The sequence below is a fragment of the Pteronotus mesoamericanus genome, unplaced genomic scaffold (assembly GCF_021234165.1).
Source record: "Pteronotus mesoamericanus isolate MK-2021 breed Mesoamerican mustached bat unplaced genomic scaffold, CSHL_Meso_final contig_25, whole genome shotgun sequence".
In the NCBI taxonomy this organism is placed as follows: domain Eukaryota; kingdom Metazoa; phylum Chordata; class Mammalia; order Chiroptera; family Mormoopidae; genus Pteronotus; species Pteronotus mesoamericanus.
The window spans coordinates 7,279,060-7,345,764 of NW_026555105.1; the positions used below are offsets into that span (position 1 = coordinate 7,279,060).

Sequence of the window (66,705 nt, forward strand, 5' to 3'; positions counted from 1 at the left end):
AGACAGCAGCATTGCACCAATGCTAAATTTCCTGATTTTGATCGTTGAACTATGGTTATATGAGAGAAAGTCCTTGTCCGTGAGAAATACAGGCTCTCCAATGGCTCTGAGGGAAAGAATACTGGGTATGTGTCTGAGGGAGAAAGTGCAGACCTGATAAAACGTTAACATCCTGAAGAATCTGAAAGAAGGATTCCAGTTTATCATACTTTTCTTAGAACTTTTCTGCCCAGCTGAAATTATCTCAAAATCAAAAGTTTTTCAAAAAAATCTGCGAAACTGTCTCGCTGCTTCCTCCCTCCCGTCACCATCCACCCCGTTCCATCTCCTGCGACACCCCCTCCCTCCCCGGAATGCTTTCATTAGATTACTGTAAAACCTAGAGTTTCCATAGGCAAATATAAACGAGAGTGTTCGTTTCCATCCCTCTTCTTCCCACAAAAGGCAGCATGTTCTGCATGTTTTTTATTTTATTCTTTCACTTAGCAATGTGGTTGTTCCATGTCAAGTTGGGCTGCTTGGTCTTCGTTCTTTTTACCCCCACCTCCACCCCCCACCCCCGACCCACTGGGTCCGATGTCCCCTCCTAATGATTGAATAACTCGCCTGCCAGGACCCAGGTGCGCCCAGCGCAGCCCAGCCATGCTTCGCAGAGCCCATTCTCCCCACGGCCGCCGCCCCAGGGCCAGGCCAGCAGAGTTCCTAGCCGGCTTCTCTGCGGCCCTGACCCTCTAACTCCGTCCCCCACCCGGGGCCAGGGAATCTGTATGAGAGGGAAGCAGGCCTTAGCCCGCTGCACTTCGAAGCCCGAGTGGCTGCCCTCTGGGCGGCACCAGGACCGCAACCTACCGCACAGGTTCTGCGGGATCTGGCGGGCTCACCGGTCCCATCCTGCCTCCTCAGCCCCCGGCCCCCGTCTCTCTCCGGGTGGTGGCGGGCAGCTCTCCCCAGCCTCCGCCTTTGCTCTTGCTGCCCCCTGCCCTGATGGGCGCTTTCTCCTCCTTCAGGCTTCCACTGGAACGTCAGCTCTTCCCTGGGCTCGGGCTCTGCAGCCCTGGGCTCTGCAGCCCTGGGTCTGCCTTATCTGAGGGGCCCCACCCATGGCTCTCCAGCACGTGCTTGCTTCAATTCCAGCTTGGCACCGTCACCACTGTAGGAAAGCGGCTTGTTGATTCAATCACTCAGTTTGTTTTCTGTCTCCCAGCTAGAACGTAAGTTCCGTGAGTGCAGGGACAGTCCATCTGTCCACGGCTGTAACCCCAGGGCCTAGAACAGGACTCGACACACACCGAGCTCATCAAAACCAGAGGGAGGCACCGTCATCGCCCCATTTCGTAGGGGCAGTAGCTGGGGGTCCAGGAGCGCCTCGCCCCGGGCATCCCGAGAGTCAGGGGCGTGCGCTGGGCATACCTGGCTCCCGGGACAGACCCGGCCTTAAATGCTGGCTGAGAGTTTCCAGCAGGCCCCTCCCTCTGAGTGAAGCCACTGATTCATTCACCATCAATGTCAGCACCTACTGTGGGGTGGCTGTCAACGGTAGCCCGGGGCCCTGGGACACAGTAGGCCTTCAGCAAATTGGTGCCGAGCCCCCCCATCCCCCTTCAACTCTCTAACTTTCCCCCAACTCTCTAACTTCCCTTCAGGGAGGCCGGCTACAATTTGGCGATTGTTAGAGAACTTTTTTTTCTTTTGGGAGGAAAGCTGCAAGTCATTAAGGGCTGCTCCCGGCCTGCGGGTCACCATTTCCTGTTTAGAAGAAAGAATCATCTCTCCTTTGGAACATGAAGCTCCCCCCACCCCCAGCCTGACTCCGGGGCTCCGAGCCCTGGGACGCCTGCACGCCTGCTCAGCTCCCCGCAGGAAACTGGCACCTTCAGCACCTTTTGTGCTCAAAAAGGACACTCATTTTCTCCTGGCCCCAGGAGGGCCCCAGAGGTGAGGTCACCACGCCAGCCCGCCAGCCAGGAGTGAATGATCCTGGCCCAGGACGCAAGCCGACTGTCTCCCCCGTCCTGTCCCGGAGCAGGAAGCTGAATGACCCCTACCCTTTGGCCTGGCTTCTCACCCTCCTGGCTCCAGCCAGACAATTTCCTTGCATCAAAGGCCATTTGGTACCCAGCAGCCAGACGGAGGTGTGGGTCCAACAGGGAGGACGGAGCGGGGCCCAGAGCCCTTGGAAACAGGAAGGACATCCTCTGTCCCCTTCTTGCTCATGGCATTCCACTGGGTCAGCTGGGGGAAGCTGCCAGTCCCTCTCCCCGAGGCCTGCAGTGCTGGGCAGAGCCCCCCGCCTGTCCAGTCGGTAAGACCTGGGGAGCCGGCCTCCGGGCCTCTAGGCCTGGTCAGCTTCCGAAGGGGACAATGAGAGAAGGGCCACGCGTCCGGAGTGCAGGGACCCGCACACGCACGCCCGCTGTCCAGCCGGCTACAGGTGTTTCCCAGCCTCCACACCACAAAGGACACAGGGCTCAGAGGAAAACCCATTTGCACAAACAAGGTCCCTGACTGGCAAACCCAGGAGTCCGAAGTCATGTGATATGTAAGAGGACGTGATTTAGAGCTGTGTCAGGAATATCTGAGTTCCAAGAAACCCTGCCCCCCCCCCAAAGGCCCTTTGACATGACCACTCCTCTGGAAAACCAAGACTTTCTTATATATAAATTAACCGCTTTATTGAATATCAATAAACTGTACATATAACTATACAAAACGTTTCCTTAGTACAAAATGTTGCTTGCAATATAAATACCAGTGTACCTTTAAAAAATGTAAACATCTTCCTCCTGGGCCCACCTGTCGGGGCCCTGAAAATAGTTCTGGGAGACACATTGGTTGGGCCACAGCGCCCTGCTTGGGCCCCCCGACAAGTGATGGCAATTACTCACATTCCCTTTTGAGACGCTGTTAAATTGCCCGTGAAACAGGTGCCACCATGACAAACTGGAGGCTGAAATAGCTGCCCAGGCCCGGGGACATCCTGGGGTCTAGACATGTCCTCAGTCGGTGACTGCCCCCGCAGGCCCCGTGGGTGCCCCTGGGGGTGGGTTATTGCAGTTACTCACACCTCCTGGAGAGGTGGCCTGAGGGTTTCTGGGGTAGGGAGGAGTGGGGTCCCCTGAGTGGGGTGGGAGCCACCCCTCAGTCTGTTGGCTTTTGTCCTGTAGCTCAAAGCAGCTGTATCCAAACAGTTTGGATACACAAGCCCACACAGGCAGGCCCGCTCCAGAGGGCCACCCTCCCACCAGCCATCCACAGAGCCAACGGGGGCCCTGGAGCGCACACAACTGGAAAATGGTCCTCGGCGTCCACGGGGCCAACACAACTGAAAGGGGAGCTTGGGAGGGAATTCCACAGCGCTGAGAAGGATGCGGGGGTCCTTCCTTCCAGAGCTGGGGGAGGCCCCTGCAGGGGGAGGGTCTGGAGAGGTGGAAGAAGCCTCGGGGGTCAGCGGGGGCCCCCTGAGCAGCCAGACTCTTGGTGCTTGTGGAGCAGGGACATGCGGGAGAAGGTGCGGGAGCAGGTCTTGCACTGGTACTTCTTGACGTCCGAGTGGGTCTGCAGGTGGGCCCGCAGGTTGGAGCGGTCGGCGAAGGCGCGGCTGCAGTGGGAGCAGGAGAAGGGCTTCTCGCCTGGGGAGAGGAAGCGGGGGCCAGCAGGACACTGCTAAGTTGCCTGGGACGACAACTGACGTTTATTCAAATCCCTACGCCTCTACCCCCAGGCTTCAGGCCCTCCTCACCCCCATGACCCAGGAGTCCCATGACCCAGAGAAACCAGCCATGCCCAGCGTCCAAAGGCCTGGTTTTGACTGGGAGCCCTGCCCAATCAAAGCGTTTTACACTTCTCCCTTAACCCCACTCTTACCTCAGTTTTGAGGTAGTGACACAGAGGCACAGAGATATGAAGCGGCACAGGCAGGGCTGCCCAGAAGGAACCACACCGCCCGATTCCAGGGTCCTTGATTTTACCGCCCCCCGCCCCCCCCCAGACTGCCCCTCGCTTACGGAGGCTGTGGAGGGAATCCTGATGCTCACCGCTGAATTTGCTTCACCTGGGGACAAGGCCTAAGCGGCAGCCTTAAAGGCCTCCTCCAGGCCACCCCTCGCCCCCGCCCGAGTTGGGCCACTGCTCCGGGCCAAATGGAAGCTGATCACTCAGGGTAATTTCACGTCCCCTGTCTGCGGCCCATCAGCCCGAGTCCCAGGAGGGCAACGGCCTCCCCTAAACCCATTCCAAGCCTCCAGCCAGGCCGGGCCCCCCAGGAAGCTACAGAGACCTTTTCCCTTAGGGCTTGTTTAAACCCCTGCCCACCTGTGACCCTCGTGCCACCTGCCTGGCTAAGACTGTTGTTTGTTTGTTTTTTGGAAGTCTTATACACAGGGCTGGGTACCCAGTAAGTGCTCAATAAGTGCTTGTACAATGAAGGAGGGTTTTTTAAGGCCTCAGGAAACCTAACCTGTCAATCACCATCAGACTATTGCACTGTTCGCCAGTTTTTCATAATCCCTGCCCCAACCAAGAGGATCTAGTTCAAAGCCCAAAAACATTGATGATGTTATGTTTTGTTTTATAGTTAGGGGTTCAGCACTTTCCAAATAAAAAGTCAGAATAATACCTCATTAAACAAATATTTATCTAGCTCCCACTATGTGCTGGGCACTCTTTTATAACAAGGAATATCCTTTTCCAAAAAACACCATTCCCCTACCCTCCCACCGATCAGGGCCGGGCCCCCGCCCCCCGGTTAAATCCCGGGGCTGGAATTCCAGGCAGCCGGAATGAACGGATCGCATCAGCCTGCTGGGCGCCTGGGGCGCTGTGCTGGGCACTGGGAAGGAGGGCCCAGGAGTCAGACGCCTGAGGCTGACTGGGGAACCGCCCATTCACCGGCTTGGTCTCCTAGGGGCGGGTGAGGGGGGGATTGGAGGGGGGGTGCCTCCCTAGCCTGAGGAGTGGAAAGGGGATGCCATTTGCTCTCATTATTGAGCGCCCTCTGCATACCAAGCCTGAAGTGTTTCGGGACTGCATTCTACAAGGTCTAAGTGAAGTTCTTCCTCATTCGTGCACTCCCTTGTGAACAAAAGGCTTGCTGTGCGCAGCTCTGGGCGTTGTGAGGGACGCGTGTGCTCCCTGGAGCACAGAAGGCCAGCGCCCTCAGATCGCCTCGGCCAGGAGACAGAGCTTGGGCTCCAGTCTTATAAGCTGTGACTTGGGAGAGTAACGTCTCTGTGCCTCAGTTTCCTCATCTGTAAGGTGGGGATTACGGCCCCTCCCTCTTGAGGCTGCTGAGGGAGCCACCGCCAATGCAGGTGAAGGAAGCCCTGAGCAGTGCCGCCCACACAGCAAGTGCTCACTGAACACCACCTGCATGTTACGAGTTAGACATGAGCCTGAACAGCGGAGGAGGGAGGCTTTGCGGGGTGCGATGGGGTGGAGGTTTGCGCGCAAGCAGGAGGCACAGACCCCCAGCCCCCACTGAACCCCCACCCTCAGACGCCTTTACGGAGCTCCTGGCGAGTGTGAAATCGGCACCAGGCCGGCAGGGACAAAGGCCGCCGAGGGGGGCACTGTACATGCGATACTCCGGGGATTAAAGGGGCCTGACACGCTGTGGGCCGGCAGCTGCGGCCCAGAACAGGTGCTGGGCACCGCTGCCCTATGCACCTGCTCCACCCAGCCAGCCCCCACCCACTGGGGCCGCCATTAAGGCCCACAATGGGGGTCAATGAGGACCGCGATGGTGCCTTTCAACAAGCTTTTTGTGTCCGAGTCATGCCTTTACATTAAAATAATGTCCCATGAGAGGAGAGAGAAGAGGGGCCAGGGGGGGCACCCTAGGGTTTCAACTCTCCCCACCCCCGCCCCAACAGAACCCCACCAGCTGGGTAGGCACCCAGGACAGGACAGAGGCCAGACAGAGACAGATTTTTACATGTTAAGATCAGGGCCATTTGTGCACCGAGTAAGAGAAACAGGTAGCAACAGTCTGCAAGCCGGGGAGGGTACCAGGGCCACTTTGTAGGAGTATTAACGACACCAATAATGCCTGCAAAATGCATTACTCACAAACCACCCCACTGACCCTCATGGCTCAGAGGTCAGCCCCTGGGCCAGGAAATGCCAGAACTGAGTCTCCAACTGGACAGCTTGACCCCAAAGCTGATAATATGACCCTTGAACCTTCTCCCTCAACAGTCCCTCTCTAAAAAGCAGCCCCAAGCCCCGGCCGGGTAGCTCAGTTGGTTGGAGTGTTGTCCTGACACACGAAGGTGGTGGGTTCGATCCTCAGTCAGGGCACATGAAAGAGTCAACCAATGAGTGCATAGATAAGTGGAACAATAGATAAAGCTTTCCCTGTCTCTCCAAAAAGAATTTAAAAAGTTTTTTTAAGTTAAAAAAGAAAAAAGCAGCACTAAGCATCAACCCTGGTGCTTTGGGATGATGCTCCAACCAACGGAGCTACCCAGTCAGGGCCTACCATTATGTTTTTAAAACACCAAGACATAATTGTGTTTTATCCCAGCTAAGGTGTTCCCGGGTCATGATAGGATTGAGTTTATCTCCTTCAATGCGGGGGATGGGGAGCGCAGACCTGAGAACTATCATGATAATAACTCATTATAAAATGATTAAAGAACCAGTGAATCTTGATAGCCACCCTATAAGACACTATTGTAATCTACCTCATATGATTATCCAACCATAGTCCTGAGGTTCAGAGAAGTTAAATCACCTGTTAAAGGTCACACAGCATGGAAGCAGAACAAACACCAACTGCCGTTTTTTGTGCATGCTGACAATCTACCAGCCCATCCCAGGTGCTTTCTCTATTCTTTCTTTCATTCAACTCACAGAGGAATCTCCCCCACACAGGTAGCTTATGCTCAATTTACAGATGAAGAAACTGAGGCTCAGAGTGAAACATCAGCCCAAGGTTTGAGGAAGTTCTCAAAGCAGCATTCAGAGCCAGGTGGGGGGCCTCTAACAACATCCTGCCGGGCTGAGGTGGGGTGGGCTGGGGAGGGCAGGGAGGGCCCCTTCACACCTGGCTCCAACAGCAAGGTGTTGGTTGCACCTTTCCCATATCCAGCGCCAACCCATTTGGCTAAGAGACTGAGACTGCAGAGGTACTTACACTTCAGAGGGCCAGGCCCCTGAGCTCCTGAGCTAGAAGTCATAAGACTCAGTGTCTACCCCCGAAAGTGACAGTCAGCCCAGTCTCACAAGAGCGGGGGAAGGAGGCTGTGGGGACAGTGAGAGCGCAGCCTGGCTGTGGGGCACTCACCGGTGTGGGTCCGGACGTGGCCCTGGAGCAGCCAGGGCCTGGAGAAGGCCTTCCCGCAGGTGCCACAGACGCAGGGCAGCGTGTGGCTTCGGATGTGCATCTTGAGGGCGCCCAGGCTGATGTATTCCTTGTTGCAGTATTTGCAGTTGAAGGCCTTGCGGGACTGGGAGTCTTTGGCCCCCGAAAGCCCGGCCAGCTGCTTGGGCAATGGGCCCAAGCCTGGGAAGGCAGCATAACCTTCAGCCTCCAGGGAAGAGGCTGAGGTGGAAGAGAAGGAGGAAGGAGCTGGTGAGGGTGGGCTGGGGGGCTGGGAGCCTTTTCCACTGTCCTCATCTGACAGGGAGGTCAGCTCAACAGCCTTGGGGAGCTCCTGGGGCAGAAGGGAGGCCCAACCAATCGGCTGGGCCTGGGGTGCCAGGAGAGAGTCCCAGATGAGCGTGGGCAGCGAGGCCGTGGGGTTGAGGACCTCGGGAGGTGGGATGGCAGCCAGCAGGTGGGCCTGGTCGTAGGGCTGCTGGAAGGTAAACTCTGGGGAGAGACGGAGAAAGAGGCAAGGTCAGGTGTTAGGTCATTCAGCCAGTCCACGAACACTAGCCTGGTGTGGGCCAGGGGCTGAATGGGGCTGCCACTCAGCACTCATTAGATAAATCAAAGCCTCCGAAGGATCGCTTCCTGCCCTCGCGGAGCCGCCTCCTCACCCACGTCCCGGTTCTCCCACCTCAGCCTCCAGAGCTAACAGGAAGGATCCCCTCTTCCTAACTCCAACTCAGGGGGGTCATTCCTCGGAATTCCCAAGTTCCCAGCCTAAGGCAGGACCCCAGCCCCGCAACCACCCCACGTCAGCGGCACGAACCTGCCGTCCTACTGCCCCTCCATATACACATCTCCTCTCCCACCCCCACTCCCAAAATCCTCAGGTCTCCGGACTCTTCCCAGCCCCTGACCGGTGTCTCTCCTAAAGAAGTACCGCTCTCATTTCTCACTCGCGGGGCTCTCTCGCCTCTGGGCGGCTAAGAGTTGCCCTCAAACCAAGACTGTCGCCCTCTAGAAGCCCTCCCCCAACGGCCCGATCCACCTGCCGCGGGCTCCTCATACCCCTCCTCCCATTTCCCCGCGTCGAGACCTTTGACTCGCTTTTGGCCCCTCATCCTTCTCCCCATGTCCGCTCCCCTAAAGGATCCCCTTCGCCTGTCTCCCCCAAACCCCCATCCCCGGGGGCCACGTCCACTCACCTGGAGAAGAGTCATGCAGCTCGCTGTAGTTGGGCCTCCGGCGAGAGCAGGCAGACTTCCTGACGAGAAAAGAGCGCGGCATGGTGGCCGAAGCAAGCCGGGGTCGCCGAGTGGTGCTGGCGTCGCAAGGACCCTCTCCCGCGAGGCCCAGCCGCAGCGCTGTGAGCGGAGCCGAGCCGCCAACTCCTTTAAGTACGCCAGCCATAGGGGGCGTGGCCTTTGTCACCTCTGCGCCAATCGAAGAGCGCCTTCCCCGAGGCCACGCCCCAAGCAGGTGCGCGACGGGCTGGCGGGGCTCGCGCCGCGTGGCGCTGCGAGCCGGGCGGGGGCAGCTCCAACGTCCGGCTGTGGGCGCTGTACTGACCGCTCGGCGGCGAGCTGCTTGGGGAGGGGTGGGGCGCGGCGCCGGGCGTCGGGAACCCCAGGCGAAGCGCGACCCCCTTCGAGACCCCTTGCACCGGCCAGCTCAGCGCTGTACGGTCGCCCGCCTCTGGCGCCCCCTGGTGCCGCGCGCACTAGGGTCTCGGCACCTGACGTTCCGAAACCGCCTCCGCCTCTGGCTTGGGGAGGGGGCGGAAATCTCCTCGGCCGGGCTGGCGCTTCGCAAAGCGCGTGGGACAGACGAAAAACAAACACGTTACCGGGGAGGATGCGAGGAGATGGACGTCTTCACGTAGCTGCTAGTGTGAAATACCACAGCTTTTTTGCAAAGCTATCTGGCATCATCTAGCAAGATGCATTTGTTCCTTCACTTAGCAAATGTTTACTGAGCGCCCACCATGGGCCAGGCACTGGTCTCGGAGCTGTGGACTCAACCCTGAACAAAACACTCCGGGTCTCTACCGGAGGCTTAGCTAGCTCACCGTCCGGTAGGGGAGACAGACGAAGTAAACAGACAATTACAATGCAAACGAAAGTGTGCTTTGAAGGGGGATAGGGGGAAGCCACAGGCGCTGTGACAGTCAAGAAGAGGCAGGTCACCTGACAGGGGGGCAGGGCAACTTCTCAGAAGAAATGCAGAAATACTGAGGGGACAGGCCCGAGGTAAGAATCAGTAACTACCGCAGAGCCATTGAGAGCCGTTCCCGGGGATGGGGGTGGGGTAGGCAGGCCGGGAGGGGTCAGATCTGCTGGGCCTCCAGGGTCTAGAGGCGTTTGGACTTTGCCCCAAGGACACTGGGGAGCCAAGGAAGGATATTCAGCTGTGCAGGGCCTGTTTGACTTCACTGAGAAAGATCACTCTGGGCAGGTGGGAGAAAGGCAAGTGCGGTGCCCAGGCCGGCCTTCTCACCTGTCGGGATCATCAGTCCTGCCATCTCAGGGACCTAACACGGGGCTCCACGGGGGGCCCTGACTGATCCAACTGGGGGTGGGCCCAGGGAAGGGACAGCTGTACCCTCGCCCCTAGCTCTTCTGTGAGCCCACTGACTCCAGATGGGGCCATGCCAGGCCTAGGGTAGGGGTGGGGGGTCTAACTTGGTTCCACCTGTGAATCAAGGACTATGAAAACCTGTAAGTCCCTCAACTCACCACCTAGGATGAAGGCAGGGGCCATGGTCTGGGTCCGTAGGTGCTGGGGATAAAGCAGCTGTGAACGAAATAATCGTGCTTACCCGGGTTCTACTGGGTGAGTCCAGGGTAGGGTGGGGGAGACAGGCCGAACGCAGGCACTACAAAGAACACACTTCTCTCCTGTGTCTGTGTAGTTCCAGTCATAACTCCCCCTCCACAGGCAGCTGGAGCCAGTGAGGCCATGTCCTCTGCTCAGACCCTCCCATGCTCCTGTCTCACCCAGAGGAAAAGCCAAAGTCCTCGCGGTGTCCCTCCTCTCCTGATCTCACCTCTGCTGACCTTGTCTGGAGCTCCTCTCCCCACTGCCGCATGCTGGTGGTTCCCCCGCCCACTTCTTTCTGTTCCTCACATCCCAGCCCCAGCCCAGCACAGGACCCCAGCACCTGCCCTGCTCCCTGCATCTCTGTTCCCCCAGGTCTTCACCTAGCTGGCTCCCTTGAGGTCTCTGTTTCATCATTAATGTCACCAACTGCTCAACCTCATTAGTAATGAGAGGAATGCAAATGAAAACCACAGCAAGATACGATTTCACACCCATCAGAAGGACAGAAAGTTAAAATTTGGTCAATATGAAGTGTTGATGAGGATGTGAGGACAGCAGGACCTCTGTTGCATGCTGGGGGAGTGTCAACCAGCACAGCCACTTTAGAAATCTCTGGTGTGAGCCAGGAACAGGTGACTCTCCTCCTCCCATAATTCTCCCAAGCCACCTATATCCCTGGGCCCCACCCCCACAGACATCGGACTTAATCCATCCAATAGGGAGGGAACCTCTGGCCTTAGCGTTTTTTTGAAAACTCCCCAGGGGATTCTAATGAGCAGCCCAAGTTGAGAACTGATGCCCAGCCCTCAACCCAAAAGAGGCAAGAGAACATTCACTGCACCCTTGTTCCTAATAGCAAAAAACTGAAAACAACCTGAATGTTTGTCAACCGTAGAACGGGTTAATAAACCTTGATACAATCCAATAATGGAATACTACATAGCAATAAAAATGAGCTACCTGCTCTGGCTGGACAGCTCAGTTGGTTAGAGCATCGTCCAGATATACAAAGGTGGCAGGACACATACAAGGGTCAACCGGTGACCGTGTGAATGGGCGGAGCAACAGGCTGATGTTTCTATCTCTGGCTTTCTAAAATCAATAAATTGGAAAAGCAAATCCTACCACCCCATGTAGCAACAGGGATAAATCTCAAAAACATAATTTTACAAACAATAAGTGTTGGTGAGGATGTGGAGAAAAGGGACCCTGAGGCACTGCTGGTGGCTTTGTAAATTGGTGCAGCCAGTACGAAAGCCAGTACGGAGGGTCCTCCAAAAATTTTTCTCTTTAAATTAAAAATAGAACCACCATATGACTCAGCAATTCCATTCCTTGATATTTATCTGAAGAAACTGAAAACACTAGTTCAAAAAGATATATGACCCCTTTCTTTTCACTGCAGCATTATTTACAATAGCAGAGAGACAGAAGCAACCAGGGCAGTCATGGATAGACAAACGGATAAAGAAAGGTGGTACGTAAATACCATGGACTATTACTCAGCCAGAAAAAAGAACGAAATCTTGCCATTCGCAACATGGACGGACCTAGAGGGTTATTATGCTAAGTGAAATAAGTCAGACAGAGAAAGACAAATACCATATGATTCCACTCATGAAATCTAAACAATAAAATAAACGAACAAAACAGGAACTCATAGATACGAAGAACAAACTGATGGTTGCAGATGGAAGGAGTGGGGAATGGGCAAAAAATGTGAAAGGGATTAAGGAGTACAAATCGCCAGTTATAAAAACATTCATGAGGAATTACACCATAGGGAATACGGCCAATAATAAAATATAGTAGGGAATGTAGTCAATAATATTGTAATAGCTATGTGCGGACACACATGGGCACTAGAGCTATTGGGATGGTCGGGGTGATCACTTTGCAAGGTATATAAATATCTAACCACTGTTTTACACCTGAAACTAACATAATATTGTATATGTATGTCAACTATAATTGAAAAATAAATTTTAAAAAAAGAAAAAGCCCTGAGGAATGAAGGAATAGAAGGAAAATCCCATCACATTGTATGTTTTAAATGTTACAATTTTCTTTGTCAATTATACCTCGATAAAGCTAAAAGAAAAAACCCCCATCATGCTAAACAAAATAGTTAAGTTGTAGACGAATGCATAAAGTTAGTTGGATCTACATAGGGTTCAAAAGCAGGCAAACTATACCCTATATTGTATGAGGACGTATATGGAGGTTGTGAAACTATAAAGAAAAGTCAGGAAATGTTTAATACAAAATTCTAGAGATTGGTTAGTTAGGGGAGGAGGTGCTTCAGGAGTTCTCGGTCATGTTCTGTTTCTTAAGCACAGAAAGATGTTTATTATTAGCCTTTAAACTGAACGTAGGGAATTTAAACACTTCTGGTATAAATGCTATATTTAACAAAATACAAAATTTAAGTCCCTTTCTCAAGGGAGCCTGTCCTGATCACCCACCCTAGCCAGAGTAGGACCTCGCGGCCCCCAACACGGCTTTTTAAAATCCCGTCGCCCTATTCACTTTCCTTCAAAGCACTTCGCAGAGGCTCGATCCAGTACTTAGTGAGTCGTTGATAACTGCCTCTACTTCCTCCTTGGTCACCCTGAGCAAGTTACCCAGCCCCTCTGAGCCCCGGTTCCCTCAACTGTAACGGGTGGGTGGCTCCTGTTTTCCGGAGATGCCAGGATGGGTGAAGAGCCCCAGAGGCCCCCTCGTGGCCATTGTGCCCCGCCCCCCTCTTTTCCTTTTCCTTAGGCACCTGCGCCCTGGAGGGGATGTAAGGCGGGGCGCGGGGGGGAGGTTTTCTTGGATCTGGGCTGTCCCCTTCCTTCAGATTCAATAGCCTCGCTGTCCCTTCTCCTGACCTGTTCCCACCCGTTTCCTCCCTCCCTCAGGTTGCCGATGGAGACTTGGAGGTGGAAGGGGGCTTTGGGCGAGGCCCCGGGACCGCAGGGGAAGGCGAGGCCACACCGTGGTGTCAGATCCTCCCGGAAACGGGCGGGCTCCGCCGGAGGGCCGCCTCGGACCCGCCAGCCCCGGGCCTCCCTCCCCGGCGCCCTCTGCCGGCCGGGGCGCTCCTGCGACCGTCTCGGGCCGAGCGCGCAAGCCTTCCGCTGGGGTAAGAACTGGTACAACCGCCTCGGGGGTGGGGGGCAGTTTGAGAATATCTAACATGGCCAGGAAAGGCCTCTGAGAGAGAGAGATAAATTTGACTACCGCCCTGCATCTTCCACAAGTGTCCATTCCCCAAAAGTAAAAACAATAACAAAAAAAAAAAAAGGAGAGATTTACCACCAACCAACAGAAAAAGAAAGTCTTCCTTCATCCCAGATCTCCATGTTCCTCTCCAAAGAAAACTATTTTTTACCAGTGTCTTGTATGACCTTTCAGAGATGGTCTTTATGGAAACAAGGAGATACATAATAGGCTTATTTCGCAGGCACATCCTTCTTTATGTAACACAAGCAGGGCCCTACTCTCCAGCCTACACCTTGTTTTTTCCTCCCAGGTAACAATATTCAGTGTCCCGAAAAATTGTTCTGTATCATTACACATGCAGCTGTCTTGTAGGGCTGCAGACTGTCATTGTGTGGGTTATACCACAACCACACCATTCTTCTAACAAGGTGACGGGCTTTTAGGCTAGATGACAATTTTTTGCTACTACAAACAAGGTGGCAATTTCAATGAAATATCTTGTACATACCATATAACTTTGTACTCCGGCTCAAGGGTATGTTACATAAAATGTTGATAGCTTTGTCCAAACGTCCTTCAAAAAGGTTAAACGGAATTGTACTTTCACTAACAGGGACGTGGGGGACCCTTCAAGAAACCCAGTGGAGGTAGGGTATTGTCTGTTTTATCTTCGCCCATCTGAAGAGGGAAAGTGAGTCTCGGGTTACAATTTGCATTTCACTTGAGTGGGGTGGAGCAGTTTTTATTTTTGTTTTTGTTTTTTGTTTGTTTAACGTATTCCAAAGCCATTTCTGTTTCTCTACATTCTGAACTATCCTTTCTTGTCCTTTGGTCACTGAGTTGATGACATTCTTAATTGCCAAGAGCTCTTTGCATATTAGGCCAACTGGCCCCTGCTGATTAGATCATTAATTGGTTAGTGAATCAGAGTCAGAGTGTGAATCCCATCCGCCTGGGGAGGGGATATTGTCTATGGAAAGTTCAAGGAACGAGTCAAGGTTCAACCTCCACCTTTATCCTTAATTTTAAAAACAAAAACCTCTTGAGTGTCTCACACTTGCCTGAAAACAAAGAGTGATTCAGCCCCAGGTCTGACCCAACAGGCCCCCTGCGAAGCAATCAGTCACCATCCCAGGATACAAATGTTTTCAGGGGAACTTTCCACGTCCAAGTCTTTTGGGTGTGGTCCAGGGGTGGGGGCTCCAACAAAAGAGGTGCAAGTCCTGTTTGCTGAGCACCTGCTTTGTCCCACGTTCTTGCCCTTGAGGCAAGACCCGCATGGGGACTGGTTAATGCATTGCGGGGCAGTCACATTCCCCACAAGAGAGAAAGCTTTCTATGCAGTGGCTGTGGAGTCCTGTCAAGACATTAAGCAGTAAAATGCAAGGTGCAAAACAGCATATGCAATGTGATACCGTTTGCATAGAAAGAGAGGGGTATGTAAACATTTCTTAGAGGCAGATACCACCTGGGAGGAGGGAGACACTAGAAACTGATTGTCTCGGAGGTGGGGATCTGATGGCCACAGGGCAGCGGTGGGAGGGAGATTTAATACATGCCCTTTCCTGTATCTTACATTTTCTAAATTATTATTTGCTAGTATTAACCTCCTTCATAGCATAGCAAAGTTGTCCATCAGAGAGGACTTGTTAAATGAAGACATGCAGTCCAATCAGTGGAATCCTTTGCAGCTGTTAAAATTACAAAGCCCATCCGTGGTTCCCATCTCTCAGAGGACAGGCCAGCCTTCAGTGTGGCCACAAGGTGCCTGCAGGATCTGGCCCCTCGTGGGCCTTCTGAGCTCACGCAGCCCCCGAGGCTCCAGCCCCCAGGGACCCCACCCGACCTGCTCCAGCCTCAGCGACTTCGCATCTGCTGTTTCCTCTCCTGAATGCTCTTGGCCGCGATGGCCCCACGGCTCACTCCCCATCCCTCCTCCCTGTTTAATTTTTCCCCCCAGCACACGCCGCAGTTTTACACAGTGCTATGTTTTACTTATTTTGCTGATTGCCCTTTAGAGCAGAGTTCTGCACACTACAGCCCGCTGGCCAAATCCGCGTGAGGGTTTTGTGTGGCTCTGGGGCCAGGAATGGCTTTTACAGATTAACATTTGCAATTGATCGGAGGTTAGGGCACACTAACTGGGAGGCCCAGTTACAGCAGAATGTTACTCTTCAAAGGAGAATCCCATTCTCATTCAGAGACCTGTAGTACAAAAAAAATTATATTTAAATACTGTTATATTTTGAACTTTGTCAATAGAGAAAAATGTGGAACTTTGTTTTATGTAAGTACCCCTGGAGGCCCGCAAAACCGAAGTATCCACCCTACTGAGACAGCCCCACCTGGGCAGGAACTGTCCGTCTTGTTCACGGCTGTGCCCGAGGCACCCGGAACAGGGCCCTGGTGTAGAGTAGGTGCTCGATAAATATTAGCTGAATGGATGAACAAACCGAGAGGTTCTTAAGTGAAAAAATAATCAGGTGAGCAGAAGCAAATCAATAAGACGGCATGCACTGCGCAGGCCTGGGCTGTGGGTAAAAGGAGACCGAGGAACCCAGCTCCTTCCGAGGAAGGGGCGGACAGGGGTGCGAAGGAGATTTCTTTGTCTCCAAACCTTTTTTGAAGGATATGAGTGTTTTATTTCAGATACGTGCTTTACCATTTCAAATAAAATACTTTTTCATGAAAAAGGCCCCCCCGCTCTGCTGCCGCAACACCGAGGCAGATCTTCACTGACTCTGAGACTCAGCTTGTTCATCTAGCAAATGGGGTAATAAGCTGGGTGACCAAGTGCCCTGCTTTGCCCAGATCTGAGGGAGCTTTGAGACTGTCTTGGGGCAACCAGAACAAGGAGGGCACTCCGATTGAAAGGAAGTTGTCCAGCCCTGGCCGGTGTGGCTCAGTGGATTGAGCGCCACCAGCCTGTGAACTGAAGGGTCACCAGTTCGATCCTCCCTCAGGACACATGTCTCAGTTGCAGGCTAGGCACCCAGTTGGGGTACATGCAAGAGGCAACCGATGGATGTTTCTCTCCCTCTCTCTCCCTTCCTTCCCCTCTCTCGAAAATAAATAAATAAAATCTTAAAAAAAAAAAAAAGCTGTCCAAGTCCTTGAGGTGGATGTGTGGGCTGAAGGGGAGGCCTAAAACCAGCTCTCCGCACCTGCTGGCCTGGCATCACCCTTAGGGGCCAGGGCTGAGACCGGTGTCTGGCTGGCCCGAAGGGGCCGAGTGCATTTTCCCCAGGAAACCTCGGCCCAGCGGGCTCACCTCGCATTATCTTCTCAGACTATCTCGCACACTAATTGGGCCTTGGCAGCCTCGCCCTAGACCGGCCTGATAGCACCCTGCTATCTCCACCTTCCTGGCAGAGCTGAACCTGTCTCCGGGAAAAGCCCCCAGGCCCCTCTCCCCCACACCCACCTGGGATACCTCTGGGCTTCTGTGTACCACGGAGCGTGGGAGGCAAGGGCAAGGGTCAGCAAACTGTTTTCCTAGGTCAAAGTTAGCCCTTTGTTTCGCACACAAAATAACATCCTGGGGCTCATCGCCCTGCTCTCACCCTTGCTCCGCAGACCCAGCCTCGGGGCCTTTCTGCCTTCATCCTGGCTGTTCCCTCTGCCCAAAACACCCTTCCCCTCCCAGAGGCTCCTAGGGCTTGTCTCAGTTCAAACGAAATCACCTAGAGATGCGCACGTCACCTCCCTTTCCCACCTCTGTCCCATCGGCCCCTTTGATCCCCACAGCAAGCCCTGCATGGCAGGCAAGGCGATCAGTCCCGCTGCACAGATGAGGAAATCGCGGCCCAGAGATGTGCGGTGTGGACGTGCTCAGGTCACAGTGAACAAGTGTTCAGCGCACCGGGCCCGGAGGGCTGGGCCACCATGCCAGGTCAGACAGATCCCCACTCCCACAGAGCTCACGGTGAGGGGCCCCGGGTGAGTCAGAGAAGTCAGGTCCGGGCTGACCCCAGGCTGAGGTCACAGGATGGACCGACCGGCGAGAGGAGGGGAATGTGAGAGGACGTTGTGGCAGCAGCGACCAGTGACCATGATGAACAAGCCCGGGCACAGACGGGTTCCCGGACAGGGAAGTCCTTCAGAGAGACAGAGGCTCCAGCACCGACACAGCCCCACGCCCCTCCGAGTTTTAGGGACTGCCACTGTGTTTTACAATCAGAGATGCTCAAGTGCAGTTTAAAAATGTGCGGTCTCTTTAATATTTTTATTTAATACATGAACACTTTTAAGACACGTGCCAGATGAAATACAGATACTCAATTAAATTAGAATTTCAGATAAACAGCAGTAAGCTTTTAGTATAATGAGACTGCATGGGACAGGCTTATTCTTTCTCTGAAATTCAAGTGTAACGGGGTCTCCTGTATTTTTATTTGCTAAATCTGGCAGCCCCACTAGGAGTGGCTCCTATCAGCTCTTCCAGCACAATCTACAACCAGTGGGTAATTAGGTTGCTTCTCATCTTTTGCTTTTCAGGAACAATAGTTCCATGAAAATCCTTGCACAAAGGACTCTGACCTCATCTACAATGGTATCTGTAGGGTGTGCACCTAAAGTCGCTTAGTCACACTTTGCCTGGATTTTTGTGGCCATGACTCGGACTGGTCTCTCTGAAGGTGAGCAGCCCTTGTCTCTCCCAGTCTCTCCCCGCAGCCATCCGCCCCCCTCTCCACTCTTTCTCCTTCTCTGTCTCTCCCCTCGTCTCTCCCTCCTGCTCTTTCTCCCTTTCTCTCTCCATTTCTCTCTCTCTCTCTCTCTCTCTCTCTCTCTCTCTCTCTCTCTCTCTCGGTGTGACTCTCCAACTCCCCTGACCCTGCCTGACTGTGTTGGTTTCTCCGTTTCTGTCTCCAGTTGTCTAATTTTTGACCCAGCAGCTCTGCAAAAACAGGTAAGTGGGCAAAGATACACTTGTAAGGATGCCCCACTCTATCATTGTCTGTAACAGCTGAACGTTTGAAACAACCTGAATACCCACTGATAAATAAAATATGGTCCATCCTCACCTGGAGCATCATGCAGCCATTAAAAATCACACCACGTTGACATGCAAGATGTTGATGGACAAATCACAGAGTGAAAAACACAGGTTATAGGCAGGAAGTAGAAGCATTTGCCATTTTAAGTTTCAACCAAAAATACAGTGCCCCAGGACACAGAAGTGTTCCACTGTTGATGCAAAAGGTTGTCTGGTTGTCCGCGGGGTGGGGCGATGAGCAGTGGTTTCCAGTTTCTTCTTTATATTTTTCTGTCTTACCTGTTCTTTTAAGATTTTCTTTCTTTTTAGAGAGAGGGGAAGGGAGGGAGAAAGGGAGGCAGAGAAACATCAATGGGTTGCCTCTCAGAGGCGCCCTGACCGGAGACCAAGCCCACATCCTTGGCATGTGCTCTGACTGGGAATCGAACCCGAGGCCTTTTGGGACAGCACTCCAACTGAGCCATGCTTGCCAGGGTCTCTGGATGGTTTTTATAATCAGAAGGGTCATCGCTAAAGCCTTGCAACCTTTAAGGCCAGAGCCTGCCCACCCAATTCTAAACAACCAAGTTGCTGCTTCACCCCAGCTACAGTAGATTCATTGCCACACACCTTATTTCCTGAACTAGCCTAAGGATGCATTTTACCTGAGGCTCTTCTAAAAGATACAGGTTCCCAGGCCCCACCTACAACTACCAACCAGAATTCCCAAGGGAGGCGCCTGAGGATGCGTTTTGTAACAAGTGCCTCCCAGGTAGTTCATGTCTTCAGGTTGAGTTTGGGAAACACTTCATCTACTAGCGCCGCTGAGTCATCAAACAGCTGCTAGCTGCTTGGGTCAGGGGGACGCTGGGTGGTCTCAGGAATGGATGTGAAAAAACAGTGGTGATGTCAGTAGCTCACGTAGGCCCTGTTCTGATGCTTTATGTGGATTATTTCACTCGATTCCCACAACCCGATGAGGAAGACACCTTTATCAACTCCATTTTATCGATGAGGAAACCAAGGCACAAAGAGATTCGAATGACTTGTCCAAGGTCACACAGCGAGCAGTATGGATGCTGGGAACGGGACTGTGCTGTGTGCCTGAGACCGTCAGTCTAAGGACACTTCTACTTTGTACCACTTGGGCAGATGACTCACTGGCTGCGCGGCCTCTCCCTCATCTGTATAATGGGAATGACGTTAGTGCCCCTCCTGCAGGGCTGGTTGAGGGTGCAAGGAGGTGGGCTTTTCCTCAGTGCCTGGCTTTGACCACCTTTCAGGAGTTAAAGGAGGGAGGATTAAATCAAACTTATTTGAGGGTAGGCACTGTGTCAGGAACCAGGGGTAAGAAAAAGCAGCGTTGCCCTGACTGGTGTGGCTCAGTGGTTGAGCATTGTCCTGTCAACTGAAAGGTTGCTGGTTTGATTCCAGCTCAGGGCACATGCCTGGGTCGTAGGCCTGGTCCCTGGTTGGGGGCTAGTGAGAGGTAACGGGTAGATGTTTCCCTTAAACACTTGTGTTCCTATCCCTTCCTTCCCATTTCTCTAAAAATAAATGTAAAAAAATAAAAAATTAGCATCACTGTCAGTAATCCTGTACACATAAGGCCCCAGCTGGAGCCCCATGTGGGACATAGAGCTGACACGGCGAAAGGCCAGGGCAGAGGAAAAGGCAGGAGAGCATCCTGGGATCACGTCCAGGGCCTGGGCAGGTAAAGCCTCCACCTGGTGGCAGCCATCTTGTCGGCCCACCTGGCTTCTGTGCCTCAGGTTCGGGGATGGGCAGCTGGGCCAGCCAGAGCCTCGAGGAGACACTGCCCCCTTCAGGCTCTCCTTACCACTGCACCGGCCCCTAATTCAGGGCAGGAGGCGTGGCGGCGGACAGAGGGACCATGGAAAAAGTATCCCTTTTCAGTTCCATTCCAATTCTAGGAATAGTTATTGAGGCTACTCGGGCCAGGCGCGGAGGACAGTGGTGCAGAGAGAGGCGCAGTCCTTGCCCTCCAGAGTGTGTCAGGCAGCCTTTAAATCACGTAATTGCACAGACAGTAATCAGAAGAGGTGAGTTGCTGACACAGATGTTCAGAACATCTGTACTGCTCACACACACTGAGTGAGCAGGGCTTCCAGACTTAACCAATACAAATGTAGGACATCCAGTTAAATGTGAATTTCAAACAATTGAGTATGAATATTCCTGGCATTCACTTCCTGACAGGCAAATTATACTTCCATAGACTCTTTGGTTCATATTTATATTTAAAAAGTTGTTTGAAATCCCCATGTAACTGTGAGTCCTGTATTTTATCTGGCAAACAGAATATTGAGCGATGAGGTTACAGAGGTAAACAAGAATCCCAACCCCTGGAAGCTTAGAGTCTGGCAGGGACCTTCATTCATGAGTTTAACAGCTGCCGATTAGTACTAGTAGAATCTTCTATAGGATCACCATACATGAATCTCATCTAGACGCTCAAACTGCAGCTGGGAGGCAAAGATGGTGGGAGGGGGGCAGGCGACACCCAACATTCCAGAGGGGACGTCGGGAACGTGACCCACTTGAGGTGCAGAAAGGAGGCCTGGATGGTTTGCGTGTGGGTGTCAGGGGTTGAGGCTGGAGAGGGAGACAGGGCAGAGGACAGGAGACCCGGAGGGCCATGGTAAGATTTTGGGACTTTGCCTGAGGGCAGCTGAAGCCTCTGGAGGGCATTAAAGGCTATACAACCCCCTGGCTGCAGGTGGAGAACGGATGGTGTCAGCTAGAGAGCACTGGAGAGACCAAAGGAGACTTGTGGCAACAACTCGGGTGAGACCGTGGTGGCTTTTGAGACAGCGGTGGCAGTGCGATGGCGAGGAAACACGAATGTGTTGTGCAGGAGCTGAAATCGAAACGATGTGTTAATCTGAGGTGCTGAGGGGCGAAAAGGAGTTCCAGGTGTCGTTCAGATTCATCCTTGGGCCACTGGAGGGATGCTGGCACCGCCTGTGGGGACAAGGCCCTATCGGGCAGCGGGCGTGGGCGGGAAGAGGGCCGGGGATGAGCGCAGCCAGAGCCGCGGACCTGGCCACCTTTAGGTCACATGGGTGGGCAGGTCTGCGTGGAAGCTGGCGCCGCGGGCCTGGAGCTCCAGAAAGGTGTCTGGTCTAGAACTGTGGCTCTCGGCCCAGCGGCAGATGGATGGTAATGAAAGCCCAGCGGGGAGGCGGTATGTCTGCCCCGGGAGAGTGGAGGGTGAGCAGGCACCTGGGGCAGACCCTTGAGGAACTCCAATAGCTAAAGGACGGGAACGCGGGGGAGGTGGCCGTCGAGGACACGAAAAGGAAAATGGCAGAGAACTAGGAAGAGAAACCAGGATGGTGCTGCAACAGAATCAACGGTTTCTAAAAGGAGGGACAGGTCAAGAGCACTAAACACATTGAAGATGAAGCTGAAGGACTAATGTTCTGCTGGGTTTAGTGATAGCTAAGCCAGCTATTTCTACATTTGTTTTAAATATATGTAACTTAAAATAAGTAAACACTTCAGTATTTCACTTATAACAGTAAAAGATCAACTTGACCAAAAACACTTTTTATCATAGGGAAAGCAGCTCAGAAAGGGAAAGTATCTGCCAGATATCCCCCTGCCAGCTGCAGAGCATAGGACTTAAACACACTCAGGGCCTCAGGTCTTACTTTTGAGACCCCCCCACTACACACACACAATGTCTTAGGGCCGCTACTCAGCCATCTGAACGGAGCTGAGGCTGTGCGTCCAGAGCCTTGCTTCCTGAGCGGTCCCATCTCACGCGCTGGATCCCTCACCTTGAGAAGTGAGGGTGTGCTCACGTTCCACAGGAGAGGCCCAGCGAGGCTCGGCGGGTCGTGTCAGAGCTGAGATCAGAGCCAGATGGGACTCGCCTGTGACACACAAGCACTTCCCATCAGGAAGAGCAGCTCCTAGGCCCAGACTTCAGCAAGTGGCAGTCATGAAAACAGGCGCTGCAGCTTACCAGTTGGATAAATTATGAAATTTATTTATATTTCACCTTTTAAAAGCCAGAACGTAACAAATTTCACTTTCTGGGAAGTCATCTTATTAGAAATACATGAAGGGCACTTAATACAAGGAAATCAGTTTTCTGGTACCATCAGTAAGATAGACATGCTCTCGTTGGTTTCCTCAAATGAAGGATTTGTTCAATTCCCTTTAACCTTAGACCAAGATGATCTCAACTCAGGGAGGCCTGAGTGAACGCCGCAGAAATACAGCGAAGAGGCTGACCTTGGCGTCCGGGCCCTCCCAAGAGCGGGCACGGCAGAAGTTACTTTGCCCCACAGGCCCCATCTCCACTGGCTCTCAGGCGCCCGCAGTTGGTGCTGGCAGGGAGGGAGAGGCCACAGGAGCAGCGCACAGGCCCAAAGCCCTGTCACTGGCCGCCTCTGCCACCGACCAGAAGGGACTTCCCTATCAGGCTGGGGAGGCCTGACATGAAGGAGCAAACCTAAATACAGGCGCCCGTGGGGCGACCAGACGTTCTGCTCCTACGCCTCTGACGGCCAGCTCTTGGCCTCGTGTTTATTAGTATCGTCAAACGGGTTGAACTTCAAGCTTCTTGAGCTGCTACCAAAGCAAGTTTCCAGGAGACAGTTTCCATTAACAACTGCTCATAGGAGATGTTGTGCCTTTGAATAATGTCTTGTCAGAAGAGACAGCTGTGGCACTAGATTTCCTACAACCGCTCTATGATAGAAAAGCAATGCTCAGTGTAATCTAAGTTAACAAATACAAGATAAAAAGAACTGACATCCATCCTCTCGGGTCCCCGAACCTCTTCCTTCTTATTCATGGGAAGGCTCCTTTTTGTGCCTCAAGGACGAGAATGTAGGCAGGCTCCCAAATAGAAAAGTAAACATGACCCAGTCATTTGAAAAATACCCCGTTAGTTTGAAAATCGTAAGGAAAAAGCTACGGTCTTTCTGTCTCTTTTAGCTGACCCTCTTCCCCTCTTATGGAGAAATGGAGTTTAACCTAAGTTTCTAACCTAGACACACTTATTTATACTAAGAACGTGTGGTTATACCTTATCCTAAAAAGGCACGATGCAGGCATTTAAGACTGAACCAGTCCATTCTAAGGGTGTGCAGAAGTGGCAGGAAAATATCACTAACCCAAACTTCCAGCATCAGACCACCCCACCCCAGAACATTCACCCCAGCAGGACTTTTGAAAGGTCTGCTGGGAAGTAACTCCAGCTCCTGGCAGCCGCTGCCAAGGCCCAGCCAACAGGAACTCCCTCAGCACAGGAGCCCCATCCTGATCGGATGCACTGCTGCCCGAGCTCACACACCTCGGGGACGAGGACGGGAGACCCTTGTCTCATTTGTGCTATTCACAACCCACAAAAGGCCCCGGCTGGCTCGGAGGGCCAGAGAGAGGAACGCTGGGTGAGAGGAGGAAGTGTGAAACACGGACAGGCGGAGAAGCTGGGTTCTCTCCTAGAAGAGGAAGCAGAAGCTCCAGGAAGCAGCTGAGGAGCAAGAAAAGACATGGGACAAACAGGGTTAACAGTAGGGGGAGAGCCCAAGGGAAAGGAGGACTCTGAACTGGAAACCTGTTTCCCTGTTAGAAGCGACCCTGTCCTAACAACAGGGCTCACTTCCAGGGCTGCTGTATATTTAAAGTTTCACACATGACACGTGATGGAAGCTCTGGAACACGAGACGGACAGCAGAGGATCTGCTCACTGATCGATGATGGAGCGTTGCAACACTTGATTTATCATGTCCTCTTCGTCGACATCGTAATCCTAGGGGCAAAACACAGACACAGCCTCAGCACCTGTTTGCAGCGGCAATGACTTGCTTTCTGTAGGAGAGGCAGGGCAGCAGAGCGTGGGGCCCGGGAGCGGGCTGCCCGGGGCCAGATCCCCGCGCCCCGCTCCCCGCCCCATGGCCGGCCACGCTGCCACACGCCTCTGCGGCCTCATCCTGCCGATGGAAATGAGGACGGCTCCCTCGGCTGGGGGCTCTGCGGACCAGAGCGCACCCGGGAGGGCCTGGCACAGACCAAGCGCTCAAAGGCGGGGTGCGCTGTGGTGAAACTAGTCTTTCTAATTCAGGGAGGCAAAGCTTTCTATTCGGTCATTACATTCATCTTTACAGCATTAACAAAGAACACAGTTATTTTCAAGTCTAAGTTTCAGACACTGTATCAAACCATGAATAAATACTCTCTATGACAACTTAGGAAAGAGCCACGCTTTCCTTCTCGGGTCTTAAAATACAGCCATTAAGACTGAATAATAAAGTTCTAACTTGACACTTACATGTATAAATAAAAGGTTTGTTCCAAGTAGTTGGCCAAATGTATCTACCACTGTAATGCCGAGACAACAGTGCGCCCCTTTAAAACCATACAGCTCTAGGAAAAGGACACAAACCTAATGACCGTGTCTAGCCAGTGGATGTGCTTGGTTTGGCCTGAAGTACTTTAAAAAATAAATATGCTATACTTCATATGAAATGCTGCATTTCCAGCTTCTCAGGGCTGGGGCGGGTGGGAGAGATGGGCAAACCTGTGCCTGTATTTCCACACGACAACAAGCAGCAGGAGCTGATGGCAGAAAAGCAAGCCACACACAGTCCAGCCTGAAAATCCTATGGGGCCATTTGTATTACATGCCTGGCCCCAAAGGCATTTGCAGTTAAGAATCCCAAACCAAGCCCTGGCCGGGTAGCTCATCTGCTTAGAGCACTGTCTCCACAGGCCAAGGTTGTAGGTTTGATCCCAGGTCAGAGCACATACAAGAATCAACCAAGGAATGCATAAATAAGTAGAACAACAAATCAGTGTTTCTCTCTCTTCCTAAAATCAATGAAGAAAAAAAAAAAAAGAATTCCAAGCTGGGTTCTATTACAAGTAGAAACTACATATACTAAAAGAAAGTGAGCATAAATTTGGGGAAGAAAGATAACCCAGGAGCAAGCTGCCACTATGTGTCAGTGTAGGTGGCTGGCCAGTGCACCTCCTTCAGTGCCACTCAAGGAAGTCTGCGGCCACTCACCTGGCTCACGGACCACACAGCCGCCGCTCCAGGAAACCTACTGCCTCTGTGACAAAGCTCAACGATGGGGCCCGTGGTTCTCCAGGTAAGAGGGAGGGAGGAATTAGAGCCCGGGCTCCACTCACCACAAAAGTGTCGTAAGAAAACTGGTGCCGCCGCTGGATGTGCTCGATGAAGTTGGCGCTGCGGTAGTTGGGGTCCCCCCAGGGCATCGAGGCACATATCGGACAAACCTTTCAACAGAGAAGCGTGGTCTTAGGCGCCTGACGCCTGAGCTGATGTCCACCCTCTGTGGCTGGTGTGTGGCCCCCTTTCTTCTAGGGCAGCTTTCCTGACATACCAGGCCAGGGCCAGGTCACTCCTCGTGTGCACATTCCCATCCCAGAAAACACTGACAGTCTCCTACTCGAGTGAAATGACCCGCGGGAGTGGGGAAAGGCTTAAGCCATGAAGCATCCTTTTGTTAACCCCTGCTGTGGTCAGAACAATGTGCCAGCCCAGCAGGGGACTAGCCTCCAACACATGAAGTTATCCAAGACCGAGGACAACCAAAGGAATGACAGGTGAGCAATGTCCCAAGGAAGTTAAAACACAGCCCTATGTGCTATTTTTTACAAAGTGAATGCTCAGATGAGGGGGCTCAGGCTGAAAAGCCCTCCACCAGGAGGCTGATTTGGGCTTCGAAGACTGGGAGGTACGGGGGAAACACCAAGAAACACGGAAGGGTGTTCCAGAAGAGGGGCAGTAGTAGCCAGGAGAACGGCCGCGGGGCAGCATTACCGGCCACAGCCAGGCGGGTGGTGCAGCCAGGCGGGTGGTGCAGCCAGGCGGGTGGTGCAGCCAGGCCGGGCATGTCTGGAGGTGGGCGGGGGGCACTGGGGTGGGCGGGGGGCAGGCGTAGGTGGCCCGGCTTAGACATGGCACCCCACCGTTTACAAGGAAGATGTGGTGGAAAGCAGGTAGGCAAGAGAGGACTCTGAAGCAGGGGAAGACTCCGAGCAGAAGAGGCAGCAGCTGGAGCACAAGTCAGGACAAGGGACAGAAGAAGAGGCGGCCTGCGGAGGGAAGCGCTGCAATCCCGACAGCTGCGATTCTGCAGAAGGCGGGGGAGGCGACGGAACAGGGCCAAGGGCTTCAGGGTTAGGGGTTTCAACAGATACCAAACAATGCCAGAGATTTCAGGAAACCAAAGGGGAAAAAAGGAGAGAAGGGAGGCTGCAGTGCCAGAAACCAGAGTAGTTTAGCAATACCGATCAAAATTGTAAGCTCCAACCAAACCGATCCACAGCTAAGTCTTTATTTTGCAGAGAGACAGAAACATAGGCAAAGATACATTAAAATTTATGGCAGCCTTTTAAAATTTACTATGAAAAACTTCAAACCTATAGAAAAGTAGATAGTAGTGTGACAAACCAGCCCTTATCTGCAACACCTAGATTTAAGTTTACCATATTTATTTCAAAAAAAAGGAAGCACTTTAAAGTAAAACACATTTCAGTTCTATTTCAGTACAGCCCTAAAAATAAGTATTTCCCTCTATAAATACAACACCATTATTCCACCTTTCAATCAATAATAATTTAGCAGCACTTAATATCCTGTTCTTAATCAAATCTCCTGATACTGTCTGGGACTAACCTTTACGTTCATCATAAGGGACCAACTAAATCATGGTAAAAGTAATGGAAAACTGTGAAGCTCATTAAAAAATAAACTGATCTACGTGTACTGACGTGGAAGAGATGCCAAAAACATTAGTTACAGCCTCTACGTAATGGGCTGTCATTTGCACAAAAAGAGGGACAAATAAGGGATACATGAATCTCATAAGGACATTCAAAAGCTAGAAATGTCTTTGGATCACATGATTCTGTATTTCTCCACACGTGCAGCCTACGCACATGTCAATGAGCACTCCACAGAGGCATTCTCTGATGCTGTGAAGGGAGAACTGGTTTAGGTGCCAGGAAACCAGGTTCCAGCACTGGTTCTGCACTACCTAGCTCTACGACATGGGTGAGCCACTTAACTTGGGTGGCACAATGGTTTCTTATTCATGTCTAAAAATGAGTGCAGGAGAGATGGTGGCAGGAGACAGAGCATCTCCATCATTTTACTTAGCATCCACTTTAGTTTTCAAAATAGTTACCAAAATAGCCCTGCTTCTGCGGCCAACTTCAAAGCAGAAAACGGGCTGGGCGGGGGGCGGGTGAGCGGGGTGTATCTGTGCCTGCGCGCACTTGCTCTTTCAGTTAGTATTGGGTTCTCCAGCAGCACAACTCAAAGCTCTTGGAGGAGGAGCTGAGAACTTGGCTTTGGGGTATTTCATCTTGTCTAGTACAGCCAAAGGATATGTACTGTGCATCTATTTTTGAATCATAGGGAAAGTAAAACAGCAGGTGCAGTGACCATCCAGGTTGGCATCCGGCTGTAGAGACTTCCAGAGTTCTCTACGTAATAAAGACATGTTAAAAAGATAAGTATTAGTATCAAATGATGAAGCTGTTTCTTTTTGAATGAGAGTAATCAATTCTTTGCGACTGATCTCTTGAAAGCCTGGCAGGTCACCATGGTGTGATGTTTTATTTTTACTTTTTTATTTTTTAAAGATTTTATTATTTGTTTTTAGAGTAAGGGGAAGGGAGGGAGAAAGAGAGGGAGAGAAATATCAATGTGTGGTTGCCTCTTGAGTGCCCTGCACCGGGGGCCTGGCCTGCAATCCAGGCATGTGCCCTGACTGGGAATCAAACTGGTGACCCTTTGGTTCACAGGCTGGCACTCAATCCACTGAGCCACACCAGCCAGGGCTGTTTTACTCTGATTTTGTGTTTATTTCTGTTACTCTAAAATGGCAAGTGGTAATAGAATGCATTTATCATATCCAAACATAGAATTGCAGGAACATAAAAAAATACTGGGAACAATTAATGGTGTAGAGGGAACTAAAGAACTAGGGGAAGGGCCTGAAGAGAGTTTTTACAGTCCACTTTTTAATACAATGAACTGACTACATACAAAGAAACAAAATTTTTAAATTGCCAGGAGGTGACAGAAAACAGGACCCAAGGAGACCAGCTGGGATCACAGAGAACATGATGTGAGCAGGGGGTGGAAGCCAGGCTCTAGAGGAAGTAAAGGAGAGGGCGCAGCAGAGGCTGGGAAACCACCAGCTGGAGCAAAAAGAGAAACTGAATGCAATCGAAAGTGCTGGATCAGATACTCCTCTTGCCAGTCAGACACGGAAGACCTGGGCATGTCTGAAGGAAAACAAGTGTAAGGGGTGGGAAAAGAAAGTGAGAGAAGAAACATGATGGGAAAGCCTCAGGAGCAGGGAGTCTTTCTCTTTGCCAGGCGCTAGTCTTGTTCCTTTGCTCAGATCTGAGGACACAGGGACAGATGTGTCAGGCTTGGAAAGGAGTCTTTTCCTCAACATGAGACGGAATGATAAAGACAAGGAACAAGGGCTGCAAACTCCAGTGCTCACAGGTACCAGGCCTGTAGGCAAAAGAGTAAAGCAGAGTGCGTATAAACCCCGCCCGGCCAGATGGGGCGGCAGCCGCCAAAGCCAGCCAGCTTTTGCCAGAACTTCTAATTTCTCAAACTCAAGAGTATCATGATGGGAAATGTTCTGTTTTTAAAGGTCAGGGAAATTAAAATGTGTATGGGCCAGACGTATCCCATAGGCTGCCAGTCCGTGACCTCAGAGGTGGATCAGAGAGCTCCTGAGATAGAAAGAGGAAGAGAAAAGAAAGGGACATACACCTGATACTTTGAACTTAATTAAAAGCAGGACTGAGTGTTGTCTCTATAAAGGGTGAGAGCAAACGGGGTGCACGATGGGCCAGGCCAGTCCTGTCCCCTAGACTGGAGCTGAGATATGCAGATGGAGAGAACATGAACTGCTGGAATCTGCTGCAGCACAACATTAAGAACCCAGGGAGCCCAGAGTAAAAGGTGACCGTACTGACCAGAATTTGGACTTGACAAGTTCAATAAAGTCAAGAGAAGATTTAAGATATTCCTGACAAAGCCAGCTGGACCTTAGGATTTCCAACACAGAACTAAAGAATGCCACGAGACCTACTCCCACCAGCAAATGCTCACAGAAGTTCTCATTTGTGCACCTGCTTTTACAGCAATGGAGCTGAAGACCGCCCATAAACCTGGGTATGCAGTTCGACAGAAGCAGTCTGAGATAAATGGGAAAACTAAAACTACAGAGGAAGCTGTATTAAGCCTTAACCCAGTCTGTTAATCACATGAAGAGGGAAAGGTAACACTGCTGAGATGGACCAAATTCGAACTCCCTCACAATCCCCCCCAAAAGAAACTGGCCCTGACCAGTGTAGCTCAGTTGGTTGGGCATCGTTGTTAAAAAATAAAGAAACCACGTGCCAGCCTGTGATAATTAAACATCGAAAGACTGATAAGCACTTTCCTAATAATTTCAGCTTAAATTTGTTTTCTCCACAACCATGAAAAAGCTCCTCTCAAAAGGCAACTGGCAGCAGCTCTAGAGAGGAGAGACGTGGTAGACGCCAAGGAATCCACGTTCACGGTAGCAGCAATGAGAGTAACCACCATCACATGGCCCCTAACATGCCCCCCGGAGGGGACTAAGGAGACACAACAACTAAATCTAACACACGATCCAGGATGTGAGGGCAGGGGAGACTGATATGAAGAATATTACAAATGTTAAAATTTAAACACGAATTCCACAATAGATATTAGACTGTCTCAATGCTACATTTCCTGAGCATGATAATTAAACACAAAAAAGGTAATTTTTTTTAAAGCAAATGTTCTTCTTCTTAGGAGGCAGATGCTGCAGTATTCAGGGGCAAAGGGTCATGATATCTGTAACTTATTCTCAAATGGTCAGCAAAAAATTTGTCGATAGAAAGCATGGATAAGCAAATATGGTAAAGCGGCACTAATCCAAGAATCTAGGTGAAGAATACATAAGCGTTCACTGCATTAATCCTGTAATTTTTCTGTAAGTGTGACTTTCCTCCCATAAAAACACTTTTCTAAGAGTTCCTCTTACCACAGACTTGGTATCCGTGCTATGGGATAACTTGCAGTGTTCCACAAGTCCTTCCTGGTCAAAGTTCTTCTCGGGACAGTAAGGGCAAGGAAAGGTGTAACGGTTGGGGACATGCCTGGAAGATGAAAAGGCAGAAGAACAGAGACAGGCTCTGTGAGTACATTTCCACGCAACTGCAGCCACTGCACCTGCCAAAGGAGCCCAGTCCACTGAACGGCTCCGACAGGCACTGCGATGATTACTTCAGAGTCAGGCCAAGTGTTCTGAAAATAACTTATCGGCACAGCTAACATTTGGAGTGAACATCAGAGCGGCCTTCTCCATACCAACCCCCATAAAAAACCTGCATCAGCTGTAGCCAGCATAACAACTATACCTCCACTTTATAAAACTCAGCCCTGAACACACAAAGCGTTCTATGCCTTTGGACCAAAAGACGACCTTGAGCTAAAGGAGCGATTGAGTCATTTACCTTGGCTGGAGGGATGCGTCCTTGGTGGTGGCCTTCACACCTTCCATGATGTAATTCTGGTATTTGGAACAGGTAGCCACATGGGCCCGGATCTTGGATAGGAAGAACTTGGACAGGAAGAATCAGAGGCCACAAGTTAGTCAGGACCTCGTACCAGGCTCAACACAATCCCAAAGCACGGGCGAGATGCACGCTAGACCTGCACGCTAGACCTGCACCGCCCCGGCAGACGGCCTCACCAGTCCCCGGGCTGTGCTGAGAGGGCTGAACCCCTGACCGCTGCAGGGTTTCTGTTCAGACCAAGACTGGTGTGCCCTGACCTGTGGAGCTCGTTGGTGGGGTGCTGTCCGGCAAAGCGAAAGGTCATCGGTTCAATTCCCAGTCAGGGCACACGCCCGGGTTGCGGGCAGGGTCCCCCATCAGGGTGCGCATGGGAGAGGCAACCAAGTGATATTCTCACACATCGGTGTTTCTCTCCTTCTTTCTCCCTCCCTTCCCCTCTAATAATAATAATATTTTTTTAAAAGAAAATTAAAAAAAGACCGCTGTTTTACTTGACCAAATCAGGACATCTGCTTCCACTCTACACTAACTCTCCTAGGGTCTACTTTACTCACAATATGCTCTCTGCTCCCCGACACATTCCAGAGCCAGTGACGTTTTTAAAGTTTTTCATATTAGCATTTAAACTCATCTCCTTATAGCAGGCCAAGAACTACATTCCATTATGTGCAGCAGGGAAAAGCAACCATGTAAGTAAAAGGAGTAAAGGCTAGTAATCCTAGTTAAAATACAAATCATGAGATTGTGACAAATGATCTTTAAAAAAACTCTAAATCCAAATTTTTTCTTCTATAAAATGTAGTCTTTGCAATATAGAAAGAGAAAAGAAAACCAGAGCACTTCAGCACAGGTGTTCTAGAAAGGAAGATGTGTAAGGAGGGAAGAAAGAGGGGAGATGCAGCAAACACACACATTTTTGAAGATATACCGCAATACAATCATTAATCTTTAAAATGGAGACACTCAAAGGCACACAGTAAAAACCCCGAACTCCAGCACGTGAGTCCCGGCTCACCAGGGCGCTCCTGGCTCATCTCCAGCTCGAGTCTCCGACCTCAAGCTGCCGACCAGAGCGCCCTCTTAAAAAGGGACGGGGAGCGGCCCCATTCAGAACTGCACCCACTGGGTACCCCTCGTCCAAACCACCCTCGCAGGAAGGAGGTTCTTAGGGCTACCCATTCTATGACTATCCAGACTAAGGTGTCGGAGTAATGAAATTGATGTGCAAGGCTGCCCAACAGTCCCTTAGTGAAAAAATAGTTTCAAATGGGAAAAAAAGTTGTAGAAATATGTATTACAGTATGACCCCATTTTGTAAAAATCCTACCTCTGTGTTTGTCTAAGGGCAGAAATTATTTTGCTGCCTTCTAAACTGATCTACTTTAAAGAGGTAATCTCTGTGGAGTGGGGAACAAGCCTACATTGTTTTATATTTTTGTATTGTGTGGAATTAACAAAAACCTTAATGATTTAAAAATCAACAAGCCTGTGTGTATCTCTTGGAAAACAGGACAATATTTCTCTTTTGCAGTTATAACATGTTAAAATAACTATACTTGGCCCTAAAATGGTTATACAAAAGAGCATGGATGCATTTCAAATGTTAGATCTTGCTATTATAATCAAATATTTCAGATTCACCTTTGTATCATGATTCTTCCCTGTCAAGCGCTAAAAAGTTGATTAAATTTTATGTCTGAAATGACATAGACTTTTAAATCTCTCAAACTAACTGCGGCAGGTAACTATTTTGAGTCACTGACCTAATTTTATATTAAAAATATTAAGAAATATTATTGTCACTATATTCTAATTAAAATTCTGCACAATGCTTTGGAAAAACGGGCCTTTTACAGGAAAAAAACTGAGATAACGGATTTTTCTGATTTTCAAAGCTAAAATATGTAATATACTAAGCCAACTTAAAAAAAAACAAAACCAAAACCCCAAAAACCCAAAACCCAGTAAGGTAACAAAATGAAAACAGCACAGCCACTGCCACAGAGAACTAGCATGCACACGTGCTGTTAGTCATCTGGTCATGCTCTCACTTCAGAAATGACACGGCAACAGCTCTGCGTTTTACCCCATCTCATCACAGAAAGACTGACTCTTCCGTTTTCCTTCCACATACATTTTTACGGCAGCCATGGCAAGAAGTCTCTGTGCTCTCAATCTGCCGCTCGAGCTCCGTGGCTCGTTCACCAGGTGCCAGAGGGCTGCGACATACCCCACAGACAGGCTTCTTCGGCTTCAGACATTCCTGCAGGCATGCAGAGCAAAAGCTAGAACAAGACATACAGAGAACCTGAGTCATGCACTGTGGAGACAAGACAACAAACATGGATAAACTTTTAAAAAGACATCAATGAATAATGGATTAAAGAAAACTTGCTCCCTACTCCTCATTCAAACAGAGTCCTCCTATGCCAGAAAAATGAGGGCGGGGAAACGGGTCCACTAACAGAAACAAAGGCAGGCTACTGGGATACACGGCAAAGGGGTTACGGTGCAGTCTTCAAACCTGAGCCCCCCAGTACTGAGGAGTCTCCTGAATCTCGTTTTTCCCTCTGTGAAATGGAGACAGTAGTACTCACCTCGAGCAGTGTTGGGAGACCCTTGGTACAGTGCCTAGCACCACCAACAGGAGGTGCTATCATTAGAGGTGAATGCAAAGCACTATGAAAACGCAAATACAAGAGCAACTAGTTGGGACCTAAGGACAGAGCTAGGAAGACTTCAGAGGATGCATCTGTGAAAGAACCTTAAAAGGCAGAGTTCGGCTGACAGAGCAAGGGAAGTATATTCCAGACCTATAGACTTAAAAACTCATGATGCATCTGAGGAAATAAAAGCCTACCACTTTTCCTAATAAGGAGAGATCCGGCTGTTTAAAGCAAAGTATCAACAAGACCAAATCCAAATTTTAGGAAAATAACTTTGGGATCAACACAGACAATAGAGTTGTTGGTTTAAAAATTGTTTCTAGGTAAGGAAAGACGAGAGGAAACTTGCTGCAGAAACCAAACAGATGGCTAACGGCAAAGGACTGCGAGGGCCTGACTGAGGCAACAGAGAACGGCTGCAGGAAATGATTCAGTAGGACTGGTAACTTACTGAATCTGGAGAAGAAAAAAAAAGAAAGTCACAGATGGCCAGTTTCTATGCTGAAGCCCAGACAGGCGGTGATGCTGAGGTGAAGTACACAGGAGGAGCGGCTAAGGCAGGGAAATACCCAGCCGCCAACCCAACCTGACAGATTTAAAGCAGGATGTTTAATCAAAGGTAATCTGCACATCTGACCATTTTTTACCATCTCTAAGAGTTTTCTTCCTCTTTATCATTAAGCTGGATGTTATTCTGCTAGGCAAAATTTTAGACCAGGCAGGGAGAAGGTGGGGCGGGGCGGAGTCTACTGACTCATCACTGAGGGCACAATGCTGAACTAAGTCCCTGTCCTCACAATGCTTCTGTTCCAGAGTGGAGAAAAACACAGATGTTAGTTTCAGTTAGTCATTAAATACAAGAAGGAAATAAAAGGAAGCACTGAGACCAGCTGGGGTGGATCATAGAAAGCTTCTTTGACGAGGTAACATTTGAGCTGAGGCCTAAAATGATAAGGAGAGCACCACACAGACCTGGATGCAAAGCGTTCCATACAAAGATGACGCCAAGTACAGACAGATGTCAGAAAAGCAGAAAGGACGCCCTTTGGGGCCATGAATCATGTCCAACAAAATAGCCTGCTTTCAGTTTCCATTTCTTATGTGTGGGCCTTTTTCTAGTTCAGCCCTGTACATGCGCCATCCTTTCTTTTACAATGCTATGCAGAAAGTCCCTTCTCCTGTGCACCTAGCCACCTGCCCTTCTCCAGCTGTATTCCACTAGGCTGAAAAAGGACATAGTCACTTAAAGCTTGAAATAAGGTTCTATAAAAACCTAATGCTCCGTCCAGGCAGAACTGCAGTGATGCTCAAGTTTCTAAATACAAAGTTAGGAAAAACCAACTAGGCAGAGCAAAAAGCACTTGGCTCGCACTAAGGGAGACTCAAGAGAGGTGCATCCATCTGTTTTCAATCAACACGGAACTGATGAACATATGGAACCAGTATGGTGAGTACAGAAGAGTCAAGGTCTGAATCCAACTGTCCCTTGACCTCTGACCCAGGAAAGTTCATCTGGCTCAAGGAAACCTCAAGTTTGGCTGCTCTTCAGTCGGTAAATTCTGCTGGGTCAAGCTGCTTTATTCATCCATTACCTCCCCCCACCCACAGGACTGATTCCTAATACCCTCCCACTGCACAGTGAATTTCCACACTAGTCTGAACATTTGCTGAATTGTGGACTCCGAGGGCAGAATCACCTTATTTCTTACTATACACCACAAATCTGGCACGTAGTGGGCATGTAAATATTTTAGCCTGTTGAACATAAGATTGGAAGACGGATGCTCGCTGTGCTGGGCACTGGGGATACAGGCAGGGCAAAATAGGAATGGTTGCTGCTCCTGTGACCCTAACTTTTACTCTGTGTAAGAAACTGGAGGTAATTTAAATGGAGATGGTGACAGAGAAGTAACAAATTGGGACCTGAAGTCTGAAAAGGATTTGGGGTAGTGGTGAGGGAGGTGCAGATGGGACGGGAAGAGTTCCAGGCCAGCTGAACTGCAAACAGAACAGCCCAAAGCTAGAACGAGCTTCATGCCCTGGCTGGTGTGGCTCAGTAGATTGAGTGCTGGCCTGCTAAACCAAAAGGTCTCAAGTTCGATTCCCAGCCAGGGCACATGCCTGGGTGTGGGCCAGGTTCCCCAGTTGGGGGCATGAGAGAGGCAGCCAATAGATATATCTCTCGCACACTGCAGTTTCTCTCCCTCTCACTAAAAAGTGAGTAAATAAAATCTTGGGGTGGGGGGGAAGAACTTCATGTACTTCAAGAATCAAAAAGCAGTCAATGTGGCTGAGGAGCTTTCACCACGTGCCAAGTGTTCTCCCCACTGGCAAACAGATGCCAGCAGTGAAGGAGCCTCAGTATTCTCACCTGCAAAATGGTTGCAGGAATGCTGTAGAACAGGTGCCTATTGGTACCTCCTGACCAGTAAAGGGGTCCTAAGACCAATGTCAAGGCGATGCCCACGATACACATTGAGGGAGGCCATGGAGCAGGTGGCCAAGTTCTCTACAGCTCTTTCAATTAGGTGTATTTGTTTCTGTGTCTGATGGAGCAAGGCTGAGATGCAAATCCGGTCAAACTCAAAACACCTACCCCAGCCCAGGTCTGGACCACTATTGACATCTTCACACACCTCCTCCTTCAGTCATCCCAACGTCTACTTGCAAAATGCAGGCCATGGAAGCTTAACTTCAAATAGCATGAAACACGCTTGTACCCACGTAAGTAGGAATGACAATCCCTACCGGCCAACTCTCAACGCCTTTCACAGTGCGGGGCAGACTGGTCAGATCTGTATCAAGATTTCCCTTTTGTTCTTTTAGTCTAGCTCAGAGTTTCTGCAACTTGAGTGCACATTAGAATTATTTGGCAGAGCTGGCGACATGACGCCAGATGTACTATATTTTAGGGGCGACGTACGCACTACTCCCGGGAAATTGTGACTCTCGAGGGCGGACTTTGGACACTACTTAACCCCCAGAGGGTGTAACTCCACTATCACGCCTGGGAAGGAGCTGACAGGCCGCCTGGAACACAGTAGGAGCTCATCCCTAGGGCGGGAGACTCGGAAGTGAGCGAGGCGGGAGACGAGTGAGCACCCTGCCAACTTCCACGGAACTTCAGGAGCTCGGGAGGGCCCCACGCAAAGGTCCCTCTAGGTCGGTCCTCTCGCTCCCGCCCGAGACCCTCCCAAACGGGGCCTCGCCCCTCGACTCCAATCCCCTCCCAGTTAGACGCCCCCCGCCCAGGGCCAGGCTCGCCGCTTACACGTGTCCGCAGAGCACCCGCACCGGCTTCTCGTACACCTCTAAGCACACAGGACACGTGAAGCGGCTCAATGGGTCGGCCTCCGCCGCTGGCCCAGCCACTGGCGTAGCACCCTCACGATCCTGCTGTTGCGCCGCCATCTTGCAGCCGCGGAGCGCAGCGTAACGGCGGCCGAGAAGGAGGAGCCCGATGGGCGGGGCGGAGGCGGTCAGCCAGCGCACGCGAGGGGCGGGGCGGGGGCGGGGCTGGAGGGCGGTGCAGAACTCTAGGGGCGTGGATTATGGGACGTGCACCTGACTGGGGGCGGGGCTACTGAGTGCGCCACGCCTCTCGGCGCTCAGAAGCCGGGGCGCTGGGGCGGGGGTCGAGGCCGAGGGAAATCTGGAAAATGTGGACAACGGATTCAGAGGTCGGCAAAATGGGAACGGGCTTTGTGCTTCGGCCTCTTTCCTAAATTTAAATCATTATTATTACTTAGGATTTAGTTATGCACTATTAATATTTCTCTTCAAAACGAGTTGATTTCTTTAAACTGAAAGCAGAAAAAGGAAAAACTTTAAAAAAGAAGAAAAAATAAACTTAAAATTTAAAGGGAGATTTGATATCATTCCTGAGCTACAAGTAGAAAACCAATATCGTTTATTTCTACAAGGGAGCTGTAAATACAGTGGAAATAAAACCATATCATTAGTATTCATGCTGAATACTGTTGACCCTGAAAAGAGAGATTAGACATCATTAGAAAGGTGTTGAAGACAGGCTATCACCACAGAGACTTGCTAGTTAAAGCAGTGGTAAAGGGAAGCTTGTCTCCTTCCCTGGCTCAGCATTATTTAATAATGTGTTCACATGCCTCCTGGCAATGGGGTCTCGCGCCTGCTCTGTATAGATGGGAAAGCTGAAGCTTGAAGAGATAGACTCCACTTAGTCTCACAAGAAAGGAGCAGGCCTATGCCCCAGATGTTTTGAATCCCAACTTTCTCCACTTTCTACTGCACCTAATTGACTCTTGCACACACCCCATTTAACAGACATCTTTTTTAGAAGGCAGGCAGTGCTAACAGTTCTACATGGTTTTCTTAACCTGAAGAGTTAATGATCAATTAAACCTCCACCTGAAATGCTGCAGAGGTCTCACAATAAGGAGTCTATATGGGATAAGTAAATCATGTTGGTTAAACCAGGTTAATTGAATGCAAATTTTGGCCTTCTTTGTCCCATTCCCAATCATTGGGTTGATTTTGCTTGACCTGGTGGCAGCAGCAGAATTATTTGTAGCCGGCCATGTGGACCTCTTACAACAAATAACTTGGCATGGAGACAGCAACCCAAGAAGGCCAATGTTTACACTCTCCCTTTCCGCTTCCCGCTCCTGTGCTGGGCACCCACTCACCTCATCTCTTCCACCTTTTTGCTGAGGGGGACAGAAGTGTGCTGTGGGTACAAATATTGTCCTTGTACCTGATGCCAGACCCGGTAAGGGTGAGGAAAGGGGGAGTGAACAGGGTCTGGCATCAGATTCAAGCCCTCAGCTGAGCTTCAGATGCGCCTAGTGCCCCGTTTGGGCTCTTGAAAAGGGCTTTCCACTAGCTTCTACACTGAGTCACAGAGACGAGAGGACCAGATTGACATAATATTAATAGTGAATGTTTCTGGGTGTTTATTATTCTAAGCATTTCACATGAAAAATTCCTCACAGTAACCTATGCCTTAGGTTCTGTTATTAGCTCCATTTTACAGCTGTGCAAATTAAGCACAGAGAGATTAAATTACCTTTTAACAGGATGGAAAGTGAGAGTCAGGATTTGACCATCACATGTACTCTGGCTTTGGCACCTGTGCCCGTACATCAGCGTCACCTGGAAGGCTTTTTAAACCACCTACTGCTGGAACCGGCCTCCAGGGTTCATGATCCAGCACAACAGCAGGTCTGGGGTGTGGCCTGGGAATTTGCATTTCCACTTGTCCAGGTGAGGCTGGTACTGCAGAACTGGGGGGTGTAGTTTAAGTACCACTGACCTACACTGTCTTTCTTTAACCCCCATCAATGCTGAGATTAAACCAAATGTGCTACATCCCTTCCTGTTTTTTTGGAGGCATCTCCAGTGACAATGCTCCCATTATCCCTTTTTCAGCTTCCAAATATATTGCTAGTCCTTCCTCCTCCCCACACTCATACTCACAGTTTTTCAGCAACAATCAGTCTAATAATGTGCGTCAAATGAATGAACTTCGTCTTCCCACTTCCCCTTAGTGTTTTTGAGGAAAATGTTTCCCACAAGCCTCTTCCCCTTCTTTAGTTTTTGGTAGCCTCCCCGAGGTTTGCCCGCAGGGGCCAGGCTACTCTTGGGGCTCTGTGAGCCTGGAGTGGGGGAATAGGGTCTGCTCAAAGCCTTGGCAAATTTGATTTTTACTTCCAACGTGGACTCATTCACACAGGCAACAAAGTTACTGTGGACCTATTGTGTGCCAGGCCCTCTGCAGGGTGCAGGGAATATTAGATACAGTGCAAAGGAGAAAGGTGTGGTCTCTAAGAAACAATGAGATAGGTGTGTGGTGACAGATGCTTTAAAAGGTTTTCCAATTAAATAATGATCCTCATGAAAATTGCAGGGATATTTGCTCTAGTATGAGGTGATCGGGTCTTGGCAGGCCCCACACTCCTCACTCACAGAAACTGTGAGATAATCAGTGTGTTTTGTGTAAGCCACTAAGTTTGTGGTCATTTGTTAGGCAGCAACTGATAACTAATATAAATTCTTTAGTGGGTACTTTGCCTAAATGAAAAAACAAAACCAGCCCTGGCTGGGTAGCTCAGTTGGTTAGAGCACATCCCAATACACCAAGGTTGTGGGTTCAATCCCTGATCAGGGCACAAATAAGAATTAACCAATGAATGAATGAATGAGTAGAAAAACAAATCAATGTTTTTTTTTCCTCTCTCTCAAATCAATCAATAAAAAAAAAAAAGAAAAAAACAAAATTCAACTCCTTTGTCCCACTAGCCATATTTCTGGTGCTCAGTAGCCACAGGTAGCTAGAGGCTATGTATCAGAACACAGCAGATACAGAACATTTCCATTGCCACAGAAAGTTCTGTGGTCAGTGCTGCTATAGATCTACTCACACATGTGGGAAGGATACAGACACACGAAGTCCAGGGCAACACTGGTCACAGTAGCAAAATGATTAAATATATACAATAGATATAACTACAGGTATGTCAACTTCTTGAGGACAGGAATTTTTTGTCCATTTTGTTTACTGTGTCTTTAGCTTTTAAAACAGTGCCTAGCTCATGGTAGGTAACTCCATATATATCTGTTAAATGAAAATACAGCTGATGTGGAATGACCTTTGAAATATGATTTTAATTAAAATTACACCAAGGTGCTGAGGAATGTAACTGGTGTATAGTTGCTTATGGTGGTGAAGAGATTCCTGGGGCTGAGGGGCTTCCCAGGAGGCCAGGCTTCCCCTGCCGGAGCTGGGGAAGTGCCAGGCGCAGGAGCTCCTGTCGCTGCTGGAAGGAGCGCTGAGGATCTGGTACCAGGGTCCATCAAGGGAAACCAGAGGCCTGGGGGCCAGGCTCTGAGCCCGGAGGAAGACTTACTTGTCATTCTCTTCCCTTTTGTATTGTCTGAACTTTTTCCCCTATTGTATTTTCTAAACCTTTCCATATTGCTTTTTAAGTAAAAATGAAAGAACGTTGCGTTAGGCCCTGTGGGAGGATGGTGGAGGTGATGAAGTATGACCCCAGTCCTCAAATCACGTAACCCTCAAACCCTCTCCTCAGCCTCAGGCCACCTGTGAAACTTATTACTATACTTATCTAAAGAAGGCAGGGTTTACACCAGTATGTATCACTACATTTATTAGTTTATGGGCAAATAATTTTATCTTAATTTCAACCTGGTTAAGAGATTCAAGACGTCAAACTGTTAAGAGCCATGAGGAATTTCCACCTACACCACTAGGGGGCAAACAAGTACCTCAGAGACTCACCTGGCCCAACTAGGGGAACACTGCCTCCCGCTTTCTCTCCAGTTCCTTAAGGGCTTACTGTCCCTGCCCATTGTGGCTTCCGGTCCTATATATGCATGTTCACATGCACACACATATGTCTAGCATACGTATATCATATATATACACTCTTTTTCCTAAAACATGTGAGAGTAAGTTGTAGGCAGGATTCCCCTTTACTTCTAAATATTTCAGTATTTCCTAGAAAGAAAGACATTCTCTTATAAAACCATAATAGCATTATCAAAAATTTTTTTATTGTAGATATATATAATTTGCCATTTTGACCATTTAAAAGTGTATAAGTCAGCCCTGGCTAGTGTGGCTGAGTGGACTGAGTGCCGGCCTGCAAACCAAAGGGTCACTGGTTCAGTTCCCAGTGTAGGGCACATGCCCCGACTGCAGGCCAGGTCCCCCGCAGGGGGAGTGCAAAATGCAACCACACATTGATGTTTCTCTCCCTCTCTTTCTCCTTCCCTCCCCCTCTCTAAAAATAAATAAATAAGATCTTTTTTTAAAGTGTATAAGTCAGTGGCATTAATAACATTCATAATGTCATGCAATCATCACCACTGTTTCCCAAATGTTTTCATTACCCCGAACAGAAACTGTACCCATTAAGCAGTCACTCTTCATTCCCCGCTCTCTTAGCCCCTGGTAAGATCTAATCTACTTTCTGCCTCTTCAAATCTGCCAATGACAGACATTTCATGTAAGTAGAATCATATAATATTTGTCCTTTCTTGATTGGCTTCTTTTACATAGCATGTTTTCCAAGTTCATCTATGTGGTAACATGCGTCAGACCTTCGTGCCTTTTTATGATAAATGGTATTCCAATGTACGGGTATACCACGTTTTGCATATCCATTCATCTGTTGATAGATAGTTAGGTTGTTTCCACCTTTTGGCTATGTGAATAATGCTTCTGTTAACATTGGAGCACAATGTTCTGTTCAAGCCCCAGTTTTTATTTTTATCTTTTTAAAATATTTATTTATTTTTAGACAGAGGGGAAAGGAGGGAGAGAAAGAGGGAGAGAAACATTAATGTGTGGTTGCCTCTCCCACACCCCCTACTGAGGACCTGTCTCCCAGCCCAGGCATGTGCCCTGACTGGGAATCAAACCAGCAACCCTTTGGTTCACAGGCCAGTGCTCAGTCCACCGAGCTATACCAGCCAGGGCCAAACTCCAGTTTTTAATTCTTTTGGGTAGATACCTAGGGGAAGAATTGCTAAGTCATGTGGTAATTCTATGTTTAACTTTTCAAGGAGCCACCAAACTGTTCTCCACAGCAGCTGTGCCATTTTACATTCCCACTAGCAGTGCACAAGGTTCCAATTTCTTAATATCCTTGCCAACAGGTATTAGCTCATTTAACCTCTCACTCATTCTTGGAGGTATTTACTCCAATTAATCCTTTATTTTTCTTTTTAAAGATTTCATTTGTTTATTTTTAAACAGAGGGGAAAGGAGGGAGAAAGAGAGGGAGAGAAACATCAGTGTGTGGTTGTCTCTTGTGCGCCCCCCATGGGGACCTCTCCGGCAACCCAGGCCTGTGTCCTGACTGGGAATCAAACCAGCCACCCTTTGGTTCGCAGGCTTGTACTCAATCCACTGAGCCACACCAGCGAAGCCTCCAATTAATCTGTTACTGATAAGGAAATCAAGTCCCACAGAGGTTAGATAGCTTGTCCAAAGTCACACAACTGGGAAGTGGCGGAGTGGGGATCTGAAATAGGGCTTTTTAACTGCAGACTCTACTTTGCCTTCTTGCCTTGGAATAACATTGCTCTGTAACAAAGGCAACCTGTATGTAGCGTTCCCTGGCCCGCCTCAAGGGAAGGACAAAGACGGCTGGTTCCAGAAACAGTCCTTTGAAACCCAATACTTTAAGAGACCAATATACTACACACCAGGAGCTCATAACCTCCGGGTTACTGTTTTCAGGAGCCATTTAGAATCATCCAGATGAGGTGCTGGCTGAGCCTTTGACATTTCCAACCCCATGAATTGTGTTTCCTTGGAGCTGGCCTGGGCTTGGCGGAATCTGATAATAAACAACCCTTAGCCTGCTGGGTCACCTTTAGACTTTTGGTTGTCTCCCTCAGCATACATGAAGACTTTGAAGTGGTTCCCGTTGGGCTTATGCTGAGAGAATAAGGGTTGGGGGGAGCCTTGCTTACTCTTGTGAAGAAGGCTGATTGTGCCGGCTTTCATTTTAAGACAAGCCTTCTTTGGGGTTGCTAACTGCCCCTAGCCCTGCCTCCACCAGTGGGTGGTCAGAAGGAATTCTTAGCCCCCAGCAAATTCATGTCGTGCAGCAGTGATCCTCGTCATGGACAGCCTTAGTTGCAGGCCTACTCCCTTCCAGGAACTGAGTGTTCTTTCTGTGTGTTATTGCATTTAATTAAAAAGGACTGACAACAATAGCTAATGCCTAAAAGTACCTTGCAAAGTGCTCACCTGGACTATCCCGTAACCTGTATAGAAGTGGGCACTATTGTTATCTTTCTCATCTCACAGATGAAGAAACTGAGGCACAGAGAGGTCATTATGCACAGTAAACACCAAAGTTTAACCCAGGCATTCTGGCCCCAGAGTTCAGGCTCTTAGAGGGGCTTGCCCAACACACAGGGCTGCTAAATGCTGTACCAGGGACTTCAACCCCAGTCTGCTGGCTGTAGGGCCTTTCCTGTTCCATGGGAAACATGGTGCCATGTTTCTAGGGACCTTAAATGCTGATTTCTTATTCACCACAGCCTGTTGCTCCCAGCACCAAATGCCTGGTCTGCAGAGCGAGGCCTGTGATCACCATCTTTCTTGCTCGTAGACCTTCAGTGGCTTCCAGGTGCCCACGGGCTCAAAGCCAGACTCAACCTCACACTTGAGGTCCTCAGAGATAGACTGGGCTGATCTCCTGTCACCCCGATTTCCCAACTCGCCTTGCGCACTCCTATTTCTAACCAGATGAACTACTCATCCCTCATCTATCCTTAGTGCAGGGATCAGGCCTGGCACCCAGAGCCGCATAGCCCTCTGGCAAACACAGTTTTGGTTTTTTTTCCTGAACAGGTTTTATTACACAGCGGGGATGGGGCTCAGTCCTTCTTGGCTGCTGCCTTCCTCATGGCTGCAAGGACATTGCTCAGCTCCTCTCTTTTCCTCTTGGCCAGGATGTGTGTCCCCACCCTTTTCTTGATGAATTTCAGGGCCCTCTTGTCCTTAGAGACCTTGAGCAGCTCCATGGTGAGCAGTTCATAGCAGGCAAAGCCACACACCTCTCAGGTCACGTCCCACATGGACTTGGTGTGCTTAGTGAGACACCCATGGCAGCAGCTGTGCCTTGTCTTACTCACATTCTTTGTCATCTTGTGGCCCTTGTTGAGGCCCATGGCCATGGGGTAGCAGAGAACCATGGCTGCTTTTCCTCAATGGCAGCTGTGGTGGGAGCCAAACACAGTATTTTATGTTATTTCATGTTTGGTATCAGTTTGGGATAATGATTTCTCTCCCCCTTTTCTCCCCACTAAGGTATTACAGTCTGACACTATCATTATTTATGTTGATGTTCAAATTGTCCCAGATTTGGCCACTAGGAACCCCTCCAACCTGGCTTTCGTGTCCTTTTCTCTTGGCATTTCCTTACTTTCTGGCCCAATGAGATGTTGCAGGTTCACACTGCAATTTCCCTGCACCAGCCCTGAGAATCAGTCATTTCTCCAAGGAGACTTGCCTCCTTTTAGTGCAGGAATGGTATTTAGAAAGCAGGATCTGGGTGCTAGGTGCTTGTTGCTACCAGGGTGCCATTTCTTGTGGGCTCTCTCAGCAGACAGAATGAGGAAGTATATTTATACATGGGGTTTGTAACTAAGAAGTTTCACTTTGAAATCTGGACTTCTAGCTCCTCTTCAGAAACCTAAATATCTGATCATGATCAGCAGGGAAATTGGCAACAATCAGCTGAAACATGGCAGGGGCTCCACGATATTTGTTTTTCTCACCTAAGTATTTATTGAAGGCTCCCTGTGAGCCAGGTACTATGTTAGACTACATTAATACTAATGTCTGGTACTATAGAGTATGAGACTACCCTACTCTAATACCTAGCTATGCCCACCTTGCTTGCTCGGAGGCAGCTGAGTTTCAATTTCTAATACTTTCTTTTGATTGCTTTCTTCCCTCCAGATGGAAGGAAAACTGGAGACCCTCACATGCTAAATAGCTCAAAGTCCAGCTCAAATGCCACGTCTTCCTTGAGACAGTCCCCAGTTTGCCTTGCCAAAGGTCCCCTCTTTATTCTCTAAGCTACAAGTCCTCATAACAGCCACCTTCTATTCTGAACTTTAGTTCAATTCTGGTTTTTAATTCATCCTACTCCTCGTTTCTTAATATTCTCTGATCAGGAGGCTGTACACTCCTTGAGGGCAGGGCTGTGTCTGTTTTGTTCACAGTTAAGCCCTTTAAATTTCCATTAGAAACAAATACTGTTGAACCTCTTATTGCAAGTAGGGCAGATAGTAATGATAAAATTGTGAGCAAAACAGGTATAGTTATGTCCTCATGTAGGTGACTGGCTTCTGGGGGAAAAATAAATGAAGATCACATAAGATGTATTTGTGGAATGATTTAAAAAACTTTATATTTGCATTATTGTCCCCATATATATGCTCCTTTAGAAAATGTATAGTATTGACTGATGTTTTGTTTTCCATGTCAGGGTGTGTCTTTCTTTTTTCACTGCTCATGTCCTGCAGAATTATGCAATCCTTTTAAACTGATATAAAGTCGTCCCTAGTATAGATGCACCATCCTTACTGATGGACATTTAGGATGTTTTTGGTTTTTGTTTTTGCATTGCAGACAATGATGCAACAGGTATCTTGTATGCTTGTTTCTCTGGTAAGAGTCCAGGAAATCAAATTGCTGGGTCATAGGATTGTTTTTCTTTTCTGTTTTTTTGTTCTATACACGTCTGTGTCATTGGAATTCATGTGTTACTTTTTTGATTTAAAAAACTCCTGTAAAATAGAAAGAAGTAGGTAGATTGTTCGTGTTGGCTGTTAGGAGGTAGAGGTGCTAATCATTGTCACATGCCTGTTATATAATCTGCTAATCATTATATAATAAAATCTGAAAAGGTGCTCCTGTGATTCCACATCACCAAGCAGAAAATCTTGGGCCTTTGACCCTATCTAAAAGGTGAGAAACATGGTTCTCTTCAGCAACTTTGGATCTTTTCTTTCCTTTTTAAAAAAAATTTTATTGATTGCTTTTAGAGAGAGAGAGAGAGGATGGGAGAGAGACAGAGAGAGAGAGAATGAGAAACATCAATTTGTTCCACTTATTTATGCATTCATTCATTGATTCTTGTACGTGCCCTGACCGCGGATCAAACCCCTGACCTTGGCATAAGGGGATGGCAAATGAGCTACCCAGCCAGGGCCCAGTCTTTTCTGATATGAAAGGTCACCAAGTCTAAATGACTGGGGTTTCCTACTGGTAGAGCCTCCATAAAAATTTGTTTCTGTCAGAGAACCACAGAGCTGGAAGGGACTTACTAGCAGGCTCATGCAGTCTTGCAACAATTTCCCAAGGACAGTTTTGAGTTGTTGCAAAGGCAGAGAGTTTGGGTAGAGCTGGAATTGCTGTAAACACCGTCACCTTGCAGGTGATTAAGAGAGGAGCTTAAACATGAGCTGAGGCTAAAGTACAATACACAAAGATCTTGAGACAGCAACAGATAAATATAGTAATCGCTGCTGTTTGAATAGCAGGTTGCTGGTTCTCCAAATGCTTTCTCATGTATTATGCCATTGACTCCTGAGACAAGACCCACCATCTTTAGCTGGGGACACCAAGGCTGAGAGAGAGAATCCTCCAATTGAGAAACATCTGTTGAGCACCTCATGATCAGACATGTTCAGAGCCCAGGGAAAATGTGAATGAATAATGAGCTCCAGGTCTTGTGGGGGAGTAATGTTTAAACATATATGTAATCCACTGTGGTAAGAGCTGAGATAAAATTGTGAAAGGCAGTGTTGTGGGGAACCAGAGGAAGGCTAGTCTTTGCCTGGAGAAATCAGAGAAAGCTTTGGAAAGGATGTGAGAGCTGAGTTGGGGCTGGAAGCCAAAAAAGCAAGGAAAGAATGAGGTGAGGGGAAGAGCTTGTATATGGAAGGAAAAGCATAAAGAGGCACAGAGGCCAAAAGGGTAGAAGAGCATGGTACGTGCAGGGAGGCAAGAGCACGTTGGAGGAAGGGAACGTGGCACAGAGTGGGCTCTAGCCTTTAATAAATGTCTGGGATAAGTTAGAGTGATAGAACGAATGGTTCAGTTGCAACTACATTCAACAATCTTGAGTATGTAACAGGCATTTTGCAAGCACTAGGGATTCAGTGAGCGGTGAACCATAAAAACGGAGTCCTCGAGGTGGGTAGGACAAAAAACAAGCCCATGAAGTGAAGCAGCAAGTCGCCAGTACTGATGTCAATGTAGGTCACGCAGGTACCACAGGTGCCTGATGAGGGGCACAAAGCAAGGAGACAATATCTTGGCCTTCCCCGACACTGACTTCCATTTAAGGAAGTTGAGAACAGAGAGGTCACTTCCTTTCACTTAACCAGATTTAAAAAGCAAAATGGACCTAGATCTTTATGCCTACTATTGTAATAATTGGCTTTCAAATATTAACTCAATTCTCACATGACTCCCGGGAGAAGTACAATTATTATTCCATTTTCCATGTGAAAAAACTGAAGCTTAGAGAGGTAAAGTAACTTGCCCGAGGTCACACAGCTAGAAAGTGGCAAAGGCAAAGCTGGGACCTTTCTCTTAAGGACAGCCTGTAACAACGGTCCTCTCTGGGCTGGATTCAGTCTCGCGTGATCCTGGGCATCTCTTGCTCTATTTAAGCCTCGGTATTTCCTTCTGTAAAAAGGAGGCGAGGTATTTAACTGTCAGCTCCTGCTTGGGGGGCAGTCAGAGCGCCAGTCTGGGAGTCGGAGCTCGAGGGTCACTCAATCTGCGATCTCGATCTCAGCTCGCAAACTCCGTCAACGGCCGCCGACCGGTTCCTATGACAACCCGACTAGCTGCCATCCTGGGGCAGACAGTGTGCGTCACTTCCTGGATCGTTTATTTCCGGGTCCTAGCCCCAGCACCAGCAGTGGCTTTTAAGTTTCCAAAGTGAAATTCATCGGCTTCTGTGCTCGCTTTTCTGCCTCCCGCTTCTTTCTGGGTCGCCCCTGGGTATCGGCTTTTTCCCAGCCCATCGCGCAGCCCCGACCCGGCCTCCCTTTGGACCCGCCTCTGGGGGACGTCACTTCCTGGCCGATTGTTTCCGGGTCGTCGCTGGCCCCGGGGCACTGGTCTCGATTCCCTGCAGCCGTCCGGAGCGGCGAGAGCCCACCCGGGCCGGCTCCGGCGGCAGCCGCAGCTTCTTCTCGCTTCCCTCGGCCGAGGCGTCCTCGGGGGCAGTGCCGGGGTAAGTGCGGGCGGCCGCGGCGGAAACGGCCTTTGGGGCTTCCCCGGGCGGAGGGGGCGCCCGACTCGGCGGGGCTTGGTGGTCAGGGAACGGGTCCCCTTGCGGAAGGCGGGAGCGACGGGCGGGCCCTCCCCCTCCCTTTCGGCACCTCGGGAGCCCAACTTCTCTTCAGGATCCCAACTCCCCCAAGGGCTGCCTCACGGACACCTAGGATCGACCATGGGTGGCTCAAGAGGAACACCCCCTCTTCGGCGACCAACCAAGGAGGAGGACACCCCAGTTCCATTGTGAGGCAGTTACGGCGCAGTGGTCCTCAGTCCAGTTTTTGGCGGCTGACCTCACTGTGTGACCTTGGGCAAGTCACTTAATGTTGTGATCATCAGTTGCCTAATTCACTAGTTAAATGGGAGTGAGCCTGCCTGCTAGGACCGTAGTAGGGATGAAATGAGATCTTTGGCATACAGCAGGCGTTCAGTAAGTGATAGCTGCTGATAATTCATTCACGGGCCCGTGGGGGCGGGGGGCGAGTTTGGGGCTAGGGTTGTTTTTGTTTGTTTGTTTGTTTGTTTTTACAAACTGACGTGGCCTTCCAAGGCTATAGGAATTACCAGGCTGGGAATAGCAGCCGCCAGCTACTGTCCCCGGCAGGGAGGGGAAACGGCTTCCTTCAGAGCCCCTCCGAGAGGCGGCTGCCACTAGGGAAACCCAATTTCAGCACCGCCGAGGCTATTTTCAGAGGTTTGGAAGGCTTTTCTGATTTTCTCTGGAATCTGGTTGGGGTTTGGGGACCCTCCGGTGTTTCACAGCCAGTGGAAGATGTCTTGGATGTGTCTCCAGAGCCTGGGGCTTGGAATGAATGCGAACGAGTGGCGTGCGGAGGTGGAGGGGGTTGAACCGCTCTCCCCTTGCTGCTGTTAGGAGCCTGAGGGAGGTCTGAGCCCGCCGAAGCCAGACCAGGGATCTGTAAACCTGTGGACTGGGGCATTGCTGGGACCAAAATAGCTCCTGCCCCGGCAGGGAGGGGGAAGCCTTCAGATACAGCTTGGGGAATGTTTCTGCTTGAATGGGCCAGCTGAGGTACAGCCAAGCTAACGCTTGCTATCCAGAGTCATTTCAGCTCTGTTCGGTGGGATTTTAAACAGATATAGTTTTCCTTTGAGATGTTTAAAAATAATAATTAAAAAGCTACCGCCTCCCTGACTGCAGTATCTATGTCTCCGTCGATCTGTTTTTCAAAAGGGGCCCAGACTGTGGGTGCAGGGAGTGCTGACCAGGCCTTTTGACTCTGGGCACCTGCCTGACTTTGTTGGGGATGTTCAAGTGCCTTTGTTTTTTTTTCTTTTCTGCCAGACTGGCACATCTTGGCTTTCCAGTCCTTGGGTTGCCTGGAGAGATTAACAGCTTCTGTCACTGCACTGTCTGGTCTCCTGTAACCACGCTGTTTTTGCAGTGAGCGTGTCTTTGGTTCTTGCAGAGTGCTGGGAATAAATTGGTTCTGTGCTCAGAAAAGACACCAGCTCTGACCAGCTGTAATGCAGCCTGTATTCTCAGAAAATGTATTCAGGACGGATGATGTCAGCTGCTTCACCACTGGCCAGCCTCTGGCCAGCCTCTAGCCTTGGCCCTTGAGCTTACATCATAGAGCTTTGTGGCTCTTCCAGCCCCATTATGTGTGGGCAGATGGGAATTTTGCACTACAGGAATTTTTGAAACTCAACTGTGCTCTCCGTGCCTTGGCGCATTCCAGCTTAGCTGAGCCCTTTTAAGTAGCGCTGTCCAGCAGTTGCAGGGGCACAGCTTTGCTTCAAAGCAGTGCAGCTCAGAGCCCGAGTCGGGGTTTGGCATTAGACTGAGTTTCAAATCTCAGACCCGCTTCTTCCTAGACTTGTGACCTCAGACAAGTGATGTGGCCTCTGTGAGCCTCAGTTTCCTCTTCTTTAACCTTGGGGCTGTCCTGTGGATTTCCTTGAATTTTGTGAAGCCTCAGCAGAGGGCCCTTGTGTTCTAATCCTGTCATGAATGCTACTAATTTTAACAATAAGTGAATGTGATAAATGGGACAAAGCACAGGCCTCGGGGTTGGCCAGATGAAGCTCAGATTGCAGCTTTGACCCTTCGAAACTCTGTTGGGCGCATTGTTTAATGGCTGAGCCTTGGTTTCCTTGTGGCATTATTACGTGGGTTAAATGGGATGATGCAGTTGAAGCAGAAGGCCCAGTGCTTAGCACATAGGATCTCAATAATTGTTAGTTTCCTTCTCTCCTTTTGCATTTATTTTCTCTCATCTTTTTCCTCACCTATCTAGGCTGGTTCAAGATTCTTCTTAGATGGGTTTCCCGTCCTTGACTTGAGAGTAAGGACTGTGAACACCAGCTGAAGAGCTATTTGGATCCCTTTTCCTTGTTTATTGTTTGCCAGCAACAAACAAGGGTGTGGACTGTGGTGTGATTACAGAGCAGCAGACTGAGCTTGAGGGTGGCTGACGTTGTTAAAAAAAATCAGCTTCTGTGGGCTTGAGGCTGACTTCCTTGGAGGAAACTCACAGCAGTGTTTAGGAGGCTTGGTGTCCCCCGTTTACACTGTTCTCCGGTGTACCAGCAAACAGTCATTGGGGCTAGAGGCAGGATGGACGCTTCTATTAGATACAAAGTGGTAAATGCACGTGGGTTTTTATTAGCAAGGGCAAGTGATGTCTTCTCTCAGCTTGCAATACAGTTTTATTGTTTAAGACAACATGCATAATTTGATACTAGACAGTAAATTCTTTCAAATAGAATTGGGGGCAGGGCTGTGTCTTCTCGTCTGCTGTCCCCTACTGCTCCTACCACCCGGTATCCACCCCCACTGCATCCAGCCCGGGGCCTGGCACGAGGTAGGTGCTGCGTACATCCTTGTTGAAGTCAGGAATCGCGGGGTGGTGGGAGGAACACAGGGATGGAATCTTGGGTCCACGTTTTCCTAATCCTGAGCTACTTAGAGCATGCCGTGTCACGGAGCCTCTGTCCCTTGTCTCTCCAGCTGATCTCCCAGGATTCCTGGGAGAGCTAAAGAAACTAAAGGGGTGGCATCGTGGTTGCTTACCTCCTTTGCATCATTCACTTCACCTGTTTTATCAAACACCTGCTAAGTGCCAGGCTCTGTGTTGAGCATGGTGATGAACAAAACAGCTGGGGTCCTTGCCTTTGAGGAACTTACTGGGTAACTGGGGAGATAAAGAGAGGAAGCTAGTCACTGACTAAATGAAGTTGATCATTTCAGATGGTGATTATTCCAGGCTAAACGGATAAGGAGGGACTGGGGAGGGGAGAGCTACTGAGCCGGGGCTGTCTGGGAGGGCTGCTGAGGGGCGGTGTGTGCGCTGAGGCCCGAAGGAGAGCGAGCCAGCTGTGGGCAGACTCAGAGGAAGATGATGCAAAAGGAACACGGGGACAGGTCCGGAGCCAGAAAGGAGTTCGCACGGTCTGAGAACGGCAGTCAGCTCCTGTGGGTGGGACCTAGAGGGATGGGAAAGGCTGCTCTGAGAGGTGAGCAGGGGTGTGACCGTGTAGAGCCTTTGACCTTGGTCAGGAGGTAGAATCTATTCTAAGTGGATCTCTGTTGAGCTCCTCAGGCATATTTGTTCTGTTTGTTCCTAAACATTGGGCTTCCTTGGCAGGGCAGCGGGTGGGAGAAGGTGGCCTCTCTGAGTCTAGCTCTCCTGCGTGTCTCACCCTCCGCTCCTCAAAGCTGGAGAAGTCAGACGAGTGGCTCACAGAGGCGTGGATGATCTTACTAACCTCATGATGGTGGCCAGGCTCATCGGCCTTTGGGACTTCCTGAGCTGACCCCAGACCTGCTGATGGGCTCCACAGGTCCGTCCTGTCTCGCTGCTGCTGCTTTCTCGGTCCCCTACTGTTTCCTGCTGCCAGCGGGGGCCTCTCATTCAGACAGCAGGTCTTTCTAAAGCACGAACCCTGCTTAGGTTACCTGTGCTTAGGTTACCTTACTGAGTAATTGGGTCATGATCCCTGCACCCATAGAGCTGTGGTCAGCAGGGCAGGGCGGGTAAGTGTGAAAATACACGCATGACCCAGGCAGAGCTTTGTCCCACTCTGATCTTACCTTCTTGAGAAAGCTTGGCATCTTGGGGTGTAACACCTTCAGACACCAGGAATGGCTGTGTGTCTGTCAAGGACTTCTCTTAAGCTGGCACTCTGTGAAGCACTTTGTAGACCGATTGTACACAACCCTCCCACCAATTCTGGTCTCTGAGTACTATGACCAACCCCCGTTTTTCAGATGAGAGAACTGAAGCCCAGAGAAGCTGAGTAATTTGCCAAAGTAACTTAGAGAAGCAGACCCAGGATTCACACCCAGGAAGCCTGGCTTTGGAATCTGTTTGTCCCTGCTGTGCCGTGTTGCCTCCCCCAGCCCTGGCAATATCCCTCAACAAATCCAGTATTACTGGCCCTGGCCTGGTAGCTCAGTTGGTTAGAGCATTGTCCTGCTATACCAAGGTTGCAGGTTCGAAACCCGGTCAGGACACATACAAGAAACAAGCGAGGAATGCATAAACAAGTAGAACAACAAATCAATATTTCTCTTTCTTCCTCTCCCCCACCCCTCGGCCTTTTCTGTCCTCTTTCTTTCTAAAGTCAGTAAATAATATTTAAAAAAAGAAAAAGATTATTGCTGGATCTGGCTCTACTAACGGGCGGCCAGGCAGACAGTAAGAGTGTATCAATTCAGTGTCCCAGCTCAGAGTGCTCTATCCTCTCCCAGTAGAATTGTAAACTGCTGTTAAGGTAGAGGGGAATGCAGGCCATCGAAGGCAGGCCACAGCACTCTTTGGGGGCTGAGGGCCACCAGCCAGCGTGCGGTTTTTTTAAAAGATTGCTAATAGGACCCTGCCCCTTTTCCCCTTGCCTTGAGTTCTTCAGACAGGTGCTTCGTGTGGCTCTTGGCATAAATGTACAATTCTTAATGAGCTCTTCGAGGTATTGGGGACGAGCTCCTGCGTCTGCCTGTGGCTTCATCTCCCCTTCTCTCTCCGCACCACAGGCTTCTTGCTTTTCATAGCCACGCTCCTTCCTTCCTGCCTCAGGAAAGCAGGGTGTGGTGGCGAAAGCCATGGACTTTGGAGTTGGACTGCCAGGGCTCTGATCTCAGCCCTGCTTCTGAATAGTGTTGCAGCTTTCAGCAAGTTTCTTACTGTCTCTTTGTCTTGGTCCCCCCATCTGTTAGATGGGGATAACAATAGGACCTGTCTCCGGGGGCTGGAGAAGATGGAATGCGTAGTGCGGGTAAGACCAGGCACGCAGGGAGCGCGGACGGTGTTAGCTTGGGCCTCCCGCCCTGCTGACACCTCCGCTGTCACGCTCCGCCCGGCACACCCATCCCTCAGGTTTAACTGTCCCTGCCTGGGGAGGGCTTTTGAACACTTCCCCTCCCCACAAAACCAGGAAGGTGCTCCTGGTCACACTTCATTTTGGGAGCTGAATTGTGACACGTGGAATCCGTGTTCAATAAAGGTTCAGGAAGAGCAGAACGAGGCCCAGAGCTGGTGGTGCCCACCGTTCGTTAGGACCGTTCTGTGTTTTGTTTTGCGGCAGTGGCCGCAGATGATTTGTGGACCATTGCGAGGAATGACATGCTTCTCGTTCTTCCCCTTCCACAGCATTGCGCTGGTCCAGGCGGGCAACATGTTAGTGCTTCTAGCCATGTCCCCGCCTCTAACCCGGAGGCCATGGAGGAGATAAGGTAGCCCCTCGTCCCTGGATCGGATGGGGAAGCCCAGTTCAATGGATACAAAATATAAGGATGACTTATTTCGGAAGTATGTGCAGTTCCATGAGGGCAAAGTGGACGCCACCCCCAGCAAGCAGCGGCCCGGCAACGATGAGTACCTGCGGGTGGCAGCGTCGACCTTGCTCAGCCTGCACAAGGTGGATCCCCTTTATCGATTCCGGCTGATCCAGTTCTATGAGGTGGTGGAGAGCTCTTTGCGCGCACTGAGCTCCTCCAGCCTGCGGGCTCTGCACTGCGCCTTCAGTGTGCTGGAAACGGTGGGCGTCAACCTCTTTCTCTACCCGTGGAAGAAGGAGTTCAGAAGCATCAAGGTAAGGTCTAGGGAAGGGCCCCCCCCTGCTGACCTCCCAGGCCGTCTTGAGAGGGCTTGTGCCAGTGCGATCACACCCCTTCTCTGCCTGCAGACCCTCCTGTGCTTCCCCTGCTTTTGAGGCAACAACCAGAATTACCCCCGTGGCTCCCACCCTGCCCGTCTGCCTAGTGTCGTCTCCTGATGGGGTCCCCAGCCCTGGCAGCCCACACCTGCAGCTGGGCGTGGGGAAGGGCAGGTGGCTCCCGGGTCTTGCAGGGCCTCAAGGCCCAGGGCAAGGGCATGCATTTATCTCAGCGGGCTGGGAAGCAAGGCAGTGCCAGGGTCAGCTTACATTCGAAGATAGTCCTGCTGCTGGTGTGCGGGCAGCAGACCGCAGAGGGGCCGGAGAAGGGCAGGGGACCCGTGAGAGGCTGCTGCAGAGGGCCGGCTGTAACACAGAGCAGCGGGGACGGTGGAGTCGGGAGGGCGCGAGTTCAGACTCATTCTGAAGGCAGTGGCTCAGGAGGATTTCCACCAAGGCAGGGTCCTAAGTCTGAGGTACGGGTGGGACAAAGGTAGGTTTACAGTAGTTTGTATGGAAAATAGTACAATAACATAATACAATAATAAACACTGTGTTTCACGTATCCACAACTGTAAACCTACTTTTGCCCCACCTGTACTCTTCAGGCCTTTGTAGAAATGCCGGGAAGTAGTAGTCCCATGGCTCGTTGGGCACCTGCCTCCCCGCAAGCCTTTTCCTTCACCACGCTTGCCCTGCTCCTCCTCATAGGGAGCAGAGCTGCGGTGCCCGGCCTAGGAAGCTAATGGCTCTGTTCCTCACACTCGCGTCATTTCCCTCACACCAGTGCGCTGAGCGTTGGGTAAGCATTAGCTTCTGCCTCGTGTAGTGAGAAGATAACTGGGATCGTTCCCTTCCCTTTCCGCGGTTCCCCGTGTTCCAGTCCAGACTCGGATGTACTGTGCTTTGAGACCATCTCCCTTATGTGTCTCAGAGAGAAAGTCCCGCCTCTTTGCTCCCCTTCCTTCTAGACCTACACGGGACCCTTCGTTTACTACGTCAAGTCCACGCTGCTGGAAGAGGACATCCGAACCATCCTGAATTACATGGGCTACGTGCCCGAGCTGGGGACTGCATACAAGCTCACAGAGCTGGTGGAGACCCTGCAGGTGAAGATGGTCTCCTTTGAACTCTTTCTGGCCAAGGTGGAGTGTGAGCAGATGCTGGAAATCCACTCACAAGTCAAGGACAAGGGCTATTCCGAGCTGGACGTGGTGAGCGAGCGCAAGAGCAGTGCAGAGGATGTGCGGGGCTGCTCGGACGCCCTGCGGCGGCGGGCTGAGGGCCGGGATCACCTGCCAGCCTCGATGGCCCGTGTGGCGCTCCAGAAGTCTGCCAGTGAGCGAGCGGCCAAGGACTACTACAAGCCCCGCGTGACCAAACTCTCGAGGTCGGTGGACGCCTACGACAGCTACTGGGAGAGCCGGAAGCCACCCCTGAAGGCCTCGTTGAGCCTGCGGAAGGAGCCCGTGGTGGCAGATGTGGGGGATGACCTCAAGGACGAGATCATCCGCCCGTCCCCCTCGCTCCTGGCCATGTCCAGCTCCCCCCATGGCAGCCCTGACGGCCTTGCATCTTCCTCCCCCAGCAACGGCCTCGGCCTGCTGCGCGGCACGTATTTCTCGGCTCAGGATGACGTCGACCTGTACACGGACTCGGAACCGAGGGCCGCCTACCGGAGGCAGGACGCCCTGCGGCCGGACGTGTGGCTGCTCAGAAACGATGCCCCCTCCCTCTACAAGCGCTCGCCCCCTGCCAAAGAGTCTGCCCTGTCCAAGTGCCAAAACTGCGGTCTGTCCTGCAGCTCCTCCCTCTGTCAGCGCTGCGACAGCCTGCTCCCCTGTCCCCCAGCCTCCAAGCCCAACGCCTTCCCTAGCAAGTCCTCCACCCACGACAGCCTGGCCCATGGGTCATCTCTGAGGGAGAAGTATGCAGGCCAGACTCAGGGCCTGGACCGGCTGGCGCACTTCCACTCAAAATCCAAGCCCTCCACCACAGCCACTTCCCGCTGTGGCTTCTGTAATCGCCCAGGTGCCACCAACACCTGCACCCAGTGTTCAAAAGTTTCCTGCGACGCCTGCCTCATCGCCTACCATTATGACCCCTGCTGCAAAAAGAGTGAGCTGCACAAATTCATACCCAACAACCAGCTGAACTACAAGTCCACCCAGTTCTCCCATCTCGTGTATAGATAGACTGGACCTTGCACCCCCTGCTCCAAGGGCTACGCCACTGACCTGCTTTCCTGGGGAAGAAGCGTTAATGCATTGATCTGGGCAGCGGAGACCTGCACTTAACCATGTGGGTGCCGGGAGATCTGGGTTGGCTGCACCACGTGGGAGTTCACTTAGTGACTAACATACTTCAGCTGGTGGCTGCTTTGTCGCCTGACAAGGGAGAGGGTGGCACTTCCGTTCAAAATCATTTTTGCTAATCTCTCCACTCCCTTTTTTTTTTTGGAAAGAGGATTTCTATCTCTGGGACTCCTGCCACCTCTACCCCTCCCACTGCAAAGCCAACTTGGACTGGGAAGGGCCCTCCAGGTCACCTCCAAATGCCCACCCGGAATGGCGAGGTAGAGGCCTGTTGGCTTGTGAAATGAGCCCTCCTGCCACACCGGGCCTCTTCCAATGGCTCATCGCTCCTGCCACCCGCTTCCCACATAAAGGGATCCCCGCCTGTGCTCTCTGCCCGACTCCCCACCCCACCCCAGGTTTCAAAGGTGGACCGAGTCTAGTGTTAGCTGAGTGTCACCCTGTGGCCGTCCTAGCTCAGTTCGGCCCCTGGTGTTTGGGAGCTTCGCTCCAGTGTGTCGGAGCGTGGACCTTCCACAGCAGGACTGACTGTCCCCTTTCTGTTGTTTGCACATGTCCCTCTTACTGTACTGTAAATAGATATTTTTGAAATTTATTTTTAAATAAATATTCAACTTGCTGTGTGTTTCAAAGTGGTTAAAACATTAATCATGTAGCTATTTATAAAAATGCCCTGGGTCCTTTAGTCTTCCAAGGGAGGGTCTCACACCCTTCCATGCTGTGTCCTCCACTCACCCCAGCCCGAAGACAGAGTGGAGAGTGTGGGGGCAGAGGAGGAACAGAGACAATGTCCCCAAGTTGGTGGAGAGCCACTGTCTTCCCTACAATGAATCTCTATACACCTACCTCCAGTGTGCACTACGGGGGTCAGTGCGGCCGGGAGGCCTGCGCACCTACAGACTGTGGAAGCCTGCTGAGGAGGCAGGAGCCTCGCCTGCGCATCTACAGCCTGGCCTTGGCCACTTGCCGAGTGTGAATTTGCACTCCGAACTCCTCGAGTCTTGCTTCAGAAGAAAACTCATTTGGGATTCCCATCACCCCTCCATCTCAAGTCACCTTTTCTTCAACTGTTTCTAGGACTCTGCAACATAAGCGATCTTTTTGCACTAAAAGTGGGCGGGAGTTGGCGTGTGCCCATCAGACAGATGTCTCCAGAGATTCTCAGCTGAGCCGAAGCGCTTCCAAACCCGAAGGCCCCTTAAGCTCCTCATGTGAATGACTGACCCCTGGCGTTTCCTTGTGGGGGCCAGAGCAGGAGTGGGGCAAGAGTTTGAAAATAAAACTGCTTCCTTGTGAAATAATACTATATTCTAGCCATAAGTGTTTGTGATGTACAGAATGTTACAGGAATTGACATGCAGCGGGTTTTCTGGTGGAAGGAGGTATTCAGCTCTTGAACAAATGTAAGTCCGGCTGAATTCTGAAGCCACTGTGAATTTGCTGGTGTTCTCCTAACTCAGTGGAGTGATTTTAAGGTTTTTCAAATCTTCTATGGCTTTTTTATATATCTAGTAGATCACATGTAGATATTCAATGTGTATATAAGCTGAATTTCAACTTTATTACCAAGACCACTCCATTCTGGCGCATTCATCTTTGATCTTCCTTTCCACATTTCAGAAGTGTCAATGCCTGTCCCACTCCTGAGAGCTCTAGTTTTCTAGTTTTCCATTTCCAGATCACTGCAGCACTACAGTTACTCTTTTAACCAACCGTGATGCCACGTAACTTATGCATTGAACAAGAGCAGGAACAGAAACGCTGTCCTCGGAGAGAAAGTGCAGTGTACGTGCGGATTGGCATGGAAGTGCGGTGGTCGTGGACTGGGACAGGAAATGCTCTGACCGTGCTCCTCCCCGGTGTGTGTCTTACTGTATGAGGTTGCTGTGAGTGAGAGAGTTAAATAGATGCTAATTTAAAAATGCAGATGTTTTGCATTTGATTTTTACCAAGAGTTGAAATGTTGAGAGACGATGTAAAAGAATAATAAAGTGTCTTCCATTATTAAATAAAGTGTTTGAGGTTTTATGTCCCCTTTCCTTGCTACTTTGAAGTTTGAGTTGCTTGGGTTTTGGGATTCCCCCCACCCCAAGCCACATTTAGTTCTTTAATTACACTTTCTTCATGAAACTGACAATAAGAGCTGGCATTTGAGCGCTTACTGTGAGCCAGGGACTTTGTTTCTTAATTTACTTTTATTTTTTCATACTTTCCTCCTTTTCTAAAATTTGTTGATTTTAGAGAGAGAGGAAGGGAGAGAGATTACTATCGATTTGTTTTTCCACTGATTTGTACATTCATTGGTTGGTTCCTGTATGTGCTATGACCAGGGATCGAACCTGCAACCTTGGAGTATTGGGACACCCTCTAACCAGCTGAGCTACCCAACCAGGGCATGCGCTGGGCACTTTATATGCTGAGACTTGGTGTGCGTGATCTTGTGTAATAGTCCCTACACTCCTGTTAGGTGAGTGCTGTTATGCTTCCCATCATACAGGTGGGGAGGCAGGTGTACAGAGTTCAGCCGTGGTGCCCAGGAGAAATGACTTTTTGGTGACTGGCAGGCATTAAATAACATTGAGGGATGATGTGAAAAAAATTAATTCCATTTTTAATTCTTTCAATCCATTTAAATTCTTCAAGGAGGAAGTCAGTTTAATGCTAGCTTGTTTTTAACAAAAAAAGCAGGTGTCAGGCTCTGAGCCTTTGGCAGAATCTTAGCTAGATCTTTTTGGTGTAGGCTGTACTGGTTTTCTGTCTACAGCAATGATAGGAGATTCCTCTAAAAATCAGTTTAAGGTGTTTTTAAAAAATGATGTTGACTCAGAAGCAAAATAGGTGGCAAAAATCTTAAGGCTGGTATAAGAGCATGATGACTGCCAAGCCGGCCCCCATGGGGTGGCTCAGCTGCCGGGGAAGGGGCTGCACAGGTGTCTCCATTCTGTGCACTGGCTGAGCAAATGTCTAGGCCTCGGGCCAGATCAAGGTCCAGGTGCTGGGTTTGGTTTGAGCTACAGCATAGGAAATGGCACCTGCTGTCCTGGCTGTAGGAACAGCAGCTTCCTAGAGGTGAACACCCAGCCTGGGAGGGCGAAGGAAGCCAGACACTCGCTTCTGCTTCCAAAGCAGAGCGGAGACTTCAAGCAGATTGCTTAATTTGTATATGTAAATGCCAAGCATATTTAAACATCATCAGGCCCACCAGCTGCACCACGTTAGCCCTGCTGCCAGCTTTGAGCACCCATCTGCGGCACCCTGCATGCCTGTACCAGTGTCGGAGGCATGAGAGCTGGAGCAGGTGATGCCAATTGACCCCTGGTCTCCATTTACCCCGTCTCTCTTGGTAATGGAAGCCCCGAGTTTTAGACATATGGCCATCCAGAATAAAAGCTGTCTTTTTTAAAAAAATTACTGATTGCTTTTGGGGAGAGAGATCGATTTGTTGTTTTACTTATTTATGCAATCATTGGTTGATTCTTACACGTGCCCTGACCGGGAATCGAACCTACAACCTTGGTGTTATCGGGATGCCGCTCTAACCAGGTGAGCTACTGGGCCACAACAAAACTGTCTTTCCCACCCCCTCCTGCAGCCAGGCATGGACAGACAACCTTGTGGATGTCTGGTCCCTGGTCCCTGGGATGGAAAAGTACTTTGTGCGGCTTCTGAGATGTCCTTCCCGCCCTGACTCTCCCTGACTGGGGAAGCTGTGCTGGCTGGAATGGAGCAGCCACTTGAGACTCAGCTGGAAGCCAGTGAAGAAGAGGGTGGGGCAGGGGTGGGTCCCCGATGCCATTACTTACCTTAAACCACATTTCCCCCATTTGCTTATCTTAAAAACCTGTTTATTTTTATTTACAAAAGAAGTATAGTGAGCCTTTGTATACATCGAACTGTTTTAGTGGTTGAAGTTTCTACATTGTGGTGAACCTCTCTGCCTGTCCATCCACTTGCTTCCCCACTCCTAAATTTCTTTGAAGCAAATTCCAGTCATCTATTTCATTTGTAACCTTTTAAAAAGGTTTTATTTATTCAGTTTGGGGGCGGGGGGGAGAGAGAGAGAGAGAAAGAAAGAAAGTCAATGTGTGAGAGAGGCATCGATCGGTTGCCTCTCATATGCCCGCAACCCAGGCATGTGCCCTGACTGGGAATCGAACTGGTGACCCTGTGGTTCACAGGCCTGCACTCAATCCACTGAGCCACACCAGCCAGGGGTCATTTGTGACTATTTTAGTATGTATCTAAAATACAAGGACTTTTAAAGTGCAATACTATTATATTTAAATTTTTATAACAATTTATAGCAGTGACCATCCAGTCAATGTCTCCATGTCCAGTTGTCTGATAAATCCATATTTTAAAAAAGTTTGTATCAGGGCCCAAATAAGATCTCCACATTGCAATTGGTGGATAGCTCTTTAAATCATAGCTACTCTATAAAATGTCCCTATTTGTATACGGGCCCTGTCTTCTTTTTTTCCCTTGAAATGTATTTGTTGAAGAAACTGGAATGTCCTTTAGAGTTTGCCAGAGTCTACCGTTTCCTTATTGCAGCCCTGCTGTTCTTCTGTTCTCTTAGTCTCCTGAAAATTGGTAGTTGGCTCTTTTTCCCCCAATTCCTTACTGTTTACAAAAGTAGAAAGTAAACATTTCTTAGGAGTCAGAGCTTCAGCTTCATAAATAGGGGGTGAGGGGAAATCGCTTAAGGTCTAGGTGGGGCTTAGTGCATAGATATGGTCTGGGCCCCAGGTGGGCTGGGCAGGGATGGGTCCAGGTTCTCAGGTGGGCAGGGCTGCACTAGCCACACATTTCAGGTCCCCTGTTGAGGAGGTGCCTGGAGGCAGTCTTGGGGCTTCTCCTCTGGGGCCTTCTAGAGGCAGAGAAGCCAGTGGCAGAGGTGGGCCGCAGAAGCTGGGGACCACCCTAGGCTGAGCCAAGACATAGGCCTGGAGCTCGGAGTGGGTGGGGTACGGCTTGCGAAGGGGCTGGTCTGGGACAGCCCTCAGAGACAAGTCAGCTTGATCTCTAGGACCTTCTGTATCACATCTAGCTCAGCCCCTAAGGCCACAGCATGCTCCCGCACTGGCGGCTGCCTCAGGCCCCTGGTTCTGGGGAAGAGGCGAGAGCGACTCTTCTAAGGTGTCCTTGGCCTTCTTGAAGGCTGCCAGTTCCCACAGTGACAGAGGTTGGAACCTGCTGGTGTGGCAGCCCCTCCTGGTTATGGCGGGCTGGGAGGTGGAGACAGGGCCTGCTCTGGCCAAGCCCAGCACCACTGTCACCAGCACCTGGACCCAAGCTGTAGCCATGGCTAAATCTCAAGTGCTTCCCTGGCCGCATGGCTCTGTTTTTAGTCAGGCTCACTGGGCAGTCCCAGCTGATGTGCTAAGTGAAAAGGCAAATGGAAATTGGCTTCTCCACTCTGAGGGTGGGTGGGGCCAGATGACCCTGGACCTGTGCCAAGAATGAAAGAGAAACTAAAATTCAATCTTGAGGAGAGCCTGGTTTCTTAGAAGTCCGGGTCCCTGGATAATCTCCAGTTTAGGACTCTCTGGGGCAGCCTTCAGCAGGCTTTGGAGGGCCCCTCACTGCAGCAGGGGCAGGTGGAGGGGTAGGAAACTGGCTGGAGGCCTCTCCTAGTGGGGCAGGGACTGGGGGATCTGGGTGGGGCTGCCTGAGCAGCAGAGAAGGGGTATCCCTTTCATCACAGAATTGTGTAATTTTCCTTTCAGATTGTCCATAGTTTGTGTATGGAAGCAACAGATATTTGTGTGTTGATTTTGAATCCTGCAACTTGGCTGAATTCATTTATTCTAACGGGTTTGGTGGGGGGCGGGTTGTAGAATCTTTAGGGTTTTCTACATAATAAAAGCATGTTACCTCAGAATAGATAAAATTTTACTTCTTCCCAATTTAGATGGCTTTTATTTGTTTTTTCTTGCCTAATTGCTGTGGCAAGAACTTCCAGTACTGTGTTGACTAGAAGTGGCGAGAGTGGGCACCCTCACCTTGTTCATGATCTTAAAGTAGAAGCTTTCAGCCTTTCATCATGGAGTATGATGTTAGCTGTGGCACGTGTGCTTTCACATGTGGCCTTTCTTATGTTGAGGTAATTTCCTCCTGTTCCTAGTTTGGTGTTTTTATCTTGAAACCGTGTTAAATTTTATCAAATGTTTCTTCTGCATCAGTTGAGATGATCATGTGGTTTTTGTCCTTCCTTCTGTTCATGTGGTGTATATCACATGGTAGTTAACTTTTAAGGCGTGCTCAGATTTGGGTTTGATCCTGCTGTTAAGAATGCTTCAGAGATGTTGTATTCTTTTGTCAGGAGGCACATGATGTCCTGCCCTCTCCCTTTGGGCTATTAACAGCGTTAACTTAGCACTTAAATCCATTATTTCATTGGAGGTTGCAAAATGGAGATACGCCAATTCCAGTGTTCCTTCTTCGGCAACTGGACTACTCTAAGAAGGAACTTTCCTGTGGTGCTGTGACTCTACACGTGATAAAATTGCATAGAACTAAACACACATCTGCACACACCCACACACACGAGTACATGTAAAACTGGTGTAGTTTGAGCAAGGTCTGTGGATTGCACCAGTATGTTTCCTGCCATGATATTGCTCTAGAACTACGCAAGTCACCACTGGGGGAAAAGGCAGGGCACATGGGGCCTTTGTGTACTATTTTTGCAACTTCCTATAAACCTTTTTAAGTTGAAGATAAAGAAACCTCCCTCATCTACTAATTGACCACCAGTGGTATAAGAAAGGCAGGATAAATGCTTGCTTTTTTCCTTTGTTTTCACTTAAAATAATAAGTCAATCCCCAAGTTGGCCAAAGGGGCCAATCCCACTATCTGGTATGACAAGGTGCTTTGGATTCATCTTGCCCATATCCTGCTCGAGTCCAGTAATCAGCTGTTTCTCCAAAGAGCCCTGGGTCCTTTCACTGTGAAAGGACATTTGGAGACTATAGTCTGAGCATTCGGGGTGCTGACTGTCACTGGGTTGGTCGCTGTTTCTAGGTGTTTTCAATGGGCAGAGTTAGGAACATGTTGACATTAAAAAAAAACAACATACAAGTTCGTGCTTATACTTAAATTAAAATTCAGGACCACAGAGTTTTCACTTAACCTCATTTGTCTTTTTGCCCCCACACTGAGAACCCTGGCTCTCAAGGACTCCAGGGAAGCCACTACTAATTTTGACTTTGTCACCCATGACTGAAGCTAACCCTGACTGACACGAGGGCATGGCAGGCCAGGGGTGGCTCTTAGAGAGCGTCTTCATTCTTCACCAGGGCTGGGGCCAAGGACTGAGGCGCAAGGAGCGCGAGGAGCACTTGCCAGTTCATGCAGATGATGAACTGGTTGCTCACTGCGCTATTAGGAAATGAAGCATCAGGGATACAGGTGGAGCCAGGGTGGGTGAAATGTGGTTTAAATGCAGTTCCTCACCTTCTCTCCCCCACCCCAGAGGGGCCTAGGGTTCTGCTCTTGACCTTCCCAGCCTTTCTTCACACTTTTGCTACACTTGCCGCATCCCTAAGCACCCTTGTTTCCCAACGTTGTTCGGCGTGGTTTTAGATGAACTGTCTATCCTGTACCTTCTGCTGCTTGCTCTCCTCCCTTCCCTCAACTTTGAGATCTATGTTGATATGCTCGTTCTAGTTTCCTTCATCCATCCCTCCATTCTTACTGCTGTGTATGTTCCCCTGCGTTACTGTACGATTTATCCATCCTCCTAGTGACAATCATTTATTTAGCTTGTGTCCAACATCTTGATATCACAAACATTCTTATATGTGTCTCCTGGTATGTGAGTGGGTAAGAATTTCTCTAGAGCAGGCCAGGGGTGGGTACAGTTTTTCTGTGAATGACCAGATAGTGAATATTTTCAGCTTTGTGAGCTAAGAAGCAAAAAAAAAAAAACAAAAAAAAAAAAAAAAAAAAACCCACAAAAAAACAAAACAGAAGATAGGTACTTACATAATGAGAAAAAATAATTTTCTATAGTTTTTAAATTAAAAATTCAAAACTTGATTTGTAGACAATGGAATTTGAATTTCATATAACTTTCATGTCATGAAATATTATTCTTTTGAAAAAAAAATTCAAATTTCAACCATTTGAAATTGTTCACCACCACTCCCAGCTCTGCCGGAGCACCGTGGCGGGAGGGGCGGGGCGGGGCCCTCGTCTGCCGCGGTTGCCAGCCCTGCGCTTAGGGTGTGCGCCCAGGAGGGGGGAGTCTGGGCGAAGGGTCCTGGGCATCTGTAACTTCCCTAGGCTCTGCCAGGCGCTCTTCCAAGTCATTTCATCAGTTTGGACAGTCACCAGAGGACGAGACTTCCTGTTCCTCTGGTTCTCTTTATATCAATTACATTGAATCTCTCCACCGACTGTGTTGCTCCTCCAGTTTTGGTTTCACTTGTAATCACATTTTGAAAAGTGGCAACAACACACTGTGTATTCCTTACTATTGAATAAGTATTCTTTATGAAAGAAATAAAAAATATATATACATATACACAAGCTTTTTAAAGTTACCCATAATCCTTCCACTCAGAACTAAAGTTAAAACTTGGCACCTATTCTTTTTATCCGGTGTATAAACACACCACTAACTTAATTTTAGAGGCTAACGCATACATACTGTCTTGGAATCTGCTTGTCTCACCTTCATGAAGGTATATCATGATTATTTTCATTGTAACATAAAACCCAACCAGAAGCGGCATGAACAGTAAGAACACATATTCTCTCACATGATGAGACCTGGAGGGAGGTCCTCCATCGCGGGGCGGGGAGGGGGGGCGGGGGGGGGCTGCGGCAGGCCCAGGCTCACCTCGTCCGTCACATCATGGGAGGCAAAGGCCAGACAGTGGAAAGAAGGTGCTTCCCTTCCTTGAATGTCTTTGTGAGAATGAGGGCACAGTTCTGGAAATTCCCTAAGATGTTGCTTATCGCCCTGCCAGAACTGGCTCAAAAGCCCATTCCTCAGCCATTCTCAGGCAAGAGGAGCAGAATGGCTGGGCACGGCCTGGATTGGGAACAGGCCTGGTTTCCCCTTGATGTGTTTGGTCACCTGTTACCTGAAAAAAGTGGGTTTCCTTAGCAAAGACTGTACGGCCCAGGGTAGAAATGATGGTTGGGTGGGCCAGCTACAGGTCTGCCACGTTTGGAATTAGTGGGTATTTGAGAAGTCATACCTGTACTTTAAAAAAAAAAAAAAATCAAGATTTCTACCCCTTTGATTCATTTTTAGTCATATTGTAATCTCAAACATTTAAGGAGAGGATGAAATTTTTCTCTCTAAAGGTGATAAGATGCTGGCCTGTAAACATTTCCACATCCTTAAATCTTTAATAGCAGATAAATATCATTTTTTCTCACCAATTCCCTATTGATGGACAGAGGTTATTTTCAATTTTTCCTCTTTAGAGATTGCCAAGATGAACATTCCTGGAGCCAAATTTTGTGCACATTTGTTTTGTCCTTTGAAGGGAATTACTGCGTCCAAGCACAGAACACATCAAGGCTTTTGAAAAGATGTCCCCAGACTGTCCTCCAAAAAGATTTAACCCGCTGGTCCTCCACCAGCAGGTAGTTCACTTTGCCACAATATAAACCAACTACATTTTTGTTGCCCCCCCTTTTTTTTCTAAGCAAAGACCTATTTTCTTCCCTATTTGCATCAGGGAAATTAGAAAGTCTTCCTTCTTTTGTCACATGTCCAGTGAAGTCCCTGAATATCTAACTCATTTGTGTGAGAAATGGCAGGAACCTCAGTGGAAGGGGGTGTGGCTACTTTCCCCTCTACACTTGCACTCTG

At 49.7% G+C, this 66,705-nt stretch overlaps 3 protein-coding genes and 1 pseudogene across 4 annotated transcripts; 1 reads left to right on the forward strand and 3 right to left on the reverse strand.

Moving 5' to 3' along the window:
* Nucleotides 1-2,671: 2,671 nt before the first annotated feature.
* On the reverse strand, nt 2,672-8,599 carry SNAI1 (snail family transcriptional repressor 1). Its single transcript, XM_054573375.1, has 3 exons — nt 8,518-8,599; nt 7,286-7,813; nt 2,672-3,629 (listed from the first exon to the last, which is right to left on the reverse strand). Exons 1-3 carry the CDS (start codon nt 8,597-8,599, stop codon nt 3,445-3,447), a joined length of 795 nt encoding a protein of 264 aa, XP_054429350.1. The 3' UTR covers nt 2,672-3,444.
* Nucleotides 8,600-22,339: 13,740 nt separating this feature from the next.
* Nucleotides 22,340-37,055, reverse strand: RNF114 (ring finger protein 114). 2 transcript variants are annotated; one of them, XM_054573608.1, is made up of 6 exons: nt 36,885-37,055; nt 33,082-33,232; nt 30,885-30,991; nt 30,413-30,527; nt 25,488-25,595; nt 22,340-24,105 (listed from the first exon to the last, which is right to left on the reverse strand). In XM_054573608.1, exons 1-6 carry the CDS (start codon nt 37,022-37,024, stop codon nt 24,040-24,042), a joined length of 687 nt encoding a protein of 228 aa, XP_054429583.1. In that variant the 5' UTR covers nt 37,025-37,055; the 3' UTR covers nt 22,340-24,039. The 2 variants fall into 2 exon arrangements, with proteins under 2 accessions (XP_054429583.1, XP_054429582.1); XM_054573607.1 differs by lacking the exons at nt 22,340-24,105; nt 25,488-25,595 and adding an exon at nt 26,654-27,812.
* Nucleotides 37,056-44,008: 6,953 nt separating this feature from the next.
* On the reverse strand, nt 44,009-44,326 carry LOC129070429 (60S ribosomal protein L36-like; annotated as a pseudogene).
* A 3,923-nt stretch (nt 44,327-48,249) lies between these two features.
* SPATA2 (spermatogenesis associated 2) lies at nt 48,250-58,834 on the forward strand. Its single transcript, XM_054573609.1, has 3 exons — nt 48,250-48,393; nt 54,050-54,491; nt 55,526-58,834. The coding sequence occupies exons 2-3, from the start codon at nt 54,156-54,158 to the stop codon at nt 56,747-56,749; spliced, it is 1,560 nt and encodes a 519-aa protein (XP_054429584.1). The 5' UTR covers nt 48,250-48,393; nt 54,050-54,155; the 3' UTR covers nt 56,750-58,834.
* The last annotated feature ends 7,871 nt before the right edge of the window (nt 58,835-66,705 follow it).

Excerpts from the sequence above, each read along its gene's own strand:
- SNAI1 (XM_054573375.1), bottom strand. The coding sequence starts at position 8,599 with ATGCCGCGCTCTTTTCTCGTCAGGAAGTCTGCCTGCTCTCGCCGGAGG. Across the intron at positions 7,814-8,517 it reads GCTGCATGACTCTTCTCCAG|AGTTTACCTTCCAGCAGCCC; the intron begins GTGAGTGGACGT and ends GTCTCTCCCCAG. Across the intron at positions 3,630-7,285 it reads CCACGTCCGGACCCACACCG|GCGAGAAGCCCTTCTCCTGC; the intron begins GTGAGTGCCCCA and ends TCCTCTCCCCAG.
- SPATA2 (XM_054573609.1), top strand. The coding sequence starts at position 54,156 with ATGGGGAAGCCCAGTTCAATGGATACAAAATATAAGGATGACTTATTT. Across the intron at positions 54,492-55,525 it reads AGGAGTTCAGAAGCATCAAG|ACCTACACGGGACCCTTCGT; the intron begins GTAAGGTCTAGG and ends CCTTCCTTCTAG.
- RNF114 (XM_054573607.1), bottom strand. The coding sequence starts at position 37,024 with ATGGCGGCGCAACAGCAGGATCGTGAGGGTGCTACGCCAGTGGCTGGG. Across the intron at positions 33,233-36,884 it reads CGGGTGCTCTGCGGACACGT|CTTTTGCTCTGCATGCCTGC; the intron begins GTAAGCGGCGAG and ends GTCTTGTTCTAG. Across the intron at positions 30,528-30,884 it reads GACGCATCCCTCCAGCCAAG|GCATGTCCCCAACCGTTACA; the intron begins GTAAATGACTCA and ends TTCATCTTCCAG.